Below are 55,760 nucleotides of genomic sequence, written 5' to 3'. Positions count from 1 at the left end.
AAATAAATGTTTCGATTTTAAGTAATTCTATAATCTATTGAATACCTACTTAGTTTTCAATTATTTTACAAAACGAACTCAAAAAATTACTCCAAATATCTATGAATTTAATTTTTTTTTTCTAAACTGTTCTGAAGCAGTAAGGCAATTTTTTTATTTTGAAGTACATATCAATAAGGTCATAGAATCTACCAACATCTATTTTTCATACCCCAAAATGATGTAAAGTACCTAGAAAGTTTGTGAGCTTGTGTATCAATACAAAGTCCTTTGAGAATTTTAAATATAAAAAAAAATTAGTTGGTACTAGACCATGTACCAACATCACAATATCCATGAGCAGTGGCAAACAAAGGCACTACCTTATTAGGAAACAGGTTATTACTTATTATGGTGTAATGTAAATTTTATGGAATTTTCCCATTGACTGTAGGGTAAATAAAAGCAGGCAATTAACAAATAGTTAAAACTTTTATTAAATTCTTAAACACAATTAAAAAAGCTACTTCTACACTGTTAAAATATAACAATTTAAAAAAATATATAATTTATAGTGTTAAATAGATATTCTTTTCAAATAAAACATTGGAATAATCTCTTCAAATTAACCCATTGAGCCCCGAAAGGCCCGATCGGTCCACGACACAATAGATTTTCTATTGTGTCTGTGATTCCGGGGCCTGAGTTTTTAAAGAATGGAATCTCTTCTTACAATCTTAATTCTTCAACAACATACCATTGTCAGAAACAAAGTTGGAACCAGTTATGCCTTTAGCTTTGTCGCTGGCTAAAAACAAAGCAAGATCTGCAATTTCTTCTGGCTCGGATATTCTATCTAAAGCAGTTTTCTTCTGAAAATCATCCCATGTAATAGGAGTTTTTGTATTCTCCAAAATATCTGTCCGCACTGGCCCAGGGCTAATTGTATTAACTCTCACTTTGTGTGGAGCTAATTCTAATGCCACATCTTGAGCAAAATGGTTAACAGCAGCTTTTGAAACACAATACATCATTAAAACTGGTGCCGCTGATGCTCTCTGTCCACCGATTGCAGAAATGTTTATAATATTCCCCTTAGTTTCAATTAAATGAGGTGCCGCCAACTTTGTTAAATGAACAACTGCTTTGAAGTTCACTTTCATAACTTCTTCATACGATTTCAACAAATCACCATAGAGGACACTAGCCAGTACCGAGGTTGCAGCATTGTTTACTAAAATATCAATTTTGCCGTATTTCTTCTTAGTCTCGTCAATAATTCTTACAATGTCTTCATCGTTTCCCAGTTCTGCTTTGATTACAAGAGGGTCTTTGCATCGGGCTGCCACAGCGCTTAGTTTACTTTCGTTTCTTCCAACCATAACTACGTGGGCTCCTTCATTGCTGAATTTTTCAGCAATTGCTGCTCCGATTCCAGAACTTGCGCCCGTTACAATAGCAACTTTGTTAATAATACTCATTTTATCGCTTTATTTTAGAAATTAATTGAAAACGAAACACTAACTCATGCACTTACAATAAATGAATAACTGCCAAACTGCGTTAGAGTTGCATCTAAACAATGTTAAAGTTTAAAAGTATTATGTTAATGATTTCAAATGAATTTATTTAAATTGTTGATAATGACACTGATGAGCGATGTTATCTCTTCGTTTTCGTTGACCGCGATAAGTTATCTATGGTATTTGACAATCGGCGCCAGCGCAGAAACTGCTTTTTTTTTCGTTGTCCGCTTTGAATTATGATAAAAATTATTTTTATTTGTTTATAGTAATATAAGAGGTAGGTAACCTCATTATATGGTAATTTATTGACGTATAATTTCAATAATAGCATGTTACATACTCTGTGGCAAGTAGTAAGAAGACGATATTATTTGGTCTTTACATTATTCCAGTCCAGTAACCCGATCGATAGCACTGGACTGGTTACCGGAATGGACCGGACTTGCGATATCGTCTACAGTCTACACTCTTGACTCTACAATTTTACACGATTCCAGTCATTTAAAAACTTTTCAAGCGTCTACTGTGACAATGAGTTGTACACGTTATTGATGTTATTATAAAATGTTTTACTTACAATAAGTTATGGATGAGGTTGATATGTAGCTAAAAAAATTTAGTTAAGTAATACATTGGATCAGCGAAAGAGATAAAAAACAGTAGAGGTAATGCTTTTTCAACAACTATGATGGCAGAAGATTCTACTACATATTATTATAGACTAGCGACCCGCCCCGGCTTCGCACGGGTGCAATGCTGATACATACTAAATAGGTACACTACAGAAAAATTGTGAACGTTGTATAGGTAGGTATAAAAATATAGCGGCCCGCTCCGGCCTCCGGCATCGCACGGGTATAAAATACATAGCCGGGCGGCCGCAAACGCTACGTCCTGCAATTTTTAAATCTGTAATATCTTCGAAAATATTCACTTAAATCATACGGTGTAAAGGGCCATATAGATCTATATTCAATGAACAATGTATCCATGGTATTTAATTGGTTAAGGATTAATGCTGTATTGGTTAAAATCGCTTCGAAAATTAGCCATTATTTGTCGTAAAAAGTAAATGACAAAAAAAGTTATTGTGGGTTATCCATAAGAGATAGACATATACCATCGCGGACTTTTCTGTAGACCTTTTCAATGTGTATAATACTTAGTACATTATTTTGATAAAACTCGTAGGGTTCAGCCTGCGTTTGCAATATAAGCGGAAACAATGTAATTTTTTACGACATCACATTAGAAACCTCAAAAATAACAGTACTTCTCCACTATTTAATGGATCTTATTATACATATAAACCTTCCTCTTGAATCACTCTATCTATTAAAAAAAACCGCATCAAAATCCGTTGCGTTGTTTCAAAGATTTAAGCGTACAAAGGGACATAGGGACATAGGGACAGGGAAAGCGACTTTGTTTTATACTATGTAGTGATGATTAGCCATGAGAAAACGAACTGCTGTCATCAGTTTCTCTTTCATTATTAACACTTTCTTCGCAATCCTATTAAAATCCGGAAAAACAAGGAGCTCATGTTTCCTCTACAATAATTATTTTTCTGGTAATTGGTTTGGCCGTTTACATGATTCCAGTAGGGCTGGAATGGTCGTGCTGGATTCAAAAGTTGACCGTCAAAAGGTCGATCCAGCTGTTAAGTGTTATTGGATTGTTTATTTATACAAACTTTTTCTTAAATATACTTAAACTAAAATAATTAAGTACAAAATAAAACAAATGACGGTCTTATCGCTGAATAGCTGAATTTTTCCAGACAACTAGACGTACGAAGGAAATTATTGTTCAATGGATTGAGTGCATTCCAGTGACGGTTTACATTATTCCAGTAGTAAACTAGGGCCCAGGTTCGATCGCTGGACTGGAATAATGTACTGGCATTAAACAAACAAGCCGGCACGCACACATACACACCAGTCAGACCACAATAATAATTAATATAGCCGCTCGCCATTATGTATCAATATTATATTTTGCTCTGTGGCCATTACTATACCAATTGCGCCCGCGTGATGTTATTGAAAATAAGAAGTAGGTAGCAATCAATTAATAATAATTTTTTGAATATAATCGATTACTTTATTTAGCACCAAATATATAATTACTTAGGTATTACAAGTTACACCTAAAATAGATATTATTTTTCTTATCTGAAACCGTGCACATACGATTTGAAATTATTTATTATTGTTCCGTTACATAACAATTTTATTATAGTTATACCTAATATCTCACAGCGATAAAACATTAACAAACACCGGTAAAAATCCGATAAAAATATGCACTTTACACTCCAATTATCGTATCATTGCGAACATTGATTATACTTTGAACATCATACCATTATCAGACACAAAGTTAGCACCAGTTATTCCTTTCGCCTTGTCGCTCGCTAAAAACAATGTAAGATCGGCAATTTCTTCTGGTTCAGAAACTCGATCCAAAAGGGTCTGTTTCTGCAAAGCTTCCCATGTGAAAGGGCTATTAGTATTCTCCAAAATATCTGTTCGCACTGGCCCAGGGCTTATGGTATTGACTCTCACCTTATACGGAGATAATTCTATCGCAACGTCTTGGGCAAAGTGATTTAGAGCAGCTTTCGAGATACCGTACATCATAATACCCGGGGATGCTTTCTGGCCAGCGATACTAGATATATTAATAATATTCCCTTTCGTTTCAATCAAATGTGGTGTCGCTAGCTTCGTCAAATGAACCACTGCTCGGAAATTTACTTTCATAACTTCTTCGTATGATTTTAACAAGTCCCCTGTGAGGACACTGCCAGGAAACGATGATCCTGCGTTGTTAACTAAGATATCTATTTTGCCGTATTTGTTTACTGTCTCTTTGACTATTCTTACAATATCTTCATCGTTTCTCAGTTCTGCTTTGATTACAAGAGGGTCTTTGCATCGGGCTGCCACAGCGCTTAGTTTACTTTCGTTTCTTCCAACCATAACTACGTGGGCTCCTTCATTGCTGAATTTTTCAGCAATTGCTGCTCCGATTCCAGAACTTGAACCAGTGACAATAGCCACTTTGTTTTTAAGACTCATTTTCGTGACAAACGTTGACGTGAATGCACTGTAGGTAAGCGAATGATAAGAAGTTGAAATTTTTTATCAGTAGGTACATTATCGTTTTGCATACATTAGCGTACAAATAAAAGCATTTAATTACCTATAGATTCTTTTCTCGACATTACTTTTGGTTAAGTAAAACGAGATCATCATATTTTTATATCATGATGACGAGACACATAAATTAGGTAATTTATAAAATAGCTGTCCCAACGTTGTGCAAACGTTGTTCTGCATTTCTCATATATGTAGGTGTATGAAAAATATTTGTTGTCGGATTCTAAGATCTAGTCGATATGAACATACAAAAAAAATTCATGAGATGGTCCTTTCGGAGGAGTCTACAAACACCGCCACACGGAAATTTTTATATATAAGTTAACTTACGATACACATGGTTACACTTTTATTAATAAATCACGACGCAAGGAAATAACCATTTCGAACTCATGCCTACAGAAAGTAAAAAAAATAGGGCTTTTTGTCAAGTGACGGAAATTGGGATCCAATTGGACTGTACCTTCCAATGGATTGTTGCAAGCAAGGATTAATGTATGAAAGATGAGATGACTTTTCACAAAGATTAACAACATAATATTATTGAGTTTGGCTCTTAGTGTATGGAAAACTTTATATGTAGGTAAAGAAAGTTGTGTCCTTCGGACATATTTTTTTTTTATGTGTTCAAACATTGATAAGCACCCAAACAGAATATTTACCACATTTTCGATAATTTGCTCGCAACAAATATTAGTAGTTATCTAACTTTTGAGAATTGTTTAAGTGTACCTATACAAAATCATCAATATACCTAACACTGGAGAAAAAAGGTTTATACCATGGGTTTATATATATTACTTATTTTAAAACCGCCACTATAAGTACTACGAACGTAACTAATTAGATTATATTTTAGTATATTAATTATTTACTTATACCATATTATAATTAATTTTAAACACAATACACTGCACTAACTATGAAATTGTATTATCTAAAGTTATGTATAAATATTATTTTTTCAACAATTCTCCATTATCGGCCACAAAGATAGAACCAGTGATTCCTATAGCTTTGTCGCTGACTAAAAACAACGCAAGTTCTGCAATCTCAACTGCTTCAGACACTCTATTTAGTGCAGTCTGTTTTGGCACGTCCTCCCAGCTTATAGGAGCATTTGTATTTTCCAAAATATCAGTTCGGACCGGTCCAGGGCTTATAACGTTGACTCTTACTTTGTAGGGTGCTAATTCCTTAGCCACGTCTTTAGAAAAATGGTCTAATGCAGCCTTCGAAGCTGAATACATCATTAAAATAGGTACTGGCGATGGTTGCTGAGCGTTTATGCTTGAAATGTTGACTATGGATCCTTTAGTTTTTATCAATTCAGTCGCCGCTAGTTGCGTCAAGTGTACGATGGCACGGAAGTTTATTTTCATCACTTCATCATACGATTTCAAAAGATCTCCGTGTAAAATACTGCCCATTACATTTGTTCCCGCGTTATTGACTAAAATGTCTATTTTATCGAATCTCTTTAGCGTTTGTTTTACGATTCTCACTGTGTCATCTTCGTTGCCGAGTTCTGCTTTGATTATTATGGGTTCTTTGCATTTTGCGGCTACAGAAGCGAGTTTCTTTTCGTTTCGTCCAACCATAACAACTTGTGCACCTTCATTGCTGAACTTTTCAGCTATAGCAGCTCCTATGCCAGAACTGGCTCCAGTAACTATAGCAACTTTGTTTATTAAACTCATTTTCCTGCGAGCGTTAACAACAATTACCAAAGTTGAACTGAATTAAGCACAATTGGTATTTGTATGTATGAATTAATAAATGTTTCTTCCTTTATGGTTTTGTCAGAAATATCGGTCGGCATGCTGCCTACATGAATTGAGTTCAATTGCGGTCAATATTTTCCTATTTCTATCGGTGGTATGTTTCAAAATAATAATTTTATTTAGGCTTAGAGGAGGTAATGTAATACGTGTACTGTGCAACTCAGTGAACGCATTTTTGTATTTCGTTTTAATAAGGTTTGACAAAGTAAGTAATTTTAAGGAGTAAATTTAATTTTTAGGAGTCTGTTTTTAGATTTTTTTCGATATATCTATAGAAATATAATATTATCTATAACTAATCAGTATTTAAGAATTTATAATTTGTACGAGTTTTTGGTGGACTGGAATTTATAATTTTTACATTTCCGACGAAACAGGAATAAAATAGGTAATGGTGACGTACTTTATTACGTAGGTGAATGATAAGTAATTAAGTAACGTTACCTATAATAATACGAGTGACTACAATTATTTACGATATTTAGCACAGTATTAGGTACAATATTTCCTAAGAATTATTGTAATACTGTGTCCATAGTTTACACGTGTGACGTGTCTCACCTATTCACTACGGTAAAATGTGTTACTAGATTACTGTAACCGCATTAAGTAAATATTATGTGCAAGCATTACTTAGAATAAGGTGAGGCGCTTGTATAGTGGTGATTTTACGATCTGATAATATTGTGCGCCTGCTGCAAAATTATAGCTAGCTGGTGTAACGCATAACATACATTTTGCTCATATTTTTTTGTACGTTTCTTCATGTTAATGATTAATCTATATTTTATCAATCTCTATTCTATACTAATATCATATACCTAGCTGAAGAGTTTGCTTGTCTGTTATTTGATTGAACGCGCTAATCTAAGGAACCACGCGTCAGATTTGAAAAATTATTTCACCGAGATAGTCAATTTATCGAGGAAGGCTAGAGGCTATAGGTAGTGTTAGCTACTAGATATTATTCTATTACTAGTATTCTGTGCCTATAGGTATATCATCACACTCAGACTAATAGGAGCGGAGGAATGCGATTAAAACTAAAGCTAGTCTATACATATAATAAATCTGTAGAAGGGTCATTTCTGTACATTGAAAATATTGAAAAAATAAATAGCAGGGGGTGTTACTGGATCGATACCAAACCCAAATATGTGATTAAAAAAAATTTTGTCTGTCTGTCTGTCTGTATGTGAAGACATCACGTGAAAACTACCGGTTCGATTTCGATGAAACTTGGTATAATTATAGCTTATTATCCTGGGCGTAAAATAGGATACTTTTTATCCTGGAAAAATAACGTAGAAAAAAAATTAATCTTAATTTTTCAGTTTTATCCATAGACGTTGTTCTGTAGAACCGCGAATACGTTGCGTATTATTATAGGCCTAGCCGTATTTGGGTCCAATAGATATTTATAAGATGTCATTGTCAGAGTTACTCAAAATGGAGAAATAAACCATCCACGCGAAGACCGACATCGGCGCGTACGGAGTCGCGGGCAGAAGCTAGTAAATAATAAATCATTCAAATTTTGTACTCATTTAATTCCCATACATTAATTATACACAATATTTTATCACAGACAGTTTCCTTAATCAATATCAAGTTTTTTAAAAGAGCCTTCTAGACCGCCGAATATATCTGAAATTGTTTTCGGTTTTCCAGGCCTTAGTGACTCTACTACTCGTTTCTTATTTTCATTTTCGAAGTAAGATGCGTTGGCTCGAAGTTTTGATATCAGCTCATCTGCAAGAAACAGGTAAAAGTCAATAACGTACAAATTTTTCCTCTATCTAGGTATAGGTATTTAAAAATTAATCTGCATTTTATATAAGCTTGGCTTAAACGATATAAAAATGTACAGATAGCCAAATTATTTTATATACTTAATTCGTTTATATTATAATTATGCATACTGATATTTTTCAGTAGATTATTAACTTACAAAAAATAATTCGTTCAATTGTATATGGTTTGGTTAACACTTTTTCTCAGTTTTTAATCCCTCGAGTTATATTATTAATTTATTAACCAACGGTGTTTATGATCTAACTGTGGCATGTATATAGTATATACTAAATTCTTATCAGGAACATGACTTAAAGACTCATGATGATGATAATTAACAAACCAAACTTTTTGAAGTGAAAACTTCTTTAGCGGCGTTAAGCACTTTTTCTGTAATGGGTATAAAATCTTAAACTCGCGTCAGGACACGTGACCTGATCGAAAAAGCGTAAGACAGATGGATATCAAACATGCTCAACGTTAATAATCAAGTTTTCACTTCTGCCGGCACTCCCCCAGTGCAACCCGTCTTTTTTTTTGTCAATAATGCTTACACACCTCTACATTCCAATGACGACTTATAACTGCCACCAAAATCCTTAGGCAGCGCTTCAATAGGGAAATGCTTCTTAACAGTCTCAGAACCAACAGTATGGATGCTGAGGATGTCCATCATCTCCTTCTTTAAGAACGGCTTCATCATCATCACCACTCTGTCGATGAAGGATGGTGCGTTGATGAATTGAAGACCCATTAGTTTGACTAGCATTGCTTCCTGGAAATGTTTTGTTAGTACATATATGTAATACCATTTTTGAAATATTTGCGTTCATGTACCTACAATTTATCTTACATAGTAAGTACCTATAAAACAAAGTCGCTTTCTCTGTCCCAATGTTCTTAATAATATGTCCATATGAATATCTTTAAAACTTCGCAACGGATTTTGATGCGGTTTTTTTATAGATAGTGATTCAAGAGGAAGGTTTTAGTATACACGCTAATTTATTAGGTTTTAGTAAAAGCGGGCGAAGCCGCAGACAGAAAGCTAGTAAGTATAATATAAAACTAAAGAATTTATATATTTGAATGGGCTAATCTCTGGAACTACTTGACCGATTTTACAAATTCTTTCACCGTTTGATATATTATGTAGGTAAGGGAACCTTGAGTGCTATATGCTATGTATTATTTACCACGGGTGAAGCCGGGGCAGACTGACATTATAATATAATATTTATGTATCACTGCATAGTATAAAACAAAGTCGCTTTCTATGCGAGTGATTCAAGAGGAAGGTTTTATTAGGTATATAATTTATTATGTTTTGGACAAAGCGGGCGAAGCCGCGGTCGGAAAGGTAGTTCTATATATTATACGTAGTATAAAAAGTTAAATATGTACAAATTTTATGTACTTATATTAATTATTAATATAAGTCTTATAACCATCCATACAATTACATTTTCGTGATAACCAGTCCATGAAGAAGTCATAAAGTTTATAATTACATATAACTATGTTGGTATGTATTTTTTTTATTATTTATATGTAAACTTATATACTTAGTTAGTTAACTAATTAAAATATTAATAATTTACATCTTTTGCAGCAAAGGTCAGAGATCGAGAATGTAGATAATATCTTATTATTTCTATTAAAATATTATTTTAGGCATCACGTCCGCATTATTGTGTGATGTGAATTGTGATGATGTGCAAAGAGCCAATGAATGATAATATATTATAATAATCAGTATTTAATGATAGGTAAATAATATTACAATGCGATAATTGTAAACACATGGAAAAGAGAAGACCATTTTGTAAAAAAAATCTACTGAATATTCGCATAACAATGTGACAAAAGTATAAATCAAATTATTCTATAACTAGCTTTCCGCCCGCGGCTTCGCCCGCTTTGTCTAAAACATAATAAATTATATACTAAAACCTTCCTCTTGAATCACTATATCTATTAAAAGAAACCGCATCAAAATCCGTTGCGTAGTTTTAAAGATTTAAGCATACATAGGGACATAGGGACATAGGGACAGAAAAAGCGACTTTGTTTTATACTATGTAGTGATTATGTAACCGACTCCTTTCGGCTCTATTTTGACCCGCCTTAAACGGAAAGATTTAATTCAAACTTTGTGGGTAGGTACACTTATCAAGGATCTGTGACGGTACAATTACTTCGTGAGTTTAACCGTGTTTCTTTAAGTTAAAACAATTATTTATATAATATAACCTAACCTGTAAATAGTACAAAAACTGCTGTAGATTGACCAAGTCAATTCTAGTGACATGCCCTAGGGTCATTCCTTCGAAGTCAATCACAAAGGTGATGCCGGGCCAAGTCCCTTCCTCGTATTGATAGAAATCCAGTACCATGAGGGATGCTCTAAAAAGAGATTTTTTATGATTATTTTTATATCTGTACAAATAGCACGTTAGAAATTTCTATAGCTATGTAATTCTGGTGTATATGTATGTACACATCCTTTATATGATAATATGTCCATACATTCCTATTTTCCCCTTTTTATTTTGAAGTGAAACTTCATTAGGCGCGTTGAGAGTAAAATTTCAAGGTCGCCTTTTCAAAGAAAAACCAGCATAGTTCCCGTTCCCATGGGATTTCCGGGATAAAATCTATCCAATGTGTTAATCCAAGTTACCGTCTATGTGTGTGCTAAATTACATTGTAATCGGTTCAGTACAGTATTTGCGTGAAAGAATAACAAACATACATACATACACATACCTACATCCATCCTTACAAACATTCGCATATGTATAATATTAGTAGGAGTAGGATAGGATAGGATACTTAAACTGAAATAATTGTAGTTTTCAGATAAACTTACTTGATAGCCTCAGAAAAAACAAATACTTTGGGGTCTGTGTTTAGGAAGTGTGTGTAGAATATAGCATAACCCTCTTTCGTTCTGGTGGGTAGAAGTGTGAGTAATCTGAAACATAACACATAATCTCTATATATATAAAACTCAAAGGTGACTGATAATATAGTGATCTATCAACGCACAGCCCAAACCACTGGACGTATCGGGCTGAAATTTGGCATGCAGGTAGATGTTAGGACGTAGGCATCCGCTAAGAAAGGATTTACCGAAATTCTTGCGGGAACGGGGAAAAACGGGGATGCACATACAAAGTCGTGGGCGGAAGCTAGTAAATTATAATTTTAATAGAAATTTAGTTAAGTATGTAATAGTTTGATTAAAACAATTAAAGATTGATTACATGCATGTAGATTGTGGTAGGCAAACGTAAAAAAATAATAATGATAAATATCTGTATATCTGTATACTTACAAATTGTTCAAAGTCCGTTCAACGCCAGCGTCGAACTTGCGATCCTTAAAGAATTGTGTGAATAGCGTCTTCAATGTTAGGTTTAGATCTAGTACTTGCTTCGTAACACCCGTACTTCTGTTGCAAGAGTGGTAAGCCAGGATGAGGTCCATGTCTGTAATGGTATTTAGTTTTTATATGACTGCGTATGAAGAATTTTTGTTTTTACGGAAGTGTGCATTAAGCGCGTCACACACGGTGAAGATACTATAATATTTTATAATTTATCTTAAGATACGGTTATATTTTATATTATAGTATCTTAAGGTATCCGGTATCAGCGTTCTGACCATCATTTTTCTTATTGGCATTGAAATGGCAATGACCCACAAAATTTCGGGTCAGTTGTAACAGGATGGCGGTTCTACAGGGGTCTTAGTACGCAATGCCATTAAGAAAAATGATGGTCTGCAGAACGCTAATACCGGATACCTTAAGATACTATAATATAAGATAAAATATTACCTATAGTATCTTCACCGTGTGTGACGCGCTTTATAGTAATGTTGTTTTCTTGGTTGGTTTGAAATGTCGATAAAATTCGTAAAAATTATATCATCATAACTAATTTAAACTATGAGGAAAGGTTCAACTTTCACAGGAACTACTGTCCGATTTCAAAAATTCTTACGGTGTTAACTATAAATATACCTAGCCCATTTATTGACGAACGCTGTACCTAAGCTATAATTATATATCATCACTCTAAGAGCAGCAGGAGCGGAGCAATGCGGGTAAAACCGTAGGGCACAGCTAGTAATGCATTAACTAAAAAACTACTAAACCGATTCTTTTACCAGCAGAATATTTATCCCGTTTCAAACAAAGCAGAGTGGGAGCGAGAAGCTAGTAACTCAATCGATCGTTGACACAATAGAAAAGTAGTAATTCCTAAAAATTGCAATGCTTCAATCAAAACAAATTACACAAAGATTGTCAACATAATTGTTCTATAATATGGCATATTACACGCTTGTTTGTCCATTTGAATACACGTGGACTACCTACAAAGGATAGATAAAATTACTACTAGGTAACTACCTACTTACTAATTCCACAAATAATTATGTTACATACTACATTGTAAGATGCAATTCGCGTGCGAAAGTTATCGTAAAGAGACTGAACTAGTACATTTTTGTGTTTCAGGTTTTAAGAAAAATTACCCTACAACAGTTTTCCAGAATATTTTACTTATTTGTATGGCTAACCGAAGTCGGAGCAGATCGCTTATTGATAGGTATAGTGATGACACCTAAATAAATAAAATCATTGGCTTGATATCAATTTTCAATTTCATTATAATTTGCCATTCATAAATCATAATATAAAATTGTAATTTTGTCGTTACAAAGATGTTACAAAGCTAAAGGCATGTTCATTTTTATTTCTTTGTTTGTGTCTCTAATAAGGAAATAAACATGAAATAAGTAATAACCCTTTAATTTATTACCTACACGTGTTTTGAATTCGCCGCTTTTCCTGTTTTGAACGATGCATTTAAGATTTTAATGGAATTTAAGATCACTTTGTGTAAAATTAAATAATAATAGTAAAGAATAAAATTATACTATCTGTGATAATCTTAGTTAGGTGATAATAAATTAATACTTGAGAGGAGAAAAATATCAGCTACATCTCATCCTTAAAATCTATTGATATATTATATAATCACTATTGTAATACTGTGCTATGATGAGTTTGTTTGTTTGTTTGAAAACGCTAGGTCTCAGGAACTGCTGGTCCGATTTGAAAAATTCTTTCGGTGTTAGATAGCCCATTTATCGAGGAAGGCTATATTCTGTGGCTATATTATTATATTCACGCGCTACACGCTAAGACAAACAAGAGCGGAGCAATGCGGGTAAAACCGCGGGACACAGCTCTAAACACAGCTATAATCTATGACGTATATAATCTACTAGCGACCCGCCCCGGCTTCGCACGGGTGCAATGCTGATACTAAATACACTACAGAAAAACTGTGAACGTTGTATATAAACACATAGCGGCCCGCTCCGGCTTCAGTGGCCAAAGTGGCAGGCCAGTACCGCAAACGCAACGTCCCGCAATTTTTAAATCTGTAATATCTTCGAAAATATTCACTTAAATCATACGGTATAAAGGGCCATATAGATCTATATTAAATGAACAATGTATTCAAGGTATTTAATTGGTTAAGGATTAATGCTCTATTGGTTAAAATCGCATCGAAAATTAGCCATTATTTGTCGTAAAAAGTAAATGACAAAAAAAAGTTATTGTGGGTTATCCATAAGAGATAGACATATACCATCGCGGACTTTTCTGTAGACCTTTTCAATGTGTATAATACTTAGTACATTATTTTGATAAAACTCGTAGGGTTTAGCCTGCGTTTGCAATGTAAGCGGAAAAAATGTAATTTTTTACGACATCACATTAGAAATCTCAAAAATAACAGTACTTCTCCACTATTTAATGGATGTTATTATACATATAAACCTTCCTCTTGAATCACTCTATCTATTAAAAAAAACCGCATCAAAATCCGTTGCGTAGTTTCAAAGATTTAAGCGTACAAAGGGACATAGGGACATAGGGACAGGGAAAGCGACTTTGTTTTATACTATGTAGTGATAGTGATGCACCAATAACGAAATATTATATATTCATATAGAATCGAGATAAATAACTTATAATAAATAAATAATAACAACCAAACAGGATTTTGATGCTTTTCTATTTCTATGAAGTAACTAATCAATTAATTTTGAAAAATTTATATATATACTTAGGCATGTACCTATCAGTATTTTGCAGTGAACGAATATTAGTATTTAGTACATATATTTTTTCATTCTTATTTAAATATATACGATTTGATTCGATCGATATAATTATATTATATAAAATTATATTTAATAGAAACAGCCCGCATAGACCGACCTATTTTAACCTTATTTTAACTATATTTTTTTCCCCATACTCGTATCTAATTATAAAACAAGGTCATTATCTTATTGTGCCTTATACGTATATAAACACAGTTATTGTGAATATCATAACATCTAATTGTAGAAAATCTACGATTTAAATACATAATGGCTCTTACAAATACCACTTATTACAATTTATTTTCAATGTCGTGCATTTTTAAATGGGTATGAATTAGCACTGTATACCTTTTAATTATTTAAATACTAACTGTTTCCCGTGTGTACTGGCAGAATAAATCACGGGCAAAAACATTCATCTCTATTTCGATTCGTTAAGGGTTGATTTTTGAAGAAAAGAACCTCCTACTTTTTTGAAGTCGGTTAACAAGTAGCCTATGTTTGACCCTGGTAATTAAAGTATTATTATTCATTGAAGAATAAAGCAGGCTTTGTCGATTAGAAAATAAGTTTACAAAAATGAATCAAAGATATAACTAACTATACCTAATACTTCTACTCAATTAAATTTTTCCTGTTACATAGCTTTTATGGGTGCCATGGTTAATTTAGAAGAAGTGCATTTACCACTATATTAAATTATAAAGAATATTAAATTGTCAATGATATTATTAGACCTAAGTTTCACCTTATTAAAATGCCATATCATATTAAACGCAATCTTCTTTTAAACCTCATACACTAGCAAAAGCATGGACTATAGCTAGTATACCTGTAATATGTTCATCAGGTAGATGTGGCTGCGTCTTCAGCCACCGACGCAGTTCCTTCACATCATCAGGGGTGATGCCAGTGTTCTTTTTGTATTCCTCCTCCAAGGGGAACGGTGGAATCTCCCCGGCCACCATTTTCTGGAAGGTTGAATAAGAATTTGTATATGAATGAAGCCACAGAGAAAAGTCGTAGAGTTACCTAAATATAATTAACTAGCTGCTCCGCGCGGTTTCACCCCCGTGGCTCCACTCCTGTTGGCCGTAGCGTGATGATATATAACCTATAACCTTCCTCGATAATTGGGCTATCTAACACCGAAAGAATTTTTCAAATCGGACCAGTAGTTCCCGAGATTAGCGCGTTCAAACAAACAAACAAACAAACAAACTCTTCAGCTTTATAATATTAGCACAGACTAATAATAATATACTACGTATACAAATATTAGTAATTACATAGTTATATATATTGACCGCCTCCTCGGTACAGTGGTTGACGCGTGAGCATAACACCGAGGGGTCCTGGGTTCGATTCCCGGTGGAGACGCAGAAAAAAAATGTCTTAGTCTGGTAAGACACAAAAGGCTGATCAACTACTTGTCCCTAAAGAAAATCGATTAGTGAAACAGATTTATAATGCATCTGCCCTTTACCCCACTAGGTGGCATGGGACTTCACTTATACCTATGATACCTAGGTATGTTGGTACCTACTTATTTTATTTTGCACATAAACTCAAACCATAGGCTGTGGGTGTAATTATTATAATAATACTTAGATACCTATAATAACCATAATATTATAAGTATTTACAATATTACTAAACCATTTTACCATCTATTCACTGACCGATGAATGTGGGCATAATTTTGATACCTAAGTATTTAAAGAGAAACTAGGTACATAATTAAATTAATTGCTAAGATTTTTTTTAAATAATAACAATATTTTTTAAATAATAATAACAAACAAAATAGTTTTATTATTATATTTTAAAATCTCTCCCATCAATTGTATGGGGAGTTGCGTCGCTACTCGCTACGTGCGCGCACTTTCATACTTACTAGCCCATAGAGTTGATGGAAGAGACAAAATAGTTGCGGAGTTGCTCTTGCGCGCTAGCTCTAAAAGAATTATTAATAACTAGCGGTCCGCCCCGGCGTCGCCCGTGGTACATGTTTACGTTTTCTCTACATAAGAACCATCCTCGTACTTCAAGGAATATAATAAAAATAATTTGGAAAATCCAAAAGTGCACGCCTCATAATTTTTTTTTAATAAATTTTATTAATTATTATTTTTGTTTATTTAATAACAATTAAACCACATCGAATCAGACCCTGAAAAATGAAAGGGTTCTATTCCTGAGCATACTCAAGCGTAAGAGAAAAAAAAAGACTCGATTAGTAAAGTATTTCGGTCGCTATCGTGTTAACAAGAAAAAGGATCCGCACATACAGACACACGGACGTCCAAGACAGAACTTTTTTAAACTGTTTTTTAACTAGTTTAAATAACAAAAATGACATCAAAAATATCATGAACGTTAAAAATAGTGTTTTTTCTTAATATGTGTGTGTATGTATTATCTTACAAGTGCAATGTATGATACATAAAGACATTTTAAGTTTGAAAAATCAGATGTTTTGCGCGAAGTGACAGTAGTACCCACCTCAACGCTTCGCTTATGAGGCGTGCAAAAGAATTATTGAAATCGGTTCAGCCGTTCTCGAGTTATGCGCTTACCAACACATTTTGCCATTCATTTTTATATAGAGGTATAACTAAGAAGATATAAAGCGCTTTGGCAATACGGAAGTATTTATAAACTATAAAGGTCAAACAAAAAAAAAATAAGCACTAAATATGAACCAGGAAAAATACATGTGCACTAGAACGAGTTTTTAAATTAAAACTTGATTTTAAATGTATCCTTCTTACTACATAATATTATAAAAGAGAAAGTTTGTGAGAATGTGTATTGTGTGTGTGTTTGTTACTCTATCACGCAAATACTACTGAACCGATTACAATGAAAAGCACACATATAGGTATACAGGATAACTTGGATTAACACATAAGATAGGTTTTATCCCGGAAATGCCATGGGAAGGGGAACTATGCTGGTTTTTCTTTGAAAACGCGGGCGATGCCGCGTGCGGGCCGAAAGCTAGTATTTCCATAAAAATAATAATACAAAATATAGGCGCAAGCAGCTAGTGTCATTAAATACATAATATTATTATTTAAATTATATATCGATAATTATCTTATATCTTTCTTATATATAAAAATGAATCGCAAAATGTGTTGGTAAGCGCATAACTCGAGAACGGCTGAACCGATTTCGATAATTCTTTTTTTATTATATTCCTTGAAGTACGAGGATGGTTTTTATGTATAGAAAATGTACCACGTGCCATGTACCACGGTAAATGTACCACATGTACCACGGGCGAAGCCGGGGCGGACCGCTAGTGTATAATAAAAACTTAAAAATAAATGTGTCGCTATAGAAATACCTAATGACGTAAAGTAGGTTGATAAAAGTACCTATCTTTGAAAATTCAAAAAAAAAACAGCAGAACCGAATATTTATTAGCATTACTCCTTCGTAAGCGTCTATCTTTATTTTTTTTACAATATAAAATGTTAACGTTCTGTTGTTAATGCATAAAACAATACCTACTTACATAAAAAAATCTGTTTTATAGAAATATTAGAGGTCCGCCCCGGCTTCGCCCGTGGTACATATTTCGCAATAAAAGGTAGCCTATGTCCTTTCTCGGGTATCAAAATATCTCCATACCAAATTTCATGCAAATTGGTTCAGTAGTTTAGGCGTGCCTGAGTAACAGACAGACAGACAGAGTTACTTTCGCATTTACAATATTAGTATGGATGTATGCGAGGAGGGTTAGCAAAAAAGGATATTTTCAGCATTGTATATTTATTATTTACAATGCAGCAAGCTGTTCAAAATCTTCAACGCAAGCACTGGCTTGTTTGTGAAATTAAATAAAATGATTTCTTTACTAATTGCATTATTATTAATAAGGCTGTATCTATTCCGTAGTATTTTGTAGTAAATATACATAATATTTATAACGTTATTCTAAGAACATAATATTATAATAATGAAGATATTATATTGTGACAAAACTGGTTTTAACCTTCAAAGTTATGGTTTTTTTTGTACTTGTGCCGTATTAAAGCCTATATAATCGACTTTGCCTAAAAGAGGGTTATGTTTTCCGAGTATATGAAGAGAAGTAGGTACCTAATTGGAATTTTCAGATTAGGTACATAATAGCTATTTATGTTTTATTTAGTTCTTTAAACGTTCATAAGAATTTATGAGTTTAAATTATTAATTTTTTCCATTTTTATTTGTATTTTGCGTGTGAATGGTAATTAAATTCTTATTCTATTCTATTCTATTCTACTTAATTACTAATTAAAATAAAGATAATTAAAACAGTACAAAAAATTAATATAAAATTATAAGCGTACAACTTCTTAGCAAGTTTTTTGTAACTAACAAAGTGAATAAAGAATTTGGGCAACATATCATTTTATGCCACAAAAATAACAAATTATTTTAATCTAAAAATTTTCAGTTATTTTAAAACAACTTGGTCTGGCCATTGTCTGGGAACTTAGTCCAAATAAAAGATGTGACAATTTATTAATCTATATTCTATAGGTACTAACATTATAAAGCTGAAGAGTTTGTTTTTTTGTTTGAACGCTCTAATCTCAGGAACTACTGGTCCGATTAGCAAAATTATTTCGGTGTTAGATAGTCCATTTATCAAGGAAGGCAAAATAGGCTATATTACTATATAATATCATCACGCTCAGAGTTCAGACCAACAGGAGCGCGGGTAAAATCGCGAGGCACAGCTAGTCATGACTAATGACATAAATCTACGATTGTTATTCAAGTCACAGACAATTGACTAAATTATGGTTTGTTATTTTACATAATATGTGATAGGAGATAAGCATACAAATTATGTTGTTTTTAGTTTTAGGTCCTTATTATTATTATTGAGTTATGAGTAACATTTGTAAAAAGAATCAACAAAATTAGTTCATCCAGAAGCAGTCCTGAGGTAACTAACCCAAAAAAATACAGTAGGATTACAAACCTCCTCCTTTTTATGAAGTCGGTTGAAAATAACGTAATTTTATGGGTGGTTAAAAAATTTATACAATGGTGTAATAAATCAAAGGAATAATTAACTATAAGTACCTACTTATAAACTTTTAATTAACTGTTTTTATGATAAAAAATAAAAATTATTATCTATTAGATATCTATACTAATACTAGCGGTCCGCCCCGGCTTCGCCCGTGGTACATATATGAAAAATAGATGTTGGCCGATTCTCAGACTTACCCGATATGCACAGAAAATTTCATGAGAATCGGTCCACCCGTTACGGAGGAATATGCAGACTAACATTGTGACACGAGAATTTTATATATAAGATTATAAAGAGGAAAAGTTTGTAATTATGTAATTACTAGCCGCTCCGCGCGGTTTCACCCCCGTGGCTCCACTCCTGTTGGTCGTAGCGTGATGATATTATATTAAAGCCTTCCTCGATAAATGAGCTATCTAACACAGAAAGATTTTTCAAATCGGACCAGTAGTTCCCGAGATTAGCGCGTTCAAACAAACAAACAAACTCTTCAGCTTTATAATATTAGTATAGATGTATGTATGTATGTATGGTTTTCACGTACAAACCTCTCAAGCGATTTTGATGAAATTTGGCACAGACAATCTTTAGACCCTGAGAGAGAACAAAGGCTACCTTTTATTGCGAAATATGTACCACGGGCGAAGCCGGGGCGGACCGCTAGTGTATAACAAATATAGGGCATCAGTAGATCAGTGGTTGAAGGCCTTGAAGAATCTCACTTATATTAAAAAAAAATCTAAACAAAAGTTTTCGAATATTCGCTAATATTATAAACTCTGAAGTCATCTACATCATCTATAATATAAAAATGAATCCCAAAATGTGTTGGTAAGCGCATATCTTGAGAACGGCTGAACCGATTTCGATAATTCTTTTTTTATTATATTCCTTGAAGTACGAGGATGGTTCTTATGTAGAGAAAACGTAAATATGTACCACGGGCGAAGCCGGGGCGGACCGCTAGTTCATAATATTATTATGTAGGTACTACTAGCTGCTGCTTTTCACCCGCGGCTTCGCCCGCATTTTTTCGCGAAAAAACCCGCATAGTTCCCATTCCCGTGGGATTTCTGGGATAAAAACTATCCTATGTGTTAATCCAAGTTACCTCTATATGTGTGCTAAATTTCATTGTAATCGGAGTATTTCCGTGAAAGAGTAACAAACACGCACACACACACACATCCTCACAAACTTTCGCATTTATAATATTAGTAGGATAGGAAGGATATTACTAGGAAGTACACATGTTACAGTCAAAATAGTACTAGATCCTATAAATGCTTGCGGGCTGCGGCCAAATTTTGACTGGAAATCTAGTCGATATATAATAGGTACCTACCTATAATATATATTCTCCTATTTATAAATATACATAAAATTTTAATATAATACAAAAAACTATGAACGCAAAATCCTCCGGTGGGAACTTAGACTAAAAGTCAATGTCGGTCAAAAACATTTTTGACTGAAAAATTTGTTAAAAACGTTTTTGACTGACTCGACGCCCTTTGACAAAAAATTTCGATGTACGAGACATAGGCTAGGTATCCCAATAAGATTATATGCTTCGATAGTACTGAACTATTATTTACTATTTAGTAATTTAAAACTTATCTCCTCTTTCCATACAAATAAGATTATAGTACCTTTGTTTCTTTATAAAAACTCGATACAAGGTTATCATAAGTTAAAACGATTAATTGTGTTATTTTTAAAGATTCAATGTTTAAATTGAATCAACGCGAGTACATAGATAAGTAGGTACCTACACATTTCGTTGACATGTAATTTATAAAAAAGCAGAATGTAATTAATAAAATAAAATAATAATATACGGAAGGAGAATGGGCAAATTGGGCCTGAAACTTGGGCTAAGACCAATACACACGAAATATTGTTTTTGTGATAGATCATTACACATACCTAACGAAAAAAATAAAATAAAAAAATAAATCGACCGGGTTCTTGTACAGTCAAGGTAAAAAGTTTTATTTATTTTGCGCACAATAACGGTGTTTTTAATTCGAGTGAAGTAAATATACTGGAGTGACTGAGTTTAACCATAAAAAACGTCTAACTACGTTGAATTATAATAAACACGGTATAGGTACCTGTTACAAAACATAATATTAGTGTATTTTGGTTATTAGAGGGCTTCAGATTAGTACGTCTTTGTAAGTGAAAGTGAATAGGAGTAACATAAAGATATTGTCATTGTCTTGCAACAGTTATTTATTGAAAAAAATATTATACACAAAGTAATAAAACTTGATGTGACTGTACAAAAACCCGGTTGATTATTTTTTATATATATTTTTCCCGTTATGTATGTGTTATGATCTATTATAAAATCAATATCTCATGTGTATTGGTCCAACTCAAGTGTTCAGGCCCAACTTCCATAGTAAAATGCCCATTCTCCTTTTCAACTTTTTACCTAAAGTGTGTTCCTAGGGCAGGCGGAAATTCGTACAATGACCTAACAGGGGTGTCCAACAATACGTGAATGCGTGTCGCTGTGCTTCCTAATCTGCACCTTATACAGACATGTAATAACAAGTTTGTTACCTCTGAACGACCGCGTCGTTCACCCCACCTTGTACCACGAGAACCCGTACGCTGCGTAAACGACATGTAAACGATAAATTAGTGTATGAAGAGCGATAGGTATCGTTTTATTTGACGATAACATAATACTTCGTGTCATTGTACGAATTTCCGCCTGCCCTAGAAACATACTATAGTTAACTACTTAATTAAAATTAAGAGTGGCAGGTGATACAAGATTTCATAAAAAAATAAATAAATATTGACTGTTTTAATGAATACATGGTTTATTTTTTATAATTATGAACGATGACTAAAAACATATTTTAAATATCGTGACATTTCAATAAAATTTGTAACTATTGATGGCATTATAAAAAATCATTTTATTAGTTTTCATAAATCAATGAAAATATGGATTTGTTGAAAAATTGTAGAGTTACTTATTATAACTAAGTACTTACTCGAGTTGTTTAAAAAAATTGAAAATGTCCAAATATGAAATTTCATTCACGCATTTACAATTTCGAAGATTTAAGAAACCGTGAACAAATCCCTATAGTTACTAAACACAAAAAAATCGTCATTTGTTATGAAAATAATAAAAAAATACTTACGTAGTTTTACGGACTGAATTATAATAAGTATTATAATCCGGTTATTTTAATAAGTATAACACGACCGCCCGCACTCAGTCACACTGGTTATTTAAATAAAACATCCTGAACCGAAATAACCTTGATTAATTTTATTATTGTCTCATTTTTGCTTTACCATATAAACTGAACTTATTAAAGTTCAGTCTTGATTATGAACCTTTACCCTATTTTTTCGACCACACAATAAAAAAACACAATATTCAAACCTTTTTGATTGAAACTTACTTAAACATTGACCCACAGTATTCATGATATGTGTGATTTATTCCAGAGATACAACCACAATAATAATTAATAATGTAATACTGTGATACAACTTTATGTTTTATGTTATGAACTTTATGTTTGTTGTTAAGGTATGTTCTTTCTCAGGGTCTAAAGATTGTCTGTGCCAAATTTCATCAAAATCGGTTGAGAGGTTTAAGCGGGAAAGCGTAACAGACAGACAAACAGAGTTACTTTCGCATTTATAATAGATATTAGTAGGTATTTCAAATATCATCATCGTATTTTTTATCGTCATAAAATATCTAGTTATATATACCAAAATAATGCACGTAAGTAACAGTGATAGGTACCTACGCTAATTATTTTTTACCAGCATCCAACCTAAAAAATATGATAATTGTTAATTTAACAAGGTTATGATCTCGTACCTACCTGAAAGTTGTTTTAAATTTTGGCTTTTCCTCAATGTTAAACTGTTACTAAAATAAAACAGAGGAAGTATTTTCTCAATGCTGTTTTCTTTAATATAATAATTTCCGTTTTCCGCTCGCAATTTCAAAGACAAACCCGCATAGTTCCCGTTCCCGTGGGATTTCCGGGATAAAACCTATCCTTGCAAAGGCGATGCACTCTCTCATAGTGGACTACGGACGTCTTAGGCAACATGATACAAATATTTTAAGGTAAAATTTAACTATATATTTTTAATGATAATAGTTAATTTAGACAACGACCTAAACCATACATACCAAAACAGTTTATTTTTCAACTAGAATCTAATAAAAAATCTTTGTGCACTTTTTTGCTTAGAATAAATTTTATAATATTTTGATAAAATATGATACTAGCAAATACAAATATGTACATGGCTTGTATATTTTGCCTAGTTAAATAATAAATAATAATAAATATTTCAGGACATTTTTCACACACGGCACGATCTGATCCCATACGTTACTAAGCTTTCGCTTGTGTTATGGAAACCAGATGGCTGATAAACATACATAATATATAATTTTAAATAAATACTTATAAAGGAAATTAACACTCAGACACAGAGCAAACATCTATGTTCATCACACAAATATTTGCCCCGGGTGGGAATCGAACCAGTCAGTCAGTTACTATTAGTATTCAGATCGAGCATTCTATATTATACTGAACCGATTTATAAATTAGAGCAAACCGGGAGCAATTTTTTTGGAAAAATCAAAAAAACACTGTGTGAAAAGTGAGTATTTTTCATTTTACAGGGAAATTAAATTTTCATTAATTGGTCAGGAACTAAACATAAGTAAATAAACTAATAATAATTATTATAGAAGTGGAGCAATTACTGATTCTGAAGGAGCATTTAAATGGCAATATTTTGAGATATTCATAGGTACCTAGTTAATTGAAAAAAATAAATTTCGGCGCTAAGTTCTTTCGTATAGCCACAGAGCATTGTCTCTAACCTATTTTATTCATGAGTGGCATAGGCTAAATTTTATTTATAGCGCATAGGTAGACCAATATAACAAAACTGGTTCCAAAATTATTCAAATTTGCGTAATCCATTTGATAAAAGACGAGCAAGTTAACATTGCATGATCTTTAAACATTTAACATACATAAAAGTACCTATAGGAGTTAAAAATTCTAAAACTCTAAATATAATCTGTTGTAACTACGATGTTAACTACGAAGAACGAAAGTTTGAGTAAATATAGCATGCAAATGAATTCAGGTAAAACGAAAAAAATCCTCTAATCTATATATGTAGGTATATAAAACTCAAAGGTGACTGATATAGTGATCTATCAATACACAGCCCAAACCACTGGGCGTATCGGGCTGAAATTTGGCATGCAGGTAGATGTTAGGACGTAGGTATCCGCTAAGAAAGGATTTCCCGAATTTCTTGCGGGAACGGGGAAAAACGGGGATGCACGTACAAAGTCGTGGGCGGAAGCTAGTTATAAAATATAAAACTCATAATGAACAATAAAGGAGAATGGGCAAATTGGGCCTGAAACTTGGGCTAGGACCAATACACACGAAATATTGTTTTTGTGATAGATCATTACACATACCTTACGAAATAAATAAAATAAAAAAATAAATCAACCGGGTTCTTGTACAGTCAAGGCAAAAAGTTTTATTTATTTGGCTATTATTTTGCGCACAATAACGGTGTCTTTAATTCGAGTGAAGTAAATATGAATCAAAATGTCATTCGAGTGACTGAGTTTAACCACAAAAAACGTCTAACTACATTGAATTATAATAAACACGGTATAGGTACCTGTTACAAAACATAATATTAGTGTATTTCGTTTATTAGAATTTAGAAGGCTTAAGATTAGTACGTATTTGTAAGTGAAAGTGAATTGGAGTAACATAAAGATATTGTCATTGTCTTATAACAGTTATTTATTGCAAGAAATATTATACACAAAGAAATAAAACTTGATGTGACTGTACAAAAACCCGGTTGATTATTTTTTTATATATATTTTTCCCGTTATGTATGTGTTATGATCTATTATAAAAACAATATCTCATGTGTATTGGTCCAACTCAAGGGTTCAGGCCCAACTTCCATAGTAAAATGCCCATTCTCCTTTATAGTAACATTGCGAAGTTTACTTCTTCCTTTACAAAAGGCAAATCTAGATTAATGCAAATAGAAACAATATAAATGAAATGGAAACCTACCATACCTGGTTTATCATATCCGAATATACGGGGCACTTAGTCGTTTGGAGCATCGTAAAGAGTCCTCAAGTAGGAGACCGATAGATGGCGCTATTGCAGTTAATTTCCTTTGAATACGCAGACGACGCCGCGGTTACTAGCTAGTGTAATATATAAGTAGAAATGTAGCATGGTGTAGAAATATCTTAGCACCCATAAACAATTATTTAATTTAGTTAAACTAAAGTACTGACTGATCTAAATCCATACACGTTATTCACCACATGCTGATAACGTTTCTGATAACCTTTCAGGAGCATAACTGTCAGATAAAGTTGGTAAAACTTTTTGTTCAAATAGACTATGTATAACTCAAACCTAAACACAACATCCATATAGCATAATAATTATCAAAATTATAGTAGGTAAAGTCCGGTCGCGGAGCAGAAAGAATTTCGTACAATGACCTCTTTACCTACTGACAGTGGTCACAAACATTTTTGAATGAAGTGCAGTTTACATGAAATATTTGGAGGAGAAAATGTTTTTTACTAATTTATTAAATAAATGACCTTTATTCATTTACAATACTTATTAGTTAGTTACATTTTGACTTTTTCAATAACAACGATATATTATATAAAAAAGTGTGCGTGTAGACACATAAGAAGTGAAATTTCTTTATGACCTTATTTTTCAAAAAAGTAAATTAAAGTTCAAGTAAATTATTTACTATGTACAATATTAGATAAAGAAATACGTTAGTCTTACACGCGATTTCGACTTTGGCGGATTTTGATTGGACATAAAGAGTTTGAGGTTTATTCTTATAAATTTTGAATTCACAAAATCATAATTGAACACCTGACACCAATCAAGCAAACACAAACCTAACGCTCTCAGGTAAAAGGTTTACAATACCTAAGGACGGCGGTCATTGCACCTGTGCGAGCAAGACACATTATTTTTCAAGGGAGTGACAGTGACAGGTAATAACAGGTTAATGTACGAAATTCTTCCTGCTCCGCGACCGGACTTTAGTTGTAAATTTTGTACAGCAAACTTATCTTTTTAATAATAAATGTATTTATTTATTTACATTTTAGATTACTAGCATATAGCAACATTAACATAAAAATTATTTAATATGAAAATAATAAACATCTATTTGTAAATATAAAACATTTTTACAATAATTTATCGAAATAAACTTCATTCTATAACCAACAGAAAATAATTAATAGTTGATAACTTTCCACCTCTTGAAACATAATTTCTTAGTAACCAACCTTAGATTAAGGATTGGTCGCAGAGACCAATCCTTAATCTAAGTAACCAACATTAATTGGCCCACAGATCACAGAAACTAAAGGAATTGGCCAAAATAAAGTATTAACATCACATGATGTCTTTGATATAGTCAAAATAAAAAATATACTTAGAAAATATTAAATGCAACAAAAACAGTGAGGCAGTCAAATTAAATTTCCTTATACTTCTAATATATTCAAAATAAAAAGAAATGAAGACACAATTTGCTTCTTAACTCCATATGAAAAAAAACCTATAGCTTACAAAATTAAAACTAATGCCTACAGCTTGACTGCAACCGCTGTACTGCGCCCTAAGTATGTGCGGTGAGGTGGGGACCGGGTAAGAAAGAGCTCGAGTTAGAAGTTAGAAAGAAACCATCAAGCTAAACTATATAAAATCAACATGTCCTTCATATAAGAAATGCATTCAAATAAAATTATTTACTTACAATTAAAATTGTTAGGTTTCTCCTAACTCTTTTTTTAATATCTCTATTTTCAGAAGAAGGTGCTGTTTTTCTAATTCATACATCGTCTCTTTATGTTCTAGTTCTTTTTCTAAAAGTTTTCTTTGAATTATTTTTTGTACTAACGCCTCTGTCATAATTTCTTTCTGAATCTTTGCCATTTCCAGGTTTTCATCTTCCAAATCAATTTCAACAAAAGTATTCTCTTCCTTTGGTTTAACTGTAACACAACAGAATAATATAATGTTATAAATACAAAATCTATAATATTATGTTTCTTGAAAAGAAAATCAAGAGTTTATTTGTTTGAATGCATTAATGTCATGAACTACTCGAAAATTTCTAAAATATTTTCACCAGCAGATACCTATATGTAAGTTTGTGATCCCTGAATACTACAGGCTATGTAAAATATATACCAGTTTTTCAAATAGGTAAATGAGAAAGGTTGTACTACGGCAGTGTTCGCTGAAGACAGTAATTAGACCACCTTTTACAACATATTATGTGCTTTGTTTATAAACATATTGATTCATATTACCTACTTAATTGCAATATAGAATTTAATTAATTTTGAATACCTATTTATTTCAATAAACTTACTATTATTAGGCAAAGAGAAGTCCGCAAACTGATTATCATTTCCATCAACAGAGGGAAGAATAATCCTTTTTACTCTTTCTTCCGTAGTCGAGAGCCGGGAAGGTATGGTCATACCGTCACTTGTTCTGAAGCGTTTCCTAGTGTCCCTTTTTATCGCCTCATATTTCAGCTTAAGATGTTTGTGATTCCGAAACACAGAACCATTGAATGCTCGTTCAATATCTTTCCATGCTTCCTTTTTTTCTTGCCAAGTAGTAGCATCGCTCTTTTTGTTTTCTATAATGTGTTTTCTCTCCTCTACTAACGATATCAAGAGGTCTGTTTCATCTTGAGTGAAGTTAGAACTTCGTTCCCGCTTTTGTTTCTCCATTTAATTTGAACTAAAGTTCAACGTTACTTGAAAAATATATAGTTTTACAGATACTTTCCATGTATTCATTTAGAACTAAAAACACGGTACACCACGAATCGAGATTTGTGATAGATATAATATTAAATAACAATATAGAATAATAACAATCATTGACATATTTTGTGATTTGTAATTTTGAAATTTGACAAACCGCTCTATGACATTTACGTTTCGTTTCTGTGTATGACATTATCTGTGGACATTATAGTAAACTGTGATAGTTGAGGTGATAGTAAATATAAATATTTCTTTAATGTTTGTGGCATAGTATTTGAAATATAAATTTTTATCACAAATAACTTATAACGAAAGCTATGATTATTAATTATTATATTTTCACTAATGTCGATTGCGATAAACAAACTGCTCCGTGCTTCGTGCATGCGTTGCTGATAATGTAGACACCTGTGTAAATTATTATTTATTACTAGCGGTCCGCCCCGGCTTCGCCCGTGGTACATATGAAAAATAGATGTTGGCCGATTCTCAGACTTACCCGATATGCACAGAAAACTTCATGAGAATCGGTCTACTCGTTTCGGAGGAGTATGCAGACTAACATTGTGACACGACTCACGAGAATTTTATACAGGGTGTAATCGTTAAGTGTGCACAGGCGATTTTTCCGTAAGTATTACAGATAACAAAAAACTTTAAACTGATATCGAAAGTACTTAACCTAATGAGTAAAATGGCCGTAATAAATTTTTAAAAATAAATCGAGAAATATCAAAAAAATTATCTTTAAACCCTCCCATACATTAGGTATGAAATATGAATATCCCATATTTTATTTTTTATTTTTTTTATATATGGACATATAATATATTGTTTCTTTTTTCTTTTAATTATCTTACTTATCTTTTATTCACCTATCTCAAAATTATAATAAACGTTTATGCTATTTATTTTACCACCCAAAAAACCGTTCTGGTGCTCCAAGCGTAGCAAGTCGAGGGGACTACTGAAAACCGGCGCCTCTCTACTAATACGGAGAGGCAAAATATGCTGAGTAGTCCACCTTATCACAAATACTGACCAAATACTAGAATAATTAATATATCCGATGTACTTAATATTTATTTTTATTTTTATTGTTCTTAAAATGTATTAGTTGTAAGCTAAAATGTTGTATTTGTGATTAAATGTATTTTCTTTCTTTCTTTCTTTCTTTCTCCATATACATTTAATATGAAAGATTTTAGCTTTCTTTTTCTTTTTTGGTTTTCTGCTTTAATTACTTCGCAAATTTGAAGTGGTTTGATTTTCCACGCTTTTTCCGGACATTTTCACGCGTTTTCCAGATATTTTCCGGGGATTTTCCGAGCATTTTCCGGGCATTTTCCACGCTTTTTTCGGACATTTTCACGCATTTTCCGGATATTTTCCAGGCATTACCCAGGCATATTCCAGGGATTTTCCAGGCATTTTTCACGCATTTTCCGGATATTTTCCAGGGATTTTCCAGACATGTTCCACGGCTTTTCCGGAAATTTCCACGCTTTTTCCGGATATTTTCCAGGGATTTTTCAGACAATTTCCACGGTTTTTCCGGAAATTTCCACGCATTTAATAAGGACTTATCTACTCAGTTTTAAAATAAACTAACATTCCCTACATTATTTCCGACAGTCTGTCTGACAGCAGCTGGCAAGTCTACTTGCAGGTGGAAACGGCGGGCTTAGACTAGCAAGCTGCTGTCAGACAGACTGTCGGACATTTATTACGGAAGTTATCTTGCAGATGGAAACGCGACCTTACATCACAGACTTACATTATCATAAATTAGATTACCTATGTATTGAATTAATTTATTTAACGCCAAAATAGCTACTTATTATACGCAGGAGATAAAAAATTGAATAACCGGTTAAACGTGGGCTTGATGGTTTCGTGACTGGTTAATTTTATTTAATCATATTATTTCCTGATTTAAATTCAATAGGACATTATATAAGTAATAATTTTAAGTATAAGTTACTAGCTGTGTCCCGCGGTTTTACCTGCATTGCTCCTGTTGGTCATGATATATCATGATGCTAAGAATATCTAATATTCTTAGCATCATGATATATCGCAATTCGCATATAGCCTTTCTCGATAAATGGGCTAAAAAATCGGACGAGTAGTTCCTGAGATTAGCAAGTTCAAAGAAACTCTACAGCTTTATAATATTAAGTATGAATATAATGAAGGTTTGTTATTACGCAGATTAAATAATAGATACCAATTAATCAGTGTTATAAATAATTTACTAATCAATATCAAGTTTTTTAAAAGACCCTTCTACACCCCCAAATATATCTGTGTAAGTTTTCGGTTTGCCAGGCCTCAGGGACTCCACCACTCTCTTCTTATTTTCATTTTCGAAGAAAGCTTTGTTCGCTCGCAACTTATTTAATACATCATCTGGAAATAAAACGAAATCAAATTACTATTGTTGTAATGTGCCTAAAAATATTTGTTTTATTGTATAAAATTATCGTAATGTAAAAAAATGTTAATATTTTTTTTATGTATTTTACCACAGATCACAGATGCATTTTACCGAGGATGGATTTTATATGTATCTATATTTTCAATATTTGCAATATTATCATAATATTATATTATATCTAACATTTTCTCAGTTTATCTTTATTTACATTTCAAATAAACACATTTAAAAATTCACACATTAAAAATCATTTCTTAATTTTTTAAGGATTCGCAAACTCTATTCTCAATTAAATAATAGGTACAATATGTTGACTCAACATTAATCTTTATTCAACCCTTACCAAGTAATTCATCTAGCGGCTTATTATTTCCGCCAACTTCCTTTGGGAAAGCTTCAATTGGAATATATTCTTTTAAAGTCTTAAACCCTTCAGAGTGTGGTAGAACAACATGAACTAAGTCATTCGTCACAAATGGCTTCATCATATTCATCAGCCTCTCGATGAATGGCGGCGCATTCAGCAAGTGTATCTTCTTTAGTTTTATTGGTATTGCTTTCTGAAATAAATAAAACTGTATATAAGAATGTGTAAATCTGAGCAGTAAGTTAATTTTGAAAATTTATTAGGTATATTATTGTAGTTTTACTATCATACTTTCAGCTTTATGTATAGGTTACCTAGCAAGGAATAAACGACTCTCTACCGAGAGTTACCTACCATGAGAACATTCGATCTTAAAAAAACAGCACACACATTTAGGCATCAAAGTAAGATGGCAAGATTTAAATATCGTTAGCCATTGAGTTACTATGTACTAAGTACTAGAGAGGACATCGCTACTACACTATTTGTAACACGAGTTAGAGTCAATCGTCTCAAATATTTTTTTTTGTTACATTTATTGGTTTTAATTGATAAGTTTTATTCATATTTTTTTAATAAGATAAACAATATTTATTTGTTACATTGATTGGTTTTAATTTATAAATAATAAGAGGCAGAATATAAATCTACAAAGTATGTGACTCACTAGCCAACCCGCGCCCGCCGCGCTTGTCGCACAGATTTTGTTCGTGGCTCTATACGAAGTAATAATTATAATATCTACCTCAATGTCGTAAGCGAGTAAATTCTGGCTAATTGGCTACATTTTGAAGCTGCGTACGGATTGCGCGTAGCCTGGTACGCGTTCTTAGTTTACGCGTATCCGGAACGCCTAGTTCATACCTGCTACGCGTTCACTCTTGGGGTACGCGTACCGCGCGAGCCAACTTGAGTGCGAGCCGATCGTCATGTTTGGTCGCGCCTCAAAGAGAACTCGCGAGACCGGCTACGCCACATTTGGACAGCAAAATGAATAAACTCGCGTGCTCTTCGAGTTTTAATAATGAAAATATTAAAAGACTGATTCAACTTTATGAATTTTAGCGGGTCTTGTGGGATAGCACACTACTTCATTATAGAAATAATGATTTACGCCAAGATGCATGGCAGGCAATTTCCGTTTGTTTCTACTTTTTTTATTTAAAATGTGTTGAATAATGACTAACGCCGCAGCAGTGGTGGTGCACGCAACCGCTTACTTTGTCGGAGTCATGGCGAATGATGGGACTCGCGGAACGCTCGGGATCGATTGACCTCGCGTACAGGTTCGCGGCGGGCGGCGGCCCGTACAGGAGCTGTACGCGTATGATGGGACTCGCGAAACGTTCGGGATCGATTGACCTCGCGTACAGGTTCGCGGCGGGCGGCGGCCCGTACAGGAGCTGTACGCGTATCCAATGTACGTGTGGGCCGTGGACAGTGTTTCTCGACTACGCGTAACACTGGAACGCGCCTAATAGTATTCATAGTTCTACAATATAACAGCTGGTATTTGTACATATAAATTTAAAAGTGGGTGAATCGTGTATCGATATACCTACCTATGTAAATATCACGACAAATTTATTATAATAAAAAAATAATAAACAAGATAATTATTAGATACGCATTTAAAGATATTTAAATCACCTATTGGTCTATTTTAATATTCCAAGTCCAAATTTTTTTACGGAATGTCAAAACGAGTATCAGTTGACATAGTGGATTTAAAAATATTTGATTTTGATAATGATGTTTGGATATTAATTGCTTCATTAAGGCACAAGTAAGGGCCGATTCTCAAACCTTGAATTAAATTTCCAATTTTGTGTAATAACACAATATCTGGGGGCACGGCAGTGCCCCCGCCAAGTCGAGCAAAAAAAAAGCGGCACGGCCGTACCATCCTTTTCTCGAAGCAATTCGGGCCTTTTTCGACCCCCTATAATTCGGTTGTGGATAAAGCAAGAAACCTGAATCTTCAGTAACTAATCCGGCATTGTATAAACACGGAATATTTAAAATTTCAGTCAATTTGAACCAGTAGTTTAAGAATGACAACTTGTTAAAGTTTCTAAATTTTGTCACTCACTGACTCACCGATCATGAAATCAAAATGAATATTACAATATTATATTAGATTCTTTAGTCTCTCGCGCCTCACGCGATTGAATCTCTCGTTCCTGTTGGTCGCTGGCCCGTCGTGCTGTGTAGTGTGATACATACTAATAATCAAATCAAGCGATGTCCAAGTCGATCTATTTGTTTAAAACGTTAAATATTTTTAATATTGGCATGATAATAACTTATGTAATAACTTAAGACACAAGGTCCTTCAAGTAGACACTAAATAGATTAACCGACTTGGTATTACATGGATCTCACAACTTTTGACGGTAGAAAGACTGAGCTGCGAGACTTGGGTTTTTTACAGGATGTTTTTGATGGGATTAAAAATATATCCGACGGTAAACTTTTAACTAATGATTGAAAATATTTATATTACAATAATTTAGTGTTTACTATTTGTAATAATACTCTTATATTACTTAAACGATTTTAATCATGTTTTTGCACGCCTCATAAGCGAAGCGTTGAGGTGGGTACTACTGTCACTTCGCGCAAAACATCTGATTTTTCAAACTTAAAATGTCTTTATGTATCATACATTGCACTTGTAAGATAATACATACACACACATATTAAGAAGAAACACTATTTTTAACGTTCATGATATTTTTGATGTCATTTTTGTTATTTAAACTAGTTAAAAAACAGTTTAAAAAAGTTCTGTCTTGGACGTCCGTGTGTCTGTATGTGCGGATCCTTTTTCTTGTTAACACGATAGCGACCGAAATACTTTACTAATCGAGTCTTTTTTTTTCTCTTACGCTTGAGTATGCTCAGGAATAGAACCCTTTCATTTTTCAGGGTCTGATTCGATGTGGTTTAATTGTTATTAAATAAACAAAAATAATAATTAATAAATATTTATTAAAAAAAATTATGAGGCGTGCACTTTTGGATTTTCCAAATTATTTTAGTCTATTCGGAAACGAAAAAGGAGGTCAGTAAATAGGTCGGTAGTATTAGGTAGGTAGATAACTATTTCTAAAAAGTTAAAAGCATATTATTAACATAAAGCTATTAAAACTATTTTTAACCGACCGGTTCCCAATTCCCACGCAGAATTTTTTTTTTTTAATACTCGATCGAATTTATAATATTCTTTAAAAATTCATGTTTAAAAAGTATTTGAATGCTATAAAAAATTAAAATAAATTTTATCTATTGGATTATCATAATTCAGCATTTTAACGATGATTTGCCAAATTTTGAAAAACACGTAAAAATTAGCACATTTCTGTCTGGCTTAATAATTATATTATTTTGTCTGTGTTGGCGATACATTTAGCGATTCATTGTTACCAACCTTGAAAAATAAGTTTTTTCCTTGTAGTTAACTAAGTATATTATTAATTCAAACTTTTCAGTGTATCGTGAACATTATTGTATGTAATTACTAATTTTATTAACAGTATTTATTTATTTATTTGTAACTTGTTTATAATACGATAGAATTCGCTGTAATTAACATTTTTTTATTAGCTACAAGGTTATATAAAAATACAGTTTAACCTTCATTAAACTCGATTTTGATCCACTTTAAACGGACAAATTAATTTACATTTTGTACAAGTTACGGTGACCATACAATAATTAATTCACGAGTTTATCTTTATTAAGGGGGCGCATAAAGCAAAATAACCAATCTTCTATTAGATGATACGTGTAATATGCAAGACCAAATCTAAAAAATCAAATATATATCAAACTAGATGATATGTTCAACGATTCTGTTTAATCAAAAACATAAAATATTAAAATTTACTCGATAAAAAAAATCACCAAGTTAGCTCTAATTTTCACACTTTTACGTTTTCTACTTGACATGGCAATACTTATTATGATTTTTTTTTTCATAAACAATTATATTAAAACATTTGCAAGATATTTGTCAGAGCATTTTGTGTAATTACTTTTAGTTTTGGTTTTATCTGCGATAAACCACTTTTGGCGCTCTTTTTTTCTCGAGATAAACGTTTGATTTTGTCACGATAAAAGTGGTTTATCGCAGATAAAACCAAAACTAAAAGTAATTACACAAAATGCTCTGACTAATATCTTGCAAATGTTTTAATATAATTGTTTATGAAAAAAAAATCATAATAAGTATTACCATGTCAAGTAGAAAACGTAAAAGTGTGAAAATTAGAGCTAACTTGGTGATTTTTTTTTATCGAGTCAATTTTAATATTTTATGTTTTTGATTAAACAGAATCGTTGAACATATCATCTAGTTTGATATATATTTTATTTTTTAGATTTGGTCTTGCATATTACACGTATCATCTAATAGAAGATTGGTTATTTTGCTTTATGCGCCCCCTTAAAGCGTGTACTTTTAGTTTTTACTATCGATATCTTTCTTTGTATGTCTGTCTGACTGAATTTTGTTAGGTAAAATTCAAAGTTTCAAACGACTCATAAAATAATATGTTCTGCCAATCTATGTTGTTGTCTCTAATGTTGTCTAATCAAAATGTTTATCTTATGTCTAGCTCAGATTTTAGCAACATACTAATTATCGTTCATCGTATGCACACGTAGGTATGCTAATTAATAGGTACGAGTTTTGTCTGGGAAAAATTGTGGGAAATACTAAATAAGTAGTACAAAGTATAAAATTCTTAGATTAGACATAGAAAGGAAACTAACCTGTACATAATACAAGAACTGCTGTATGTTTTTAAGGTCTATTTTCGGCGCATGGCTCATGTTGTAATTTTCGAAGTTGACCACCAGCTCCAGGCCTGGGGCTGTTCCACATTCGTATTGCCAGAAGTCTATAGTTAAGAAGAATGCCCTAAAATATCCATAAATAATTTATTTATTTAATAAATATAAGCATGACTTTGCCACAAGTATTAAACAAGAATTATTATTATAAAAATGTTAAAATGTGTGCTGTATAAGGTGCCAAAGAGATATATATAAATACATTATATACAAACATACAAGCACATAACTCGAGAACGGCAGAACCGATTTCGTTAATCCTTTTTTTTATAAAACTGTAAAGAAAACTTCATGAACAGTTTTGCCATAAAATTAAAATGTGCATAAAAACCTAAAATTATCAGCGACGTCGAATAAACTTGGGTCAGTATTCAATCCATGAGTGTACAAAATTGTATTACCGTCTCTTGATTTTCCAGGGAGGAATACGAATAATCTGAAAAAATATAAATAAATTTCCTCAATCAAATTAAAAATTATAAAATAACTAGTTAACTACATTTTTTTCTTGATTTTGTTGATTTAGAAAATTGTTACGGATTTTCATTTAAATTTTGTAAACTTGTAGACCGTACTTTAATTGCTATTGGTCAAGATTTTATAGTCATCTATATTCTATACATTATATAATAAATCTGTAGAAGTGTCAATTCTGTACATTGAAAACACAGAACAGTAAAGTAGATAGAAGTGTGATGTGGGCGTGGCCCACGTGTCACTTGTAAGGTAAGATCACCTACATAACTTGCTCTCAGTTGTGCGCAGAAAAATATTCGAGTCGGTTGTCAGCTGTCAAACCTTTTTTCCGTATTTATTCATTAATTAGGACGTGTTGTTCGGTATTAGAGTGCAAAAATGATAGCAGACGAAATAATATCAGCAATGGAGGCATTTCATACCATCGGTAAGTCTTATTTTTATTTATTTTACATATAATATTTTATGTTATATCTTCGCTTGTAATTTGTCAAAATTGTATACAAATATCTAGTCAAAATGAACCTTAATCCGTAAGAAATTAGTACTATTATAGATTGAACAGCAAACAAGAATTTCTGGAATATTATTGCAATAAACAAACGAATGTCGCTTTAGTGATGCTTGTGGCGCATATCGACAGTATCGATACTTTAGAAAAGACAAACATTATAAATATTAAATTTTATTTTATTTTTCCTTAGCTTTCATTTGTCCAATTTATTTACAGATTTCCCAAAGAGGCTAATTTAAAAGAGAAATGGATAAATGCAACGTGACGAGTTAACTGAATGCCGAACAGCACTAAGCAGTCTAACAAAGGCCACCGATACAGCAAACCTACGGCAGTTCCAAGATTTAAAATAATGCATATTTTCTGTTTGTATTTTGTAAATATAGATTAATACTATTCTATTCCGTTTTTTATTTAATAATAATAATATAAAAAGACGTACTTAGTAGTAATAAACATACTCCAAAATGTGACACATTATACTATACTCGTATAATAGAAAGAAAAAAAAAATACACAAAAAATATTTATTTGTGAATTATCGATATCTCGATATCGATAACAAGGCTGACATCCCTCAGAGCATAGCATCAGATAAATATCAAGTTAATGTCATTAATGTTGAGTGACACAAATTTCAACCTTATCTCTAGGTGTTGAGGTTCAAAGTTATATCTATTGAAAACTAACGCCCTCTGTTGTAGAGTAGCTGAATGTTTTTCGAATTTGGAATTTCTGTGCAATGAGAAACAAAACAGCTAATATACCTAGAGATGTTATACTAAAATAAACCGTAACATGGTGCGTTAGGGTACATATTGAAATGCTGAATTTATAACCTAAGTCAGTTTTTACTCAAATTAAGACGATACACAAAAAAAAATCCACTGCTTGGCGGGCGGAGTCTAATAGCTCGCTATCGCGAACGCGGGTGTGCGCGAAGTCATTCTTGCAAACTCGCCGCGCTGCCGCTGGCCGACTCGGGACAAACATGTATGGAGTCGTCATACAGTTATAATATTGTCATACATTTATTTAATTGTTGATTTATTGGTTTTATTTTCTTGCTTATAAACAAATAATCTTCTTTTTAACAACTACTTAGACATTATTAATAATTATTATCATTTCGTAATGTTTACTTTTTTACAAAATAATACAGGTTATAAATAATCTTTAAAATAACAAAAAATATTGTTACTCTGAAAAAATGAAATAGTACTCACTACTCAATAACGCGGACTACTGAATTGATTTAGATAGAATTTGATGCTGACGTAGATATTACATCATGCCCAGAAATGAAAGGTACTATTTCTGAAAGAAGTTATAAACCCTAATTCTTCTCAGTCAAAGTCAAGAGTGGAAGATATCACTAATACAGTAAAACTGATGCGAAACTTTGGATGTTAATTTGTATATTTTTTTGTTAGTTGTTACTTAATCACGTCAAGACTACATTACCAATTTTGATAAAATATAGCTAATTGCCTGGATTTACACATAGGATACTTTTTATCCGAACTGAACACTTCTGTGGGAAAAAACAGGATTCACGATATAACCTAATTCCACGCGGGCAAAGCCGCGGTCGGAATGATATTTTTTTAAATAAAAAAATTGTTTTAAAAAAACACAAAATATATTGACGCATGTATTTATTTTTTGCACTCTATTATAATTGTAATTATTCATTACAAATAATCAAAATAAAATAGCCAGAACAAAGTTAGGCCCTGGTAGAAGATAGGTAGGCAGGTACAGCAATGTGAGACGAACACTGGCTTATTTATACCAATAATAATGTATTATAAACATTAAATTAAGTTTACAACAAAAATACATAATATTAGCTAATGTGAAAACGAATCAACCAATCATCCCACAACAATGAAATGTGCACACAAATATTCATCCAAATCGGTTCATGTGATTAGGAGGAGTGACTGCAGCGCCATCTTCCGGGCCCAACTATATTTCCAGATCACCCAGGAACTCAATTTAATATACTTACACAAAATTTTTCGAAATGAAAACTCACATTACTATGTAAATATGAATATAAACCTGTTTTAGTACTAAGCAATTTCCCGCACAGGTGTAGTAAGTATAAATGAAATAAATATCAACATCAAATTCTTTATACAACATACTTATCTACCACCTACTAAGAAATGTAATTCTTGAAATTTTTTCGTATTTTTTTAAATATAATACTACTCCAATGAGCTCCTGTTCCATATTACGGCCACCATACTTCCACTAAGTTCACCATGATTTTTTATTTCTTTGCACTTTGGTGCTTTTTGCTAAAAATGGAATCATGCGATAAAACCAGTAGAGCGTTGATAACATACATTTTTGACTGAATAAAGGTACTTACGAAGGAGTGGGTTCACATTGTGAACAATCAGTGGGTTTATTTTCCTTCTGGATTCCGGATTTCTGAAAAGATTATCTATGCTATAAATGAAAAAATCTTACACATTCGTTATGTACTTAAAACAGGGGTACATATCAAACATCGTCTATAATACAATTATCATCAAATTTAAAATAAAACCAACTTACTTCATTAATTTGTTCCAATTGTAAGCATTCTTTTTCCTCCAACCTTTATGTTTCTTCTTCTTATTTTCTTTATTGTCCCCATTTGTCTCATTTTGTCTTATTGTGTTGTCACCCTTTTTTACGATGGCGCGAGCGACACAAGTTCCCCGTGTGACGGCCGTAGCGGGAATGACTCGTGCAGCGATCGGGGTGGGAAGGTACAGGGCGGCTCTCGCTATATTGGCTGGTCGCGCGCTAATTTCAAGTATTTCTTGTTTATTTCAAAACCATCGCATATTTCAAAATTCTAAATCGGTAGACGTATAGGTTGTATGTTTTATAGTTAATATCCAAAAAGTCGTAACTTTACGTTTGTTATTTTGAAGATGCCAGAGATTAAAAAAAAATAACAATGAGAACTTTGTATTTTTTTTCTATCGAGAAAATATCATGGAATCATGTTTCTAAAACGGTAGACGTATTGTGTTACTATTGAACTTTCTTGTCAAGAATTTTCATCACGACAACTTTAATAATATAAAAATTACGAAGGTTTAAAAAGGGCCGTAAATGTTAGAAAAATTAATTCATCACCTTAAGCAGTCCAATCAAAGTCATAGTTTACTTGTAGTGTAATGTATAACTATCGGTTTAAATGTGTGGGTTTGGCGACACTGGTTTTCATATTTATTTATTTATTTATTTAACTCTTTAATAGTTGTACATAAGCCTTAGAACTACATACTTACACAATACACATAGAACAGAGTACAACTATTTTGGCGGCCTTATCACTTAATAGTGATCTCTTCCAGCTAATTATGACATTAAAACACTTCTATTTGTTTTTATTGTTCTGTGATTGAAAATATAGAAATATAAATAGGGGTGTTACTGGGTCGATACCAAACCCAAATATGTGATTAAAAACATTTTTGTCTGTTTAGACAGACGAGACGTCTTCACATACAGACGTATGTGAAGACATCACGTGAAAACTAACGGTTCGATTTCGATGAAACTTGGTATAATTATTATACCTTAATATCCTGGGCATAAAATAGAATACTTTTTATCCCGGAAAAATACGTAGCAAAAAATAAATCTTAATTTTTCTCAATTTTTCCGCGCGGACGGAGTCGCGGGCGGAAGCTAGTTTATACATAATAAAGTCGATCTTTTACTTTACAAAAATATTTAGTAAAATGTATATATATACAGGGTGTCCCACCGTTGGTATACTAAGCTCAAAGGAGGTTATAGTTTTGCATACGCTGAGTACCTACGTAAAAAATACTTATAAAATTCCAGACGCATTTTATTTTCAAATAGATGAATTCTTAAAACTCTATATGTACACCCCTAACAAGCAACCCGCCCAACTATGCCGCCCGCACGTGAGCTTTCTTTTAAGATTATTTTATCATTAATAAAATGCTCACAGTAGCGAAGCGGTATATGCCGGTTGCGCGAAGTTAGAGAAGAAACCATGGATTTTAAGGAAAAATTTAGCAAAAAATTTTTGACGTAATTTTTTTGTTTAAGTATTTTTTACGTGATCAATGTATGCAAAACTACAAGTCCCTTCGCGCTTAGTATACCGATAGTGGGACACCCTGTATATCCATCTATAAATAATTAGAACAATTACACTTTTTCTCTTTAAAATATAATATGCAATTTCGTTACATACTGTCTTTGTAATATCCCCTCCATCTTGGAGTCAAATACACGATCCTTGAAGTACGATGTGAAGAGGGTTCGTAAAGAATAATTTAGATCCATTAATTGTTTGGCGACTTCAATGCTATTGTTGCAACTGTAATACGCGTGGATGATGTCTAAATCTGAAATGTTACACATATTAAAATACAGATCTTTTAATTATAATTGTAAATATTTTACCGATCTCTCTTAATTATAATTGAGATCATTTTTTGAACCACATTTATGGTTTAGAACTTTAGAGAGAATCAGAGCAATGCTCTGTAATTTGTACAGATTCAAGTTTATAAACATTTTTTTATTACACGCTTTATATTAGCTACACCTGTATGTTTGTAACCGACTTCTTTGGGCGCGATTTTGACCCACTTTAAACGGCCAGATTTCGTTCAAACTTTTTACATTTATTTAGGACCGATGACAATACACTAATTTGATAAAATAAATAATAGTTAAAAAAAATAAAAAACACGCGTTTTATAGAAAACCGAACTAAAAGCGTGTTTTTTAGTTTTTTTTAACTATTATTATTATAATATAAGTCCTATGTAAACGATGTTCATGGTAAAGCCCGTAAAGAAGTGATTTTGCAGATTTTAAGAGAAAAAAAAAACAAAATCACTTCTTTACCTACCTAGGTACCTACTTAAAAAACTATTTCTGACAATTAGAGAAGTTTTTTTATTACGACAGAATCTGGTTAAAGTGTTATTTTGGTCATTTTTATTCAAATATTTTGATAAAGTAAATAAATATAAATACCTGTAATATATTTTTCTGGTAGATGTGGTTGAGTTTGCAACCACTTCCGAATCTTGGCTACATCGTCAGGAGTGACACCCGTGCCTTTCTTGTATTCTGCTTCTACGGGATATTCTTGGACCTCCATTTTAATACTGATTGTCTAGACTATTACTTAAATTAAAATAAAAGATATATTACTTAATACTGAATGACTAAACCTATTAAAATAAAAAAAATATTACTAGTTAGTAGGTACACAAATAAATAAATTTGCATGTTCGTTGGTGCGTCAGTTTTAATTTTAGGTAGGTATCTAAAGAGTAAATTAAAACTTTTCAGTTATAATATCAAATTAATTATAAATAAACTAATAATTGTAGAAGTGGAGCAATTACAGATTCTGATGGAGCATTTAAGGAGCAATTTTTTGTGTTTGAGATATAAGTACATTAATTATTTTAAAAAAAACTTACCGCGGTAACTTCCTTCCGGTGAATTCGATATAAATATTATGAAAAGGAAGCGAAATATATTGGCTATCTACTATGTTTCTACCTACTATTTGCCTTGTTATAAGAAAATCGAATCGCGCGAAATAGGGAATCACAATATTTTTAGTTTACCATAGAGCATCTTGATTCTTGTCAGTAGGTAGTTACCCTTACCTGAGTTATATAATTCATAATTATTCGCGTCACTTGTTGTGTAGAAAATTATATAAAATATTTTAAAAGAAAACTATTATCCTAGGACTTTGATTGCAACAAGAATGGACTTGAGGGTGTCCACATAATTTTCATTACATATGTGATAAAATATTGTTAATTATACGGTCTACACATATTTGACTTGTTTTATTTTGCAAAATGAATTTTGATTTCATTTGCTATTTAATTTATAAAAAATTGCAATTTCTAATAATAAAAAAAAGAATAGAAATAAATAAAATTATACAAACCTGGCTAATCAAAAGGTGCAAACTGACATTCGTTCACAATACACGTATTTTCTTAACACAATATTTTCTGCAATTAATCGAGGTGGAACGTCCTATCCTATCCTATAATTTCAATGATATGTTATCAGAATATTGTTATGCAACAATAAAACTGTATTCATGTGTGCGTGTGTCTCGAATTATATTTTTTTAAACCGCATTTAATTTTAAATTCTCATTCAAACTATTCGGACGATCGCTCTGAAGTTGAAGATGTTTATCCGTCCATCCCTTTCTATCCGATGCAGGATAATATTTGCATTTATTTTTGCGGCTAACTTCAGAGCAGTTACTGGTCAAGTGACGATGTAATTTTTATTTTAATTCAATTCAATATTTTAATTTATGACTATTTATTTTAACAGAGACCTCTAAGCGAGTAGACACTGACACACGCTTCTAATCGACTAACGAGATTTTATAAGAGCAAATTTTTTATCATCTTGGTTTGTGTTTATGAATAATTCAGCGTTTATGTAACAATACAAATTTTATTATACACTTTGCTAGAACACTTACGTGAAGATTATGTTGGCGACTATTTTATTTAATGTGTAAACTAAGGTGTAAAAGATTGTTTGAAATTTATACGAATTGCAATTTTTTGATCCACTGAGATTAGCTCGTTGATCCGTTGTTCAAACACTCGGCTTTGTAATGAATATTATTTAGGAAAGATATCAATAATGAGTCTGATTTCATCAGCCACGGTCCACGGAAACATTTATTATAATAAATATATTAGCTGTTGCGCGACTTTACTCGCACTTTAACAAAAAAAAAATAGCTGCTAAATAATGTCACACCTTTACATAGGTATAATAAAATCGTAGGAAAGTCAAAACTGTGCATTCAATACATATTATATTTTATTTCGATAGAACACTTGGGGTGTGATCTGCAATCTAAAATATAATTTTTAGATATTTTGTTTATTTGGCTGTATGTCCGAGCTTAACTAAAAAAGTACGGCATGGAATTACTTCAAAATTTGCATGAATATTACTAACAGGTCGGGTAATATATTATCACGCTAAGAACAAGAGAAGCAGAGTAATGCCGTTAAAACCAGCTAGTTTTTTTTTATAAAGAATCGCCATCTATCAGAATTAATCGGAGTGTTACAATTAATGTGCATCATAGTGTATCATATAAAAAAGCCTAAGTGCATTGGGGTAATTCCGGCAACGGGGTAAATACGTATGAGTTCAATTAATACGTAACTAGTTGTTCTAAACTTTTTGCGCCTTATGATTGTTAAAATAATATTTCATGTTTAGCATGTTTGCTACTTTTTTGTAAGGCGTTTATTCATTATTATTATCAAACCTATATAAATATTACTAGCGGTCCGTACATATGAAAAATAGATGTTGGCCGATTCTCAGACTTACCCGATATGCACAGAAAATTTCATGAGAATCGGTCCACCCGTTTCGGAGGAGTATGCAGACTAACATTGTGACACGAGAATTTTATATATAAGACAAGTAGTTCCTGAGACTAGCAAGTTCAAACAAACAAACTCTTCAGCTTTATAATATTAACCCATTGAGCCCCGAACGGCTGATCGGTCTACGACACAATAGATTTTCTATTGTGTCTGTGATTCCGGGGCCTGAGTTATTACCTACGTATAGATATAATGAATGTTTTTATATTAAGGTAACGGCACCAGTCGTGGACAAGCATCCAGTAATGGACAAAATAAATATTAAATTTAAATATTAAGACCAAAATTAACGTTATATATAATTTGGCAATACTTAAAATACAAGTTTGGTTCATAAGCTATCAAAATACGACATTTCATCTTATTCGGCCAAAATGTTTGAAGATGGCAGAACGTTATATTTAGTTGCTGCGACTCGTTTCGAAGAAATCCGTTTTTACTAAGAAAATCCTTAAGGAAGTGAGGACACAATTTTGGTTATAAAAATTTTTGTATAAATGTCAGCAAAATTTGATATTACTTTTATTTATAGTAGTTAAGTGTACGAAATATTACACGATTTAGTATCATGATAGGTTATGTTGTTTAAATAAAATTCATCAGTGTCCATAACTGGATTTAATTCTATGGATATATCCATTTATGGACATATGTCGAAAATAAACTTTTTTTAAAGGTATTAATTACATGCGCTTTTCTGTATTGTCTTTTCTTTCTGATTAATAATATACCTATCACGAGCATTTCAAACAAAGGGTTCAAATATTGTACAACAATTGTCCATGACTGGATTTGCTTTGGTTCCTATAATGGACATTGATATTTTTTGTTAAAATTACACTAATGGGTCCAACATCATAATATCTATCTAAACATGAAGAATATATTTTAGAACAATGGGTCATTATGTGCTGTGCGACTCGTTCTCGGCTTCATTCTCTATCACTGCGTAGAGAAGTCGCATACTTATGCGTATTGTAACGCATCTATCATAGAGAGTTCTCTGATGAACTGTTTGGATCGTTGTCTGCTGCTAAATTCCACCACCATATAGCACACACGCTCAAATTTCATCCACACCATCTTGACAACAGTTAAAAAAAGCTTTTTGCCTCGTGCTAAAATTTGGAATCCATATCGATGGACCGATCAGATCAAGGCTGCTGGCGGATTCAGATTGGCGATTCACTTCACGAGTGTAGCGGAATGCCAGGAAACAGAGAGATATGGCGGAACATCGTGAAGCGGGTAACATCTACCCCCCTAGAGTGATATGACGAAGAAGAAGAAGTCCCAAAATGGATGGAATGGCAGTACTTTTTTTAGTTATATTTTTCATCCCTGACTTATTGAGAAAAAAGACCATATTGGTGTTTCTTAACGGACATAACTCGTATTTAACGATGCATTTGTCCAATTTTTGCCTAGAAAATGGAAATTAAGACTGTTTTAAATATTATAAGTATGCAAAATAATTAATAAGTATTATTTTTTATAAATACATCCCCGATTTATTGTATTCCAATCATCATTTTCAAGATTCTATAAGTCTTCCCCAAGTGTAAATAACTGGAGAAACGACATTAGGTACAGTCCATAAATGGGTGTTCATAACTGGATGTTGTCCAAAACTGGGTGTCCATCATTAGATTTTTCACTGTCCAACACTGGTGCAAAGAAGTGGTTTTTTAATTTATAAATAACTTCATTATTTATGCATTGTAATCTTTTTTCTAACATTGGTTACGTTAAACTAACATAGAAGTGATAGAACTAAAGGTATTACTAAACAATATCCAATAAAGTTAAAAAACCTACGAGAAATTTGCAAAAAACTTCAATTTTTTCCTTAATCTGTACAAGACTGGTGCCGTTACGTTACGCAGATTAAATAATACCAATTAGTGTTATAAATAATTTACTAATCAATATCAAGTTTTTTAAAAGACCCTTCTACACCCCCAAATATGTCTGTGTAAGTTTTCGGTTTGCCAGGCCTCAGGGATTCCACCACTCTCTTCTTATTTTCATTATCGAAGAAAGCTTTGTTCGCTCGCAACTTATTTAATACATCATCTGGAAATAAAACGAAATCAATTAATGCAAAGATATATTTTGTTATATTATACTATAAAATTATCGTATTTATTAAAATGCAAATCAGGGATCATTTTTATACAACTAAATACAGTTTAACTAATAATATTGAATATTCCTTTTTAATGTATTTTACTGAGGATGGATTTTATATTCGTCTTATATATGAATAATGTATATGGCTTATATTTTCTCAGTAAATTTTTATGATAATATTATTTCAAATAACTACTTAGTTAAATACATTAAAAATTTAGCAATTTTTGAAGTGAAAACTTCTTTAGCGGCGTTGGGTATAAAATCTTAAACTCGCGTCAGGACACGTGGCCTGATCGAAAAAGCGTAAGACGGATTTTTTTTTGCCCTTATATTCCATGCGTAAGACGGATACCATTCCAAAATATCAAACATGCTGAACGTTAATAATCAAGTTTTCACTTCTGCCGGCACTCCCCCAGTGCAACCCGTCTTTTTTTTAAGGATTCGCAAACTCTATTCTGAATTATGTGTGACATGTTTATCCATTTATCTTTATTCAATCATGATTCAACCCTTACCAAGTAATTCATCTAGCGGCTTATTATTTCCCCCAACTTCCTTCGGAAAGGCTTCAATTGGAATATATTCTTTTAAAGTCTTAAATCCCTCGGAGTGTGGTACAACAATATCCATTAGTTCATTTGCAATAAATGGCTTCATGATATTCATCAGCCTCTCGATGAATGGCGGCGAATTCAGTAAGTGTATCATCTTCAGTTTTATTGGTATTGCTTTCTGAAATATGTGAAATTTTCTTTGACTGAGTGTAAATCTGAGCTGTGGTTTGAAAATTCATTTGACGATTCACTGAAATGAAATTTTCTTTAAGACTGAGTGTAAATCTGAGCTGTGGTAAAAACATTTTGAAAATTCATTTGACGATTCAAAAGTGCTTCTAGAAGAAGTCTAATTGAATAAATGTTTGAATTTGAGTTTATTACTAACAGAACATTAGATCTTCAAAAACTAACTGAAAAATAGTACTCACTTCAGAGTGCTGTCAAACCTTATCACTTGATGAAAAAATGTTGTATATGTATAAAAGTTGTTCCTCGAAAAACAATCTACAAAAATGGTCTAATACCATTTCTTCGTAAAATGATAAATAAAAGTTTTATTGAAATACTAGCGGTCCGCCCCGGCTTCGCCCGTGGTACATATTTACGTTTTCTCTACATAAAAACCATCCGCGTACTTCAAGGAATATAATAAAAAAAGAATTATCGAAATCGGTTCAGCCGTTCTCGAGTTATGCGCTTACCAACACATTTTGCGATTCATTTTTATATATAAGAAGAAGATACAGGGCTACTGGTAATTAGACCGGATCCTTTTAAGAGGTGGTAGGGGAGGTTATTTGCAACAATTTGACTGTACATTGTTATATCCGGAAATGGCTCATTTTTGAGATATTATTTTTTAATATTTTTTTAAAAAAATCCAGTTTCACTACTTTAAAATTAAATAAAAAAAAAAATATGAATCGATTTTAATTTTCTTTACAGTTTTAGAGAAACCTTGTTATACCTCTTAATAATAAATAATAATAGCGTACTAATGTGGATCCATCTAGAAACTAGAGGTGGTTTCATATTTTTTGAATATATGAAAAAAAATATATGAAAAAATGAAAATTAATTTAAAGACAAGCGTTGTTGAAAGCAATTTACGCAAACGTATGCGTCTCTGTATTCAAAATAGTGGCTCACATTTTGAAAATAAGCTGTAAAAGTAGTAAATAATACCAATTACATCTTCTAATCTTTTATTAATTCAAAATAAAATAAGTCACATTCAGAAAGTATTTCTTTCATAACAACCTCTCATGGATACCTTTCTTTAGACAAAGTAGCCCTTGTCTCTACTTGCCAATGTCTCTACTTGAATCTTTTGTTATCGCATTATTTCTGCAACTGTGCAACAAAGTGCCAATTTTTTTACGTCGTTAGATAGCTGAAGAATTGTAGATGTTTTTTGGAGAAAATAATTAATGTTTTTGTAAACCAAGTTCCGAAAATTATTAAAAAAAAATGAAACCGCCTCTAGTTTCTAGATGGATCCACATTAGTACGCTATTATTATTTATTATTAACACGTTCGCTGCGAAACAGGGCTTGAAACACCCTGTCCGTGTCTCGTCGTTATAGCGGTAGGAAAAAACTTAAACTTCTCTGTCGTGCGGGAGGCATAACTTCCATCTGGTTCAGTGTAGGAAAGTGATATCTATATATCTGAGATGTGCTATTGATTCCTAGTTCAATGGTATACCGACCTTAATACCGGGTTTCTTAGACCTCGTGCCGCACTGAACAAATAAAAATTCTAACACAGTGCGGAACGAGGTTGCGAACACCTCGTACCACCGCGTACCTCGTACCGCACCCTAAGCTAGCTTCACGCGGTTAGTGTTGTGCAATGCATTCGAGACTATTTGTGGAACAACTTATTGAAGCTTTTACAAAGAAGGACTTGAATGTGGATACAGGTACCTAATTTTCAAACTACTCGTTATAATAAATATCGTTAATAGAAACGTGAATGTGACATGTTGAGTAACTTTCTTCAAATATGTTGATAATCATGATTACTATTAGCGTGTTTGTTCATTGAATCAACTAGCGGCAAATCCAAAACACCCGGCAATCGGTGTATGGCTCATCAAAATTTAACTCTTGCCCAAGTCAACAAGCCAACAAGCAAGGCACATCATCTCTTAAAGGGATCAAAGAAGAGGAGATGTGTAGGATGTTACAAAAAACTCCGCATCTTCTTAACAAGTCGTGAAGCCGACAAAAAAAGTAAAGGAAATTCTCACAGAATGCACTGGTTGTAAACAATATTCTGGTTTGGCCTGTTTTAATAAAAAACATCCATAAGTTTGATAAATAAATACAATTAAATAAAATCGATATTTCTTTTCCCATCACTAAATTATATGAAAAACTGCTATTGTTCAGTGCGGTATGGGGTACATCAGACCCCACATTTTATTTTACCCATAGAATCTAAACTAACTAATCTAACCACGGGCGACGGTAGATTTAGGATAATGAACTCATTGTTAATAATAATCACGACAAAAGCCGCACACTTTGTCTTATTTGGCGCCAAAAAAAGGATTTTGGTCTCCTACGGGCGGTGGGGTTTAATATGCCTCGTGCCGCCACAATCTCTGGTATAGGACAAGGTTTAAAACGACCCGTAACGCAGTAATGGAAAGTACAGATATATCTGTGCCGCAGCGAACGTGTTAAGAGGTATAACAAGGTTTCTCTAAAACTGTAAAGAAAATTAAAATCGATTCATAGTTTTTTTTTTAAAATTTAACTTTAAAGTAGTGAAACTGGATTTTCTTAAAAGAATATTAAAAAAATAATATCTCAAAAATGAGCCATTTCCGGATATAACAATATGCAGTCTAATTGTTGCAAATAACCTCCTCTACCACCTCTTAAAAGGATCCGGTCTAATTACCAGTAACCCTGTATAACTAGCTCTAATTTCTGTATAACTAGCTCTTATTTCTTTTTTATTTATAGATCTACGACAAAAAGTTACTGGAACAAAATTGTAGAGAATTTAATTTGCAACAAATAATGTTAACAATTTTTTTTATCAAATAAATAGTTTAAGAGATTTAGGGCCGATTTTTCAATGCTTGGATAAAACTTATCCGTCCAGTAAAGTATTACACGATAATATTAAAATGTCACGTAAACTGTCAAATACGGGCAATTAGAATACGTTTTTAAAATGGTAGTTTTGTACATTATTCGACGAATAAGTTTTATCCAAGCTTTGAAAAATCGGCCCTTATTGTAAAAACAATTTCAACCGCTATTTTCAAGATGGCGGCCGTGGGACAAGGGTGGCGACCCCACAAACTTGGTTTTAGCTTCACACTGACCCCCCCTACATATCAAAAAAATAAAATTGCGTCCTCTAAAAAACGCAAGGTTAGGCCTAAAAAATGTACCTAACATTTCAATGGACCTAATACTATATTATACATATATTTCCATGATTATTTTTCCAACCCAAATATCGACCAATAGAATTGCACCATTCGACGTCACGTGGTACAACCTACATGGTATTATACTGATAATTTTTTCTCTTGTGGTATTATAAGTGAAAAACTTGACTCCTTCATTTGTTTGCAACGAACCTATCGGAAAATACCCGATAATTTTGAAGCTCTTGTATTATAAGTGAATACTGCCAACATTTTCATACAACAGGTTTCATATACACTGTATAGTTTTGACTGATCAAAATGTTTATCTGATTTCTAGCTCATATTTATTATTACTTTTAAGCTACATACTTATCGTTCATCAACATAATATTATGAGTTCTGCCTGGGAAAATTTGTGGGAAATACGAAATAGTCTAGAAATAGTAGATAGAGTAAAAAAAATGTCAGTTTTCCGAAATAATGTTATTTTACTTGTACAAAGGTAGAAAGTATAAAATTTTTAGAATAGACATAGAAAAGAAACTAACCTGTACATAATACAAGAACTGCTGTAAGTTTTTAAGGTCCATTTTCGGCGCATGGCTCATGGTGTAATTTTCGAAGTTGACCACCAGCTCCAGGCCTGGGGCTGTTCCACATTCGTATTGCCAGAAGTCTATAGTTAAGAAGAACGCCCTAAAAATATCCGTGAAGTCATTTATAAATTAAAAAAATAAGGATTTGGGTTTGTTTTATTATCATGACTATATGGCTGACTAAATAAAAAAACTAAATAGAAATATACAAATAAACGATATCCTTCTTAAAGTCAGTTATCAGGGTTAAAAAATTCACCCCAGCAACCGAAGCTTGAAATTTCATAGAGATTTGGTAAGTTTTTCCTTAAAATCAAAAATTAAAATCAATATCGAAAATAAAATATATGACCTATTAATAATGTTGCTTACTTCATATAATCAGCGACATCAAATAAACTCGGGTCAGTATTCAATCCATGGGTGTACAAAATTGTATTACCGTCTCTTGATTTTCGAGGGAGGAACACGAATAACCTGAAAAAATATTAACAAGTTGAAAATTATTCAAGAGCAATTTTTTTTAGATCTTGTTGTAGGTATAAGAATAGAAAATTATTAAATATTCCGATTTAATATACAAATTTTTGAAGACATTTAGCAATATCAAATTGGGGTCCTGAATTCGGTCTTATACTTTCATAAATTTCACTCTGGTAAAACACGAAAACCTTCGTCGTATTAATACTTATTTATTAATACTTATCTAAGATCTTCTGTTTTTTTTGTCTAATTTTAAATTAACTCATAATACATACTGTCTTTGTAAAATCCCCTCCATTTTGGAGTCAAATACACGATCCTTGAAATACGATGTGAAGAGCGTTCGTAAAGAATAATTTAGATCCATTAATTGTTTGGCGACTTCAATGCTATTGTTGCAACTGTAATAGGCATGGATGATGTCTAAATCTGAAATTTTGTTACACATAAATATTGAAATACCGATATTTTGATTTTATTTGTACCTACCTAATTATTTTACCGATCTCGCTCAATTATAATGAGAGCATTTTTGAACCATATATATGGTTTAGAGTTTAGACCATGCCATATATTTATATTTTATAATAGACTAGCGACCCGCCCCGGCTTCGCACGGGTGCAATGCTGATACTAAATACACTACAGAAAAACTGTGAACGTTGTATATAAAAACATAGCGGCCCGCTCCGGATTCGCACGGGTATAAAATATATAGCCGGGCGGCCGGCCGGTACCGCCGCAAACGCTACGTCCCGCAATTTTTAAATCTGTAATATCTTCGAAAATATTCACTTAAATCATACGGTGTAAAGGGCCATATAGATCTATATTAAATGAACAATGTATTCAAGGTATTTAATTGGTTAAGGATTAATGCTGTATTGGTGAAAATCGCTTCGAAAATTAGCCATTATTGGTCGTAAAAAGTAAATGACTAAAAAAAGTTATTGTGGGTTATCCATAAGAGATAGACATATACCATCGCGGACTTTTCTGTAGACCTTTTCAATGTGTATAATACTTAGTACATTATTTTGATAAAACTCGTAGGCTATCTTTGGAAGATTTCCCCACTATAAAAAAAAAAAAAAAAAAGGTTCAGCCTGCGTTTGCAATGTAAGCGGCAAAAATGCAATTTTTTACGACATCACATTAAAAACCTCAAAAATAACAGTACTTCTCCACTATTTAATGGATGTTATTATACATATAAACCTTCCTCTTGCATCACTCTATCTATTAAAAAAACCGCATCAAAATCCGTTGCGTAGTTTCAAAGATTTAAGCGTACAAAGGGACATAGGGACAGAGAAAGCGACTTTGTTTTATACTATGTAGTGATGATACTAATACCACAGACTAATAATAATATACTACGTTAATACTAGGGATGTAACGATACATGATTTTGCCGATACGATACCGATACCGATATTTGTAGTAATGTATCGGCGATACCGATACCGATACCGATATCGATGGCTTGGTAGAAAAATAAATAGTGAATTATGCATAAAAAGTTACCAACATTTAACAGAGACAACTGTTAATCGTATTCTTTTAAATAAAAATGTCAAATCAAAAAACAACAAAACCATTTATTTTAGTATTATTATTTTACGAAGTCAGTTAAACTTTAAGTAATACACATACAATCAGTACCTAATAAAAGTTTACTATAATATTGGTAGAGTTTTTTCAGAAAACAAAGATTGCACGCGCGGGCGGCCTCCCGCATCGTTCATTGGGCGCGGATTTTTGAATTATTTGATATCAAAAAAAATGGTTGTTTGTAAAGTAGGTTTACGATCGAGATGTTTACGTGATAACATAATGCAGTGGCAGCGCTCGAGATGAAACGGGAGATCGGTCCGTCTCTCTCTCGTTATACCTGCGATCACGCTAGTGAGGTTTTGGTGTGACACAAGTTTATGAACATGTCACCCGACTAAAACGATTTAAAAAACGTTATCACGTTAAAAATTAAAAAAATTCAAAATTATTGCACGACTCATGATGTGAAGCATCAGAGAGTGCTTTACGATCGAAAAATTTTTTTCGCCTCATTTTTGCAGCTATTCTTACTATTATAGCCTTGTTAGTTCACGATATCAAGATATTTTGCATACTATTGTCGAGATAATTTAATGGAGATTAATCCCATACTTTTTAAAAATTGATTTACTTCAATAGAATTGGAAAAAAACACCGAAATAGGTCAAAAAATTTTCCTGTCCATCATGTATGAAACCTGAAAACACTATAAACTTGTGAAAAAATCCATCATTTGAGTTAAATTTTTTTTTTAATATTCTAATCGACGATTGTAGGTCACTGAATGCGAATGATTAATTAATTCAGTGTCGTTTAATTGCAATTAATAAAAAACGAAAACTACAATAAGTTTTTTTTTATATTTTTTCATAATTAAATGAGCATTATGAGTCGTGCACTTTTGGATTTTCCAAACTTTTTATTTCTTTCCTTTACATAAACAAATTTGTGATTGGAACACTCCTAGTAAGCAAATAAAATGCTTGTGTCAAGAGGTTCCGCTCTTCCTTAACACTATTACAGAAACAGAAATAAAACAATATGAATGAATACAATGCAAAAACATAAAAGAAAAGAAAGAATTTAATAAAAAAATATCGGTATCGGTTGATTTATTATCGGCGATACCGATATATCGGCTTGCCGATATATCGGCCGATATATCGGCATCGGTATCGGTATCGTTACATCCCTAGTTAATACTATACTATATACATGTAGTGATGATGATGTAATTCATTCCTATATACACGATGTTTATGGCAAAGCATGTAAAATAATGGTTTAGCTGATGTTAATAGAAATTAACTTTTGCACTCAAAACTATTCCTGAAAGGTACGAAGGGATTTTTATTACGATAATATTATGTCTTTACCTAAGTACCTTAAATGTTTCTTTTTCGTTTTTTTTTTATTCTAATAGCTTGAATAAAACATGCAGAAGTAAATAAATAAATACTTACCTGTAATATATTTTTCTGGTAGATGTGGTTGAGTTTGCAACCACTTCCGAATCATGGCTACATCTTCAGGAGTGACACCCGTGCCTTTCTTGTATTCTGCTATTACGGGAAACTCTTGGACCTCCATTTTAATACTGAATGACTAAACCTATTAAAATAAAAGATTTATTAGGTTCTTATTAAAATAAAAATAAAAATATGTATTACTAGAGAGTAGTAAGTACATAGTGTTTACATAAATTTAAGACTCTTTTGCATGTTGTTTGGTGCGTCAGAGTTTTTATTTTATGTATCTAAACAATAAATTATAACCCTTTTCAGTTCTAAAAGGGGGATTCGAAGAAAATATTATTAAAAGTTAGCGAAATAAATGATCGCTACTAAGAATGTTTCTAATTACTATTTGCCTCGAAATAAGAAACTCGAATCGCGTGAAATAGGGAATCGAAGAATGTAGCAAAAACATTTATTGTATTGTACCTACGCAAAACACAACACTTAGATACAATATTATTAGTTTGTCATCTTGTGAACATAATTAATAATCATTGTCGTCACTGTTGCGTAGCAAATTATTTAAAATAATTATTAAAACTATTTGAAGAAGGGCTTTGATTGAAATACCCTCAAGTCCACATATTTTTTGTTATTAAAAAACAAAAATAGACAAATCTTTGTACTATGTTCTTTTAAAATATATAATTGTCCTATAATCTACAACTAGAAATATTATTTAACTAGGTAACTATGTAATTTATTTTCGAAAAAAGAATTGTGATTGCATATTATGCTATTTTATTTAATGCAATGCAATAAAAATTCGCTGAAAAAGTGCATTTATCATCTCAACTGAATAATAAATTGACAACAACCTTGAGGGTCTGAAGCCATGCAAATTAAGAAAGAATAAAAATAAATATAAATAAATACAAACCTGGCAAATCAAAAGGTGCAAACTGACATTTGTACACAATACACGTAGGTATTTCTTAACACAATATTTTCTGCTATTAATCGAGGTAGAAGTTAGAACGTCCTAT

The 55,760-nt window shown here is 32.4% G+C and overlaps 4 protein-coding genes and 1 long non-coding RNA gene across 6 annotated transcripts; 1 reads left to right on the top strand and 4 right to left on the bottom strand.

Annotated features, from left to right (window-relative positions):
* Positions 1-7,985: 7,985 nt before the first annotated feature.
* On the bottom strand, positions 7,986-27,503 carry LOC149899321 (alpha-tocopherol transfer protein-like). Of its 2 annotated transcripts, none has more exons than XM_090114467.1 (7): positions 27,371-27,503; positions 15,278-15,416; positions 11,591-11,744; positions 11,123-11,227; positions 10,509-10,656; positions 8,809-9,025; positions 7,986-8,208 (listed from the first exon to the last, which is right to left on the bottom strand). In XM_090114467.1, exons 2-7 carry the CDS (start codon positions 15,411-15,413, stop codon positions 8,054-8,056), a joined length of 915 nt encoding a protein of 304 aa, XP_089970593.1. In that variant the 5' UTR covers positions 15,414-15,416; positions 27,371-27,503; the 3' UTR covers positions 7,986-8,053. The 2 variants fall into 2 exon arrangements, with proteins under 2 accessions (XP_089970593.1, XP_089970592.1); XM_090114466.1 differs by lacking the exon at positions 27,371-27,503 and adding an exon at positions 22,660-22,816.
* Positions 27,382-28,476, bottom strand: LOC149899320 (uncharacterized). The gene is made up of 2 exons (XM_090114468.1): positions 27,992-28,476; positions 27,382-27,608 (listed from the first exon to the last, which is right to left on the bottom strand). The coding sequence occupies exons 1-2, from the start codon at positions 28,359-28,361 to the stop codon at positions 27,382-27,384; spliced, it is 597 nt and encodes a 198-aa protein (XP_089970594.1). The 5' UTR covers positions 28,362-28,476.
* A 2,157-nt stretch (positions 28,477-30,633) lies between these two features.
* Positions 30,634-43,474, bottom strand: LOC149899318 (alpha-tocopherol transfer protein-like). The gene is made up of 7 exons (XM_090114384.1): positions 43,036-43,474; positions 42,096-42,248; positions 41,302-41,455; positions 36,399-36,503; positions 35,987-36,134; positions 31,184-31,400; positions 30,634-30,812 (listed from the first exon to the last, which is right to left on the bottom strand). The coding sequence occupies exons 2-7, from the start codon at positions 42,220-42,222 to the stop codon at positions 30,658-30,660; spliced, it is 906 nt and encodes a 301-aa protein (XP_089970510.1). The 5' UTR covers positions 42,223-42,248; positions 43,036-43,474; the 3' UTR covers positions 30,634-30,657.
* Positions 36,759-37,459, top strand: LOC149899319 (uncharacterized). The gene is made up of 2 exons (XR_016457958.1): positions 36,759-36,971; positions 37,275-37,459. It is a non-coding gene; the product is annotated as an uncharacterized LOC149899319 (long non-coding RNA).
* A 2,963-nt stretch (positions 43,475-46,437) lies between the features above and the next one.
* LOC149899317 (alpha-tocopherol transfer protein-like) lies at positions 46,438-54,847 on the bottom strand. Its single transcript, XM_090114354.1, has 6 exons — positions 54,721-54,847; positions 51,976-52,129; positions 51,590-51,694; positions 51,170-51,317; positions 47,182-47,398; positions 46,438-46,603 (listed from the first exon to the last, which is right to left on the bottom strand). Exons 1-6 carry the CDS (start codon positions 54,845-54,847, stop codon positions 46,449-46,451), a joined length of 906 nt encoding a protein of 301 aa, XP_089970480.1. The 3' UTR covers positions 46,438-46,448.
* Positions 54,848-55,760: the final 913 nt, after the last annotated feature.

Source organism: Colias eurytheme, chromosome 21 (genome assembly GCF_061535395.1).
Source record: "Colias eurytheme isolate Ceu_HAF_F1 chromosome 21, ilColEury1 Martin Lab GWU primary, whole genome shotgun sequence".
Taxonomy (NCBI): Eukaryota; Metazoa; Arthropoda; class Insecta; order Lepidoptera; family Pieridae; genus Colias; species Colias eurytheme.
The sequence above is the reverse complement of the archived record's forward strand: the minus strand, read 5'-3'. Positions and strand labels throughout refer to the sequence as shown.

Bases quoted from the DNA above. Each gene is read 5' to 3' on its own strand.
- LOC149899317 (XM_090114354.1), bottom strand. From the start codon at position 54,847: ATGGAGGTCCAAGAGTTTCCCGTAATAGCAGAATACAAGAAAGGCACG. The intron at 51,695-51,975 runs GTATGTATTATG...ATATTTTTTCAG, and splicing joins GAGGGGATTTTACAAAGACA to GTTATTCGTGTTCCTCCCTC. The intron at 46,604-47,181 runs GTAAGGGTTGAA...TTTTATTTCCAG, and splicing joins GCCGCTAGATGAATTACTTG to ATGATGTATTAAATAAGTTG.
- LOC149899320 (XM_090114468.1), bottom strand. From the start codon at position 28,361: ATGGAGAAACAAAAGCGGGAACGAAGTTCTAACTTCACTCAAGATGAA. The intron at 27,609-27,991 runs GTAAGTTTATTG...GTTGTGTTACAG, and splicing joins CTTCTCTTTGCCTAATAATA to TTAAACCAAAGGAAGAGAAT.
- LOC149899318 (XM_090114384.1), bottom strand. From the start codon at position 42,222: ATGGAGGTCCAAGAATATCCCGTAGAAGCAGAATACAAGAAAGGCACG. The intron at 41,456-42,095 runs GTATTTATATTT...GTAACATTTCAG, and splicing joins ACCAGAAAAATATATTACAG to ATTTAGACATCATCCACGCG. The intron at 30,813-31,183 runs GTAAGGGTTGAA...TTTTATTTCCAG, and splicing joins GCCGCTAGATGAATTACTTG to ATGATGTATTAAATAAGTTG.
- LOC149899321 (XM_090114467.1), bottom strand. From the start codon at position 15,413: ATGGTGGCCGGGGAGATTCCACCGTTCCCCTTGGAGGAGGAATACAAA. The intron at 11,228-11,590 runs GTAAGTATACAG...GTTATGTTTCAG, and splicing joins GAACGGACTTTGAACAATTT to ATTACTCACACTTCTACCCA. The intron at 9,026-10,508 runs GTTAGGTTATAT...AAACATTTCCAG, and splicing joins AGTTTTTGTACTATTTACAG to GAAGCAATGCTAGTCAAACT.